This window comes from Protomyctophum parallelum, assembly GCF_964188405.1.
Source record: "Protomyctophum parallelum genome assembly, chromosome: 5".
NCBI lineage: Eukaryota > Metazoa > Chordata > Actinopteri > Myctophiformes > Myctophidae > Protomyctophum > Protomyctophum parallelum.
This window is the reverse complement of record NC_139702.1, coordinates 7589100-7661188: the sequence shown is the minus strand read 5'-3', so window position 1 is coordinate 7661188 and position 72089 is coordinate 7589100. Positions and strand designations below refer to the sequence as shown.

General features: G+C 40.3%; 4 protein-coding genes across 6 annotated transcripts; 1 reads left to right on the top strand and 3 right to left on the bottom strand.

Annotated features, from left to right (window-relative positions):
- Positions 1-29485: 29485 nt before the first annotated feature.
- Positions 29486-38725, bottom strand: mcrip2 (MAPK regulated corepressor interacting protein 2). Its single transcript, XM_083764992.1, has 5 exons — positions 38160-38725; positions 37930-37999; positions 35980-36113; positions 32362-32475; positions 29486-31036 (listed from the first exon to the last, which is right to left on the bottom strand). Exons 1-5 carry the CDS (start codon positions 38212-38214, stop codon positions 30966-30968), a joined length of 444 nt encoding a protein of 147 aa, XP_083621118.1. The 5' UTR covers positions 38215-38725; the 3' UTR covers positions 29486-30965.
- Positions 38726-39295: 570 nt separating this feature from the next.
- On the bottom strand, positions 39296-45905 carry gde1 (glycerophosphodiester phosphodiesterase 1). Its single transcript, XM_083764235.1, has 6 exons — positions 45356-45905; positions 44697-44872; positions 43134-43239; positions 41180-41272; positions 40270-40481; positions 39296-39982 (listed from the first exon to the last, which is right to left on the bottom strand). The coding sequence occupies exons 1-6, from the start codon at positions 45605-45607 to the stop codon at positions 39835-39837; spliced, it is 987 nt and encodes a 328-aa protein (XP_083620361.1). The 5' UTR covers positions 45608-45905; the 3' UTR covers positions 39296-39834.
- Positions 45906-46143: 238 nt separating this feature from the next.
- Positions 46144-47150, top strand: tmem186 (transmembrane protein 186). Its single transcript, XM_083766167.1, has 2 exons — positions 46144-46230; positions 46497-47150. The coding sequence occupies exons 1-2, from the start codon at positions 46228-46230 to the stop codon at positions 47145-47147; spliced, it is 654 nt and encodes a 217-aa protein (XP_083622293.1). The 5' UTR covers positions 46144-46227; the 3' UTR covers positions 47148-47150.
- A 141-nt stretch (positions 47151-47291) lies between these two features.
- Positions 47292-51807, bottom strand: hmox2a (heme oxygenase 2a). Of its 3 annotated transcripts, none has more exons than XM_083766164.1 (8): positions 51758-51807; positions 51447-51520; positions 50812-50917; positions 50412-50529; positions 49958-50125; positions 49236-49559; positions 48812-48950; positions 47292-48665 (listed from the first exon to the last, which is right to left on the bottom strand). In XM_083766164.1, the coding sequence occupies exons 3-8, from the start codon at positions 50901-50903 to the stop codon at positions 48538-48540; spliced, it is 969 nt and encodes a 322-aa protein (XP_083622290.1). In that variant the 5' UTR covers positions 50904-50917; positions 51447-51520; positions 51758-51807; the 3' UTR covers positions 47292-48537. The 3 variants fall into 3 exon arrangements, with proteins under 3 accessions (XP_083622290.1, XP_083622292.1, XP_083622291.1); XM_083766166.1 differs by having other exon boundaries at positions 50812-50909; positions 51758-51801; XM_083766165.1 differs by lacking the exon at positions 51758-51807 and having other exon boundaries at positions 51447-51540.
- Positions 51808-72089: the final 20282 nt, after the last annotated feature.

The window sequence follows — 72089 nt, the reverse complement described above, 5'->3', positions numbered from 1 at the left end:
AAAAAAAAATCAAAATTTCAAAAAACATGGGTTATAGCCCATCGTTTTTTGAAATTTAGATATTTTTTTTTTACCTCGTTTTTCATCATTTTTGAACATGGGCTATAGCCCCTACCGTACGGCATACTATAGCACGCCGTTTTTCATCATTTTTGAGGATTTGAAAAAAAATTGATTTTTTTTTAACCTCGTTTTTCATCATTTTTGAACATGGGCTATAGCCCCTACCGTACGGCATACTATAGCACGACGTTTTTCATCATTTTTGAGGATTTGAAAAAAAATTGAATTTTCAAAAAACATGGGTTATAGCCCATCGTTTTTTTGAAATTTTGAAAAAAACAATAACCTCGTTTTTCATCATTTTTGAACATGGGCTATAGCCCCTACCGTACGGCATACTATAGCACGCCGTTTTTCATCATTTTTGAGGATTTGAAAAAAAAATCAAAATTTCAATAAACATGGGTTATAGCCCATCGTTTTTTTGAAATTTAGATATATTTTTTTTACCTCGTTTTTCATCATTTTTGAACATGGGCTATAGCCCCTACCGTACGGCATACTATAGCACGCCGTTTTTCATCATTTTTGAGGATTTGAAAAAAATTCGATTTTTTTTTTAACCTCGTTTTTCATCATTTTTGAACATGGGCTATAGCCCCTACCGTACGGCATACTATAGCACGCCGTTTTTCATCATTTTTGAGGATTTGAAAAAAAATCAAATTTTCAAAAAACATGGGTTATAGCCCATGGTTTTTTTTTATTTTGAAAAAAAAAATTAACCTCGTTTTTCATCATTTTTGAACATGGGCTATAGCCCCTACCGTACGGCATTCTATAGCACGCCGTTTTTCATCATTTTTGAGGATTTGAAAAAAAATCAAAATTTCAAAAAACATGGGTTATAGCCCATCGTTTTTTGAAATTTTGAAAAAAAAAATTAACCTCGTTTTTCATCATTTTTGAACATGGGCTATAGCCCCTACCGTACGGCATACTATAGCACGCCGTTTATCATCATTTTTGAGGATTTGAAAAAAATAAAAATTTCAAAAAACATGGGTTATAGCCCATCGTTTTTGAAATTTTGGAAAAAAAAATTAACCTCGTTTTTCATCATTTTTGAACATGGGCTATAGCCCCTACCGTACGGCATACTATAGCACGCCGTTTTTCATCATTTTTGAGGATTTGAAAAAAATTCAAATTTTCAAAAAACATGGGTTATAGCCCATCGTTTTTTTGAAATTTTGAAAAAAAAAATAACCTCGTTTTTCATCATTTTTGAACATGGGCTATAGCCCCTACTGTACGGCATAATCTAGCACGCCGTTTTTCATCATTTTTGAGGATTTGAAAAAAAATTCAAAATTTCAAAAAACATGGGTTATAGCCCATCGTTTTTTGAAATTTTGAAAAAAAAAAATAACCTGGTTTTTCATCATTTTTGAACATGGGCTATAGCCCCTACCGTACGGCATACTATAACACGCCGTTTTTCATCATTTTTGAGGATTTGAAAAAAAATCAAATTTTCAAAAAACATGGGTTATAGCCCATCGTTTTTTTTTATTTTGAAAAAAAAAATTAACCTCGTTTTTCATCATTTTTGAACATGGGCTATAGCCCCTACCGTACGGCATTCTATAGCACGCCGTTTTTCATCATTTTTGAGGATTTGAAAAAAAATCAAAATTTCAAAAAACATGGGTTATAGCCCATCGTTTTTTGAAATTTTGGAAAAAAAAATTAACCTCGTTTTTCATCATTTTTGAACATGGGCTATAGCCCCTACCGTACGGCATACTATAGCACGCCGTTTTTCATCATTTTTGAGGATTTGAAAAAAAATCAAAATTTCAAAAAACATGGGTTATAGCCCATCGTTTTTTGAAATTTTGAAAAAAAAGATTAACCTCGTTTTTCATCATTTTTGAACATGGGCTATAGCCCCTACCGTACGGCATACTATAGCACGCCGTTTTTCATCATTTTTGAGGATTTGAAAAAAATTCAAATTTTCAAAAAACATGGGTTATAGCCCATCGTTTTTTTGAAATTTTGAAAAAAAAAATAACCTCGTTTTTCATCATTTTTGAACATGGGCTATAGCCCCTACTGTGCGGCATAATCTAGCACGCCGTTTTTCATCATTTTTGAGGATTTGAAAAAAAATTCAAAATTTCAAAAAACATGGGTTATAGCCCATCGTTTTTTGAAATTTTGAAAAAAAAAAATAACCTGGTTTTTCATCATTTTTGAACATGGGCTATAGCCCCTACCGTACGGCATACTATAACACGCCGTTTTTCATCATTTTTGAGGATTTGAAAAAAAAATTTTTTTTTTTTTTAACCTCGTTTTTCATCATTTTTTAACATGGGCTATAGCCCCTACCGTACGGCATACTATAGCACGCCGTTTTTCATCATTTTTGAGGATTTGAAAAAAATTAAAAATGTCAAAAAACATGGGTTATAGCCCATCGTTTTTTGAAATTTTGAAAAAAAGAATTAACCTCGTTTTTCATCATTTTTGAACATGGGCTATAACCCCTACCGTACGGCATACTATAGCACGCCGTTTTTCATCATTTTTGAGGATTTGAAAACATTTCAAAATTTCAAAAAACATGGGTTATAGCCCATCGTTTTTTGAAATTTTGAAAAAAAAATTTAACCTCGTTTTTCATCATTTTTGAACATGGGCTATAGCCCCTACCGTACGGCATTCTATAGCACGCCGTTTTTCATCATTTTTGAGGATTTGAAAAAAAATCTAAATTTCAAAAAACATGGGTTATAGCCCATCGTTTTTTGAAATTTAGATTTTTTTTTTTACCTCGTTTTTCACCATTTTTGAACATGGGCTATAGCCCCTACCGTACGGCATACTATAGCACGCCGTTTTTCATCATTTTTGAGGATTTGAAAAAAAATTGAATTTTCAAAAAACATGGGTTATAGCCCATCGTTTTTTTGAAATTTTGAAAAAAACAATAACCTCGTTTTTCATCATTTTTGAACATGGGCTATAGCCCCTACCGTACGGCATACTATAGCACGCCGTTTTTCATCATTTTTGAGGATTTGAAAAAAAAATCTAAATAAAAAAAAACATGGGTTATAGCCCATCGTTTTTTGAAATTTTGAAAAAAAAAAATAACCTGGTTTTTCATCATTTTTGAACATGGGCTATAGCCCCTACCGTACGGCATACTATAACACGCCGTTTTTCATCATTTTTGAGGATTTGAAAAAAAATTGATTTTTTTTTTTAACCTCGTTTTTCATCATTTTTTAACATGGGCTATAGCCCCTACCGTACGGCATACTATAGCACGCCGTTTTTCATCATTTTTGAGGATTTGAAAAAAATTAAAAATGTCAAAAAACATGGGTTATAGCCCATCGTTTTTTGAAATTTTGAAAAAAAGAATTAACCTCGTTTTTCATCATTTTTGAACATGGGCTATAACCCCTACCGTACGGCATACTATAGCACGCCGTTTTTCATCATTTTTGAGGATTTGAAAACATTTCAAAATTTCAAAAAACATGGGTTATAGCCCATCGTTTTTTGAAATTTTGAAAAAAAAAATTAACCTCGTTTTTCATCATTTTTGAACATGGGCTATAGCCCCTACCGTACGGCATTCTATAGCACGCCGTTTTTCATCATTTTTGAGGATTTGAAAAAAAATCTAAATTTCAAAAAACATGGGTTATAGCCCATCGTTTTTTGAAATTTAGATTTTTTTTTTTACCTCGTTTTTCACCATTTTTGAACATGGGCTATAGCCCCTACCGTACGGCATACTATAGCACGCCGTTTTTCATCATTTTTGAGGATTTGAAAAAAAATTGAATTTTCAAAAAACATGGGTTATAGCCCATCGTTTTTTTGAAATTTTGAAAAAAACAATAACCTAGTTTTTCATCATTTTTGAACATGGGCTATAGCCCCTACCGTACGGCATACTATAGCACGCCGTTTTTCATCATTTTTGAGGATTTGAAAAAAAAATCTAAATAAAAAAAAACATGGGTTATAGCCCATCGTTTTTTGAAATTTTGAAAAAAAAATGTAACCTAGTTTTTCATCATTTTTGAACATGGGCTATAGCCCCTACCGTACGGCATACTATAGCACGCCGTTTTTCATCATTTTTGAGGATTTGAAAAAAATTCAAAATAAAAAAAAACATGGGTTATAGCCCATCGTTTTTTTTAAATTTTGAAAAAAACAATAACCTCGTTTTTCATCATTTTTGAACATGGGCTATAGCCCCTACCGTACGGCATACTATAGCACGCCGTTTTTCATCATTTTTGAGGATTTGAAAAAAAATCAAAATAAAAAAAAACATGGGTTATAGCCCATCGTTTTTTTGAAATTTTGAAAAAAACAATAACCTCGTTTTTCATCATTTTTGAACATGGGCTATAGCCCCTATCGTACGGCATACTATAGCACGCCGTTTTTCATCCTTTTTGAGGATTTGAAAAAAATTCAAAATTTCAAAAAACATGGGTTATAGCCCATCGTTTTTTGAAATTTTGAAAAAAAAATTAACCTCGTTTTTCATCATTTTTGAACATGGGCTATAGCCCCTACCGTACGGCATACTATAGCACGACGTTTTTCATCATTTTTGAGGATTTGAAAAAAAATAGAATTTTCAAAAAACATGGGTTATAGCCCATCGTTTTTTTGAAATTTTGAAAAAAACAATAACCTCGTTTTTCATCATTTTTGAACATGGGCTATAGCCCCTACCGTACGGCATACTATAGCACGCCGTTTTTCATCATTTTTGAGGATTTGAAAAAAATTAAAAATGTCAAAAAACATGGGTTATAGCCCATCGTTTTTTGAAATTTTGAAAAAAAAAAATTACCTCGTTTTTCATCATTTTTGAACATGGGCTATAGCCCCTACCGTACGGCATACTATAGCACGCCGTTTTTCATCATTTTTGAGGATTTGAAAAAAATGCAAAATTTCAAAAAACATGGGTTATACCCCATCGTTTTTGGAAATTTTGGAAAAAAAATTTACCTGGTTTTTCATCATTTTTGAACATGGGCTATAGCCCCTACCGTACGGCATTCTATAGCACGCCGTTTTTCATCATTTTTGAGGATTTGAAAAAAAATCAAAATTTCAAAAAACATGGGTTATAGCCCATCGTTTTTTGAAATTTAGATTTTTTTTTTTACCTCGTTTTTCATCATTTTTTAACATGGGCTATAGCCCCTACCGTACGGCATACTATAGCACGCCGTTTTTCATCATTTTTGAGGATTTGAAAAAAAATTGAATTTTCAAAAAACATGGGTTATAGCCCATCGTTTTTTTGAAATTTTGAAAAAAACAATAACCTCGTTTTTCATCATTTTTGAACATGGGCTATAGCCCCTACCGTACGGCATACTATAGCACGCCGTTTTTCATCATTTTTGAGGATTTGAAAAAAAAATCTAAATAAAAAAAAACATGGGTTATAGCCCATCGTTTTTTGAAAATTTGAAAAAAAAATGTAACCTAGTTTTTCATCATTTTTGAACATGGGCTATAGCCCCTACCGTACGGCATACTATAGCACGCCGTTTTTCATCATTTTTGAGGATTTGAAAAAAATTCTAAATAAAAAAAAACATGGGTTATAGCCCATCGTTTTTTTGAAATTTTGAAAAAAACAATAACCTCGTTTTTCATCATTTTTGAACATGGGCTATAGCCCCTACCGTACGGCATACTATAGCACGCCGTTTTTCATCATTTTTGAGGATTTGAAAAAAATTCAAAATAAAAAAAAACATGGGTTATAGCCCATCGTTTTTTTGAAATTTTGAAAAAAACAATAACCTCGTTTTTCATCATTTTTGAACATGGGCTATAGCCCCTATCGTACGGCATACTATAGCACGCCGTTTTTCATCCTTTTTGAGGATTTGAAAAAATTTCAAAATTTCAAAAAACATGGGTTATAGCCCATCGTTTTTTGAAATTTTGAAAAAAAAATTAACCTCGTTTTTCATCATTTTTGAACATGGGCTATAGCCCCTACCGTACGGCATACTATAGCACGACGTTTTTCATCATTTTTGAGGATTTGAAAAAAAATAGAATTTTCAAAAAACATGGGTTATAGCCCATCGTTTTTTTGAAATTTTGAAAAAAACAATAACCTCGTTTTTCATCATTTTTGAACATGGGCTATAGCCCCTACCGTACGGCATACTATAGCACGCCGTTTTTCATCATTTTTGAGGATTTGAAAAAAATTAAAAATGTCAAAAAAACATGGGTTATAGCCCATCGTTTTTTGAAATTTTGAAAAAAAAAATTTACCTCGTTTTTCATCATTTTTGAACATGGGCTATAGCCCCTACCGTACGGCATACTATAGCACGCCGTTTTTCATCATTTTTGAGGATTTAAAAAAAATGCAAAATTTCAAAAAACATGGGTTATACCCCATCGTTTTTGGAAATTTTGGAAAAAAAATTTACCTGGTTTTTCATCATTTTTGAACATGGGCTATAGCCCCTACCGTACGTCATACTATAGCACGCCGTTTTTCATCATTTTTGAGGATTTGAAAAAAATTCAAAATTTCAAAAAACATGGGTTATAGCCCATCGTTTTTTGAAATTTTGAAAAAAAAATTAACCTTGTTTTTCATCATTTTTGAGGATTTGAAAAACAAAATCAAATTAAAAAAAAACATGGGTTATAGCCTTAGAGTATATATTTCTAGAGAAGGCACCCAGAGGAAACCCTGAGGCGAAATGGACATAGTGGCCGGATTTGGTAGTGCAGCTCGAGCCAGCGCTGCTCCGTTGACTATCATTGCGCACGTTCATGTGATTGGGGCCATGACACATGAACGAATGTTTCATACGTGAACGCGCACAAACGGCACAATGATAGTCAACGGCAGCGCGTTCATGTGTTTGTAACCAATCAATCCCAGAATGCACTCTGTTCCTACCAGGAAGGAGGAGTGAATCCGCCTCATGCGCTTTTGAGCAACTTAATGCAAGTGGATGGGAGGAGAACTCGGGTGTCTTCTCTATAGATATATAACTCTATGGTTATAGCCCATCGTTTTTTTAAATTTTGATTTTTTTTCTACCTCGTTTTTCATCATTTTTGAACATGGGCTATAGCCCCTACCGTACGGCATACTATAGCACGCCGTTTTTCATCATTTTTGAGGATTTGAAAAAAATTCAAAATAAAAAAAAACATGGGTTATAGCCCATCGTTTTTTTGAAATTTTGAAAAAAACAATAACCTCGTTTTTCATCATTTTTGAAGATGGGCTATAGCCCCTATCGTACGGCATACTATAGCACGCCGTTTTTCATCCTTTTTGAGGATTTGAAAAAAATTCAAAATTTCAAAAAACATGGGTTATAGCCCATCGTTTTTTGAAATTTTGAAAAAAAAATTAACCTCGTTTTTCATCATTTTTGAACATGGGCTATAGCCCCTACCGTACGGCATACTATAGCACGACGTTTTTCATCATTTTTGAGGATTTGAAAAAAAATAGAATTTTCAAAAAACATGGGTTATAGCCCATCGTTTTTTTGAAATTTTGAAAAAAACAATAACCTCGTTTTTCATCATTTTTGAACATGGGCTATAGCCCCTACCGTACGGCATACTATAGCACGCCGTTTTTCATCATTTTTGAGGATTTGAAAAAAATTAAAAATGTCAAAAAACATGGGTTATAGCCCATCGTTTTTTGAAATTTTGAAAAAAAAAATTTACCTCGTTTTTCATCATTTTTGAACATGGGCTATAGCCCCTACCGTACGGCATACTATAGCACGCCGTTTTTCATCATTTTTGAGGATTTGAAAAAAATGCAAAATTTCAAAAAACATGGGTTATACCCCATCGTTTTTGGAAATTTTGGAAAAAAAATTTACCTGGTTTTTCATCATTTTTGAACATGGGCTATAGCCCCTACCGTACGTCATACTATAGCACGCCGTTTTTCATCATTTTTGAGGATTTGAAAAAAATTCAAAATTTCAAAAAACATGGGTTATAGCCCATCGTTTTTTGAAATTTTGAAAAAAAAATTAACCTTGTTTTTCATCATTTTTGAGGATTTGAAAAAAAAAATCAAATTAAAAAAAAACATGGGTTATAGCCTTAGAGTATATATTTCTAGAGAAGGCACCCAGAGGAAACCCTGAGGCGAAATGGACATAGTGGCCGGATTTGGTAGTGCAGCTCGAGCCAGCGCTGCTCCGTTGACTATCATTGCGCACGTTCATGTGATTGGGGCCATGACACATGAACGAATGTTTCATACGTGAACGCGCACAAACGGCACAATGATAGTCAACGGCAGCGCGTTCATGTGTTTGTAACCAATCAATCCCAGAATGCACTCTGTTCCTACCAGGAAGGAGGAGTGAATCCGCCTCATGCGCTTTTGAGCAACTTAATGCAAGTGGATGGGAGGAGAACTCGGGTGTCTTCTCTATAGATATATAACTCTATGGTTATAGCCCATCGTTTTTTTAAATTTTGATTTTTTTTCTACCTCGTTTTTCATCATTTTTGAACATGGGCTATAGCCCCTACCGTACGGCATACTATAGCACGCCGTTTTTCATCATTTTTGAGGATTTGAAAAAAATTCAAAATAAAAAAAAACATGGGTTATAGCCCATCGTTTTTTTGAAATTTTGAAAAAAACAATAACCTCGTTTTTCATCATTTTTGAAGATGGGCTATAGCCCCTATCGTACGGCATACTATAGCACGCCGTTTTTCATCCTTTTTGAGGATTTGAAAAAAATTCAAAATTTCAAAAAACATGGGTTATAGCCCATCGTTTTTTGAAATTTTGAAAAAAAAATTTACCTCGTTTTTCATCATTTTTGAACATGGGCTATAGCCCCTACCGTACGGCATACTATAGCACGACGTTTTTCATCATTTTTGAGGATTTGAAAAGAAATAGAATTTTCAAAAAACATGGGTTATAGCCCATCGTTTTTTTGAAATTTTGAAAAAAACAATAACCTCGTTTTTCATCATTTTTGAACATGGGCTATAGCCCCTACCGTACGGCATACTATAGCACGCCGTTTTTCATCATTTTTGAGGATTTGAAAAAAATTAAAAATGTCAAAAAACATGGGTTATAGCCCATCGTTTTTTGAAATTTTGAAAAAAAAAATTTACCTCGTTTTTCATCATTTTTGAACATGGGCTATAGCCCCTACCGTACGGCATACTATAGCACGCCGTTTTTCATCATTTTTGAGGATTTGAAAAAAATGCAAAATTTCAAAAAACATGGGTTATACCCCATCGTTTTTGGAAATTTTGGAAAAAAAATTTACCTGGTTTTTCATCATTTTTGAACATGGGCTATAGCCCCTACCGTACGTCATACTATAGCACGCCGTTTTTCATCATTTTTGAGGATTTGAAAAAAATTCAAAATTTCAAAAAACATGGGTTATAGCCCATCGTTTTTTGAAATTTTGAAAAAAAAATTAACCTTGTTTTTCATCATTTTTGAGGATTTGAAAAAAAAAATCAAATTAAAAAAAAACATGGGTTATAGCCTTAGAGTATATATTTCTAGAGAAGGCACCCAGAGGAAACCCTGAGGCGAAATGGACATAGTGGCCGGATTTGGTAGTGCAGCTCGAGCCAGCGCTGCTCCGTTGACTATCATTGCGCACGTTCATGTGATTGGGGCCATGACACATGAACGAATGTTTCATACGTGAACGCGCACAAACGGCACAATGATAGTCAACGGCAGCGCGTTCATGTGTTTGTAACCAATCAATCCCAGAATGCACTCTGTTCCTACCAGGAAGGAGGAGTGAATCCGCCTCATGCGCTTTTGAGCAACTTAATGCAAGTGGATGGGAGGAGAACTCGGGTGTCTTCTCTATAGATATATAACTCTATGGTTATAGCCCATCGTTTTTTTAAATTTAGATTTTTTTTCTACCTCGTTTTTCATCATTTTTGAACATGGGCTATAGCCCCTACCGTACGGCATACTATAGCACGCCGTTTTTCATCATTTTTGAGGATTTGAAAAAAATTCAAAATTAAAAAAAACATGGGTTATAGCCCATCGTTTTTTGAAAATTTGAAAAAAAAAAATTACCTCGTTTTTCATCATTTTTGAACATGGGCTATAACCCCTACCGTACGGCATACTATAGCACGCCGTTTTTCATCATTTTTGAGGATTTGAAAACATTTCAAAATTTAAAAAAACATGGGTTATAGCCCATCGTTTTTTGAAATTTTGAAAAAAAAAAATTAACCTCGTTTTTCATCATTTTTGAACATGGGCTATAACCCTTACCGTACGGCATACTATAGCACGCCGTTTTTCATCATTTTTGAGGATTTGAAAACATTTCAAAATTTCAAAAAACATGGGTTATAGCCCATCGTTTTTTTAAATTTTGAATTTTTTTTTTAACCTCGTTTTTCATCATTTTTGAACATGGGCTATAGCCCCTACCGTACGGCATACTATAGCACGCCGTTTTTCTACATTTTTGAGGATTTGAAAAAAAATCAAATTTTCAAAAAACATGGGTTATAGCCCATCGTTTTTTGAAATTTTGAAAAAAAAATTAACCTCGTTTTTCATCATTTTTGAACATGGGCTATAGCCCCTACCGTACGGCATACTATAGCACGACGTTTTTCATCATTTTTGAGGATTTGAAAAAAAATACAATTTTCAAAAAACATGGGTTATAGCCCATCGTTTTTTTGAAAATTTGAAAAAAACAATAACCTCGTTTTTCATCATTTTTGAACATGGGCTATAGCCCCTACCGTACGGCATACTATAGCACGCCGTTTTTCATCATTTTTGAGGATTTGAAAAAAATTAAAAATGTCAAAAAACATGGGTTATAGCCCATCGTTTTTTGAAATTTTGAAAAAAAAAAATTACCTCGTTTTTCATCATTTTTGAACATGGGCTATAGCCCCTACCGTACGGCATACTATAGCACGCCGTTTTTCATCATTTTTGAGGATTTGAAAAAAATGCAAAATTTCAAAAAACATGGGTTATACCCCATCGTTTTTGGAAATTTTGGAAAAAAAATTTACCTGGTTTTTCATCATTTTTGAACATGGGCTATAGCCCCTACCGTACGTCATACTATAGCACGCCGTTTTTCATCATTTTTGAGGATTTGAAAAAAATTCAAAATTTCAAAAAACATGGGTTATAGCCCATCGTTTTTTGAAATTTTGAAAAAAAAATTAACCTTGTTTTTCATCATTTTTGAGGATTTGAAAAAAAAAATCAAATTTAAAAAAAACATGGGTTATAGCCTTAGAGTATATATTTCTAGAGAAGGCACCCAGAGGAAACCCTGAGGCGAAATGGACATAGTGGCCGGATTTGGTAGTGCAGCTCGAGCCAGCGCTGCTCCGTTGACTATCATTGCGCACGTTCATGTGATTGGGGCCATGACACATGAACGAATGTTTCATACGTGAACGCGCACAAACGGCACAATGATAGTCAACGGCAGCGCGTTCATGTGTTTGTAACCAATCAATCCCAGAATGCACTCTGTTCCTACCAGGAAGGAGGAGTGAATCCGCCTCATGCGCTTTTGAGCAACTTAATGCAAGTGGATGGGAGGAGAACTCGGGTGTCTTCTCTATAGATATATAACTCTATGGTTATAGCCCATCGTTTTTTTAAATTTTGATTTTTTTTCTACCTCGTTTTTCATCATTTTTGAACATGGGCTATAGCCCCTACCGTACGGCATACTATAGCACGCCGTTTTTCATCATTTTTGAGGATTTGAAAAAAATTCAAAATAAAAAAAAACATGGGTTATAGCCCATCGTTTTTTTGAAATTTTGAAAAAAACAATAACCTCGTTTTTCATCATTTTTGAACATGGGCTATAGCCCCTATCGTACGGCATACTATAGCACGCCGTTTTTCATCCTTTTTGAGGATTTGAAAAAATTTCAAAATTTCAAAAAACATGGGTTATAGCCCATCGTTTTTTGAAATTTTGAAAAAAAAATTAACCTCGTTTTTCATCATTTTTGAACATGGGCTATAGCCCCTACCGTACGGCATACTATAGCACGACGTTTTTCATCATTTTTGAGGATTTGAAAAAAAATAGAATTTTCAAAAAACATGGGTTATAGCCCATCGTTTTTTTGAAATTTTGAAAAAAACAATAACCTCGTTTTTCATCATTTTTGAACATGGGCTATAGCCCCTACCGTACGGCATACTATAGCACGCCGTTTTTCATCATTTTTGAGGATTTGAAAAAAATTAAAAATGTCAAAAAACATGGGTTATAGCCCATCGTTTTTTGAAATTTTGAAAAAAAAAATTTACCTCGTTTTTCATCATTTTTGAACATGGGCTATAGCCCCTACCGTACGGCATACTATAGCACGCCGTTTTTCATCATTTTTGAGGATTTGAAAAAAATGCAAAATTTCAAAAAACATGGGTTATACCCCATCGTTTTTGGAAATTTTGGAAAAAAAATTAACCTTGTTTTTCATCATTTTTGAGGATTTGAAAAAAAAAATCAAATTAAAAAAAAACATGGGTTATAGCCTTAGAGTATATATTTCTAGAGAAGGCACCCAGAGGAAACCCTGAGGCGAAATGGACATAGTGGCCGGATTTGGTAGTGCAGCTCGAGCCAGCGCTGCTCCGTTGACTATCATTGCGCACGTTCATGTGATTGGGGCCATGACACATGAACGAATGTTTCATACGTGAACGCGCACAAACGGCACAATGATAGTCAACGGCAGCGCGTTCATGTGTTTGTAACCAATCAATCCCAGAATGCACTCTGTTCCTACCAGGAAGGAGGAGTGAATCCGCCTCATGCGCTTTTGAGCAACTTAATGCAAGTGGATGGGAGGAGAACTCGGGTGTCTTCTCTATAGATATATAACTCTATGGTTATAGCCCATCGTTTTTTTAAATTTTGATTTTTTTTCTACCTCGTTTTTCATCATTTTTGAACATGGGCTATAGCCCCTACCGTACGGCATACTATAGCACGCCGTTTTTCATCATTTTTGAGGATTTGAAAAAAATTCAAAATTAAAAAAAACATGGGTTATAGCCCATCGTTTTTTGAAAATTTGAAAAAAAAAATTAACCTCGTTTTTCATCATTTTTGAACATGGGCTATAACCCCTACCGTACGGCATACTATAGCACGCCGTTTTTCATCATTTTTGAGGATTTGAAAACATTTCAAAATTTAAAAAAACATGGGTTATAGCCCATCGTTTTTTGAAATTTTGAAAAAAAAAATTAACCTCGTTTTTCATCATTTTTGAACATGGGCTATAACCCTTACCGTACGGCATACTATAGCACGCCGTTTTTCATCATTTTTGAGGATTTGAAAACATTTCAAAATTTCAAAAAACATGGGTTATAGCCCATCGTTTTTTTAAATTTTGAATTTTTTTTTTAACCTCGTTTTTCATCATTTTTGAACATGGGCTATAGCCCCTACCGTACGGCATACTATAGCACGCCGTTTTTCTACATTTTTGAGGATTTGAAAAAAAATCAAATTTTCAAAAAACATGGGTTATAGCCCATCGTTTTTTTTTAATTGTGAAAAAAAAAATAACCTCGTTTTTCATCATTTTTGAACATGGGCTATAGCCCCTACCGTACGGCATACTATAGCACGCCGTTTTTCATCATTTTTGAGGATTTGAAAAAAATTCAAAATTTCAAAAAACATGGGTTATAGCCCATCGTTTTTTTGAAATTTTGAAAAAAACAATAACCTCGTTTTTCATCATTTTTGAACATGGGCTATAGCCCCTACCGTACGGCATACTATAGCACGCCGTTTTTCTACATTTTTGAGGATTTGAAAAAAAATCAAAATTTCAAAAACATGGGTTATAGCCCATCGTTTTTTGAAATTTTGAAAAAAACAATAACCTCGTTTTTCATCATTTTTGAACATGGGCTATAGCCCCTACCGTACGGCATACTATAGCACGCCATTTTTCATCATTTTTGAGGATTTAAAAAAAAATCAAAATTTCAAAAAACATGGGTTATAGCCCATCGTTTTTTGAAATTTTGAAATTGTTTTTAACCTCGTTTTTCATCATTTTTGAACATGGGCTATAGCCCCTACCGTACGGCATACTATAGCACGCCGTTTTTCATCATTTTTGAGGATTTAAAAAAAAATCTAAATTTAAAAAAACATGGGTTATAGCCCATCGTTTTTTGAAATTTTGAAAAAAAAATTAACCTCGTTTTTCATCATTTTTGAACATGGGCTATAGCCCCTACCGTACGGCATACTATAGCACGCAGTTTTTCATCATTTTTGAGGATTTGAAAAAAAATCTAAATTTAAAAAAACATGGGTTATAGCCCATCGTTTTTTGAAATTTTGATTTTTTTTTTAACCTCGTTTTTCATCATTTTTGAACATGGGCTATAGCCCCTACCGTACGGCATACTATAGCACGCCGTTTTTCATCATTTTTGAGGATTTGAAAAAAAATCTAATTTTCAAAAAAACATGTGTTATAGCCCATCGTTTTTTTTAATTAAAAAAAAAAATTAACCTCGTTTTTCATCATTTTTGAACATGGGCTATAGCCCCTACCGTACGGCATACTATAGCACGCCGTTTTTCATCATTTTTGAGCATTTGAAAAAAAATCTAAATTTCAAAAACATGGGTTGTAGCCCATCGTTTTTTGAATTTTTGAAAAAAAAAATTAACCTCGTTTTTCATCATTTTTGAACATGGGCTATAGCCCCTACCGTACGGCAAACTATAGCACGCCGTTTTTCATCATTTTTGAGGATTTGAAAAAAAGGGGAAATCGGGTCAAAGCGAAAGGCTATATATATAGTCCATGGTCTCGGAGTGAACATAAATCATGAGTAATAAATAGACTTGGTAACCAAACTGTAGGGAGTTCAAACACAGTAGAGAACCTGGGGGTTATCATCTATGAAAAGGCAACACAATGAGCAGAATATTTAAATAAACGATACAACAAATTGAGCAGAGCACTGCAGGGACTTGAACCCCGTTCTGGTAAACCAGGAGTACCACACCAGTGCCTTAGTTTGTTTTGTTGTAATTTTACAGGTCAATTATTTTCAACTTTTTCCTCAAATCCTGCAAAATCATGAAAAACGGCATGCGGTCTGAAACCATGGGCTATCTATAGTATGTCGTTTTTTCACGATTTTCATCTATTTTCAAAACCTCAAAAATCATTAGCTTGTGAGCTTGTAGATCTGATTTGTTTTGCTAACCCTCAGAATAGTGATTCTAGGGTTGATGTCGTTAATGTAATAAATAAATGAAAATGGATGAATGGATGGATTTATTTATTACATTAACGATATGAACGAATGAATGAATACTAAATGAAAAAAAGATTTGGAACTCCTCTGTAGTAATGCTGAGGAAACCCCACACTGGGGGTCAGAGAACCATGTGATCAGAACCATCACTGGCTCCTGGTTAAATACAGAACCATGTGATCAGAGCCATCACTGGCTCCTGGTTAAATACAGAACCATGTGATCAGAACCATCACTGGCTCCTGGTTAAATACAGAACCATGTGATCAGAGCCATCACTGGCTCCTGGTTAAATACAGAACCATGTGATCAGAGCCATCACTGGCTCCTGGTTAAATACAGAACCATGTGATCTGAACCATCACTGGCTCCTGGTTAAATACAGAACCATGTGATCAGAGCCATCACTGGATCCTGGTTAAATACAGAACCATGTGATCAGAACCATCACTGGCTCCTGGTTAAATACAGAACCATGTGATCAGAGCCATCACTGGCTCCTGGTTAAATACAGAACCATGTGATCTGAACCATCACTGGCTCCTGGTTAAATACAGAACCATGTGATCAGAACCATCACTGGCTCCTGGTTAAATACAGAACCATCACTGGCTCCTGGTTAAATACAGAACCATGTGATCAGAACCATCACTGGCTCCTGGTTAAATACAGTTCTAAATCCTCCTCACCTACAAAGCTCTCAACGGCCAGGCATCACAATATCTCAAAGAACGCATCGATCCCTACAATCCTGAACAGAACACGAGTGCGTTCACAGAATGCAACAATGCTTACTGTCCCAGAAATATCAAAAGTTACAATAGGAGGCAGGGCGTTTAGGTCCCAGGCACCTCCGCTGTGGAACCTTCTCCCGGCTTCGGTCTGTGGGGCTGACACGCTCTGCACATTTAGGACCATTAAAAACCTCTACGACAAAGCCTATAGCTAGTCATCAGTACTCGCTCACCCGACAAAGAAAAAAGTGAGTAAGGGGACCCCTCCACCCAACCCCTCACCTTTGTTGTGTTTGTCTCCCAGTAGTGCTTGTATTTAACACTGTAGAGGCCCCAGTAAGGCTGTAATTAACCCATATACTGCCACCTGCTGGACACACAGCCAACCTCAGACTGCCGAGGCCATTTCAATGCTGCACATGCTGGACCCCACATCCTGTTTTGGCCGTTCATCTTTAATGCTACATAAATAGTGTTTGCTAGCAAGCTAAAATGAAGCCATCCTTGCTCTAGAAAGCGCCAATGTTTCCATCTAAACCACCGGATAAATCAGCAAAGACCTCCGAACATTGCGCATTTTATCCAAACCACCTCCGTATATAGATCGAGTTATTCAGCTTTTTAGTCAGCCTGTATAATGGGAGGTGGACGGCAGCGCGTCCGAGACCATGGACTATAGCCTTCCGCTTTTCCGTGAATACAAAACCTTTTTGAAAGACGCAGTCCCATCAGTGTGCGAGTTGCCAGTGACTGTAGGTCGTGACCCCACACTACCACAGCGAGGTGACTGTAGGTCGTGACCCCACACTACCACAGCGAGGTGACTGTAGGTCGTGACCCCACACTACCACAGCGAGGTGACTGTAGGTCGTGACCCCACACTACCACAGCGAGGTGGTGACTGTAGGTCGTGACCCCACACTACCACAGCGAGGTGACTGTAGGTCGTGACCCCACACTACCACAGCGAGGTGGTGACTGTAGGTCGTGACCCCACACTACCACAGCGAGGTGACTGTAGGTCGTGACCCCACACTACCACAGCGAGGTGGTGACTGTAGGTCGTGACCCCACACTACCACAGCGAGGTGGTGACTGTAGGTCGTGACCCCACACTACCACAGCGAGGTGGTGACTGTAGGTCGTGACCCCACACTACCACAGCGAGGTGACTGTAGGTCGTGACCCCACACTACCACAGCGAGGTGGTGACTGTAGGTCGTGACCCCACACTACCACAGCGAGGTGGTGACTGTAGGTCGTGACCCCACACTACCACAGCGAGGTGGTGACTGTAGGTCGTGACCCCACACTACCACAGCGAGGTGACTGTAGGTCGTGACCCCACACTACCACAGCGAGGTGGTGACTGTAGGTCGTGACCCCACACTACCACAGCGAGGTGACTGTAGGTCGTGACCCCACACTACCACAGCGAGGTGACTGTAGGTCGTGACCCCACACTACCACAGCGAGGTGACTGTAGGTCGTGACCCCACACTACCACAGCGAGGTGACTGTAGGTCGTGACCCCACACTACCACAGCGAGGTGACTGTAGGTCGTGACCCCACTCTACCACAGCGAGGTGACTGTAGGTCGTGACCCCACACTACCACAGCGAGGTGACTGTAGGTCGTGACCCCACACTACCACAGCGAGGTGGTGACTGTAGGTCGTGACCCCACACTACCACAGCGAGGTGACTGTAGGTCGTGACCCCACACTACCACAGCGAGGTGACTGTAGGTCGTGACCCCACACTACCACAGCGAGGTGACTGTAGGTCGTGACCCCACACTACCACAGCGAGGTGACTGTAGGTCGTGACCCCACTCTACCACAGCGAGGTGACTGTAGGTCGTGACCCCACACTACCACAGCGAGGTGACTGTAGGTCGTGACCCCACACTACCACAGCGAGGTGACTGTAGGTCGTGACCCCACACTACCACAGCGAGGTGGTGACTGTAGGTCGTGACCCCACACTACCACAGCGAGGTGACTGTAGGTCGTGACCCCACACTACCACAGCGAGGTGGTGACTGTAGGTCGTGACCCCACACTACCACAGCGAGGTGACTGTAGGTCGTGACCCCACACTACCACAGCGAGGTGACTGTAGGTCGTGACCCCACACTACCACAGCGAGGTGACTGTAGGTCGTGACCCCACACTACCACAGCGAGGTGGCTGTAGGTCGTGACCCCACACTACCACAGCGAGGTGGCACGACACTAAAATACAATCATAGCCCCTTAGAGAGTACTTTATGTCGACTTAGAGCATGTTACGTAGACCGCACTAGAATAGCATTTTATGTAGTCCTATAGCACTTTATAGTATAGCATAGTTTATATGTATAGTTTCATTATATAAATATTCCACTGTTACGTTCTTAGCTTACGCATGTTTCATGACAACTACTTTGTGATGCATTGCCATGCTATTGCTTAATGTAAGCATGCTCTGGATTAAGAGATTCTGCTAAACGCCTAAATTGTATCATTCACCAGCATACTACTAGTAAATAAAATAGATTTACAAAAGGTAATGTTTGGGGCATCCAATGATTGATATAATCCTCATAATGACCACATGCATGTTCTAAAAGTGTGAACAACAGATTCTTCATAGCTCAAGTTATGACCCCCACGTCACCCCTGCCCACTTTGGCAGGCTGGAATGGCTTAGGGTCGACGACAGTGTACAGCATCTTGCAATGGGTCTGGTCCACAAGATTCGACACACCACCAAGATACCCATGTACCTGTCTAAATACTTCACTAAGATACCCATGTACCTGTCTAAATACTTCCTTAATGTAAACGAAGTCCAACAAACCATGTACAAACCAGATTCGGCACAAACAAGGGACTAAATTATTTTCGCTCCTATGCCACCAAAATGTGGAATGCCCTACCAACAGTCATTAAGTCGTACTGTTTCACAACCTGGTCACAGACAAAATCAGACAACTTTAAAACCCATAGAATCACCGTACAAGCAGACATTAACTTGACCAAAAGCCCATCCGTTACCACCATTGCCACATAGTTCAAAAGTACATTTTGTACAAAGTTATTTAATTTTAACAGCGTCAAACACTTTGCAGATGCTTCATAGATCGAAGGGACAGTGGTGACAAAAACAAGGGCAACTACCAGAGGGGACTGTGAAGTGCCAATCAGACGTAGTGCGTTTGGTAAAACAGTCTTCTGTTAGAGCCTCCCATCACTGGAACAGTCTCTGTTAGAGCCTCCCATCACTGGAACAGTCTGTCAGAGCCTCCCATCACTGGAACAGTCTCCCCACAGAAGAGAGACTTCCAACTATCTGACCTTCAAATTCAACCTGAAAAGGTGGCTAAAAACAATTCAAATCTGTAATCATGAGTAACCATCAGCACTAATTAGTATTCGGTGTAATTTCTCACTTTGCAGTTGTTCTGTCCCCTGTACCATGTTGATCTGTATTGTATTGTGTATCGTCATGGACTCATGATGTTGGGTGCCTGCACATTATGGCATCAACGCATGGTGTTGTGTGCGGGCACCCCACACTTTGACTTTTATCTGTATTGTACTGTTTTTGTATGGACGTAGTGTTGGGTGCTTGCACATATGCACACATGGCATCAACACATGGTGTTGTGTGCAGGCGACCTACACTGTCTTTCTTTTATCATTCACTTTAAGAGCCTGCCCTGCAGGGACTACAGATGAAGTTTAGCTTTGGCTAACTCTGGCCCATTTACATTGATGTGAAAACTGACATGTTGATTAATGTGCATTGTCCCTGTCAAATAAATAAAATAAGACATGTGAATCCCTTGACTCCTTCAAAACCGCTCTTAAGGGCACCTACAATTCGAAAAAGTTTGTAAATGCCAAAACACAATGATTAGAGCGCAGCAGGGAATCGAACCCCATTCCAGTAAACCAGAAGCGCCATGCCTGTGCCTCGTTTTGTGTTTTTTAATTCATTACCATGAGACTGTTGTTGAAAACTGGAAGACTCACTCCACAAATACCTTAAGGAAAACTCCTAGACGTCAACTAAGAAAATATATTAATGTTATTTGTTCATGCTCATAAAGTGCTGCAAAGTGCTAAAAGTGAAAAGTGCAGCAGAAAACGTTTGAGTCATCGGTCCATCGTCAGTGCCTCGCCTACTGACCGGCGTGAATGATGAAGTTTTAACAGCAAATAGAAGCATAAATCACATCAATACACATCACATACCGGGCCTGTGTTCATATGGTATGTGTAAAGACGCAATGAAGCTTCACTCGCACATTATAAAAAGACAGACATCACATCAATCCACATCACATACCTAACCCTAACCTAACCCTGCGTGCATTATGTGATGTGGGGATGACGTGAAGCAGCTTTACACAAATTAGATCTGATGATGGCACCGACAATGGTCTTATGACCTAGAGACGTTTGCTGCTGCACTGTTGACTTTGAGCACTTCGAGCGCTTTATGAACATAAACAATAAAATTAATAGATTTTCTTGGTCTCTGCCCAAGTAGTCGTCATTAGGTTTTCGTGGCACGAGTATTTTCCAGCCAGTTGTCCCATGTTTCCTACATATCAATTTTAAAACAACATTCACAGAAATAAGTGAATGCGAAAGAGAGAAAGAATTCATGCCATTTGTGGACGATTGACATGAATTATACAAGGTGCAACTTATGCAATGGCAGCAGCATTCTTATTTGCTTAATGTTCTTTGTGCCCCTGTATTTGTATACAGGGGCACAGGTATACAATACAGCAACACTATGAACATTAGTACACAACATGCAACACTATGAACATTAGTAAACAACACACAACACTATGGATGACATCAGAACACAACAGCAATAAACAAATTTCATATGGCGTGAATGATGCGCCGACATCATTTCCCGTTCTGTACCTCACCTAAATAAAATGAGGCAGACGGACGTGAATGGCGAGCTATCCGCAATTGCTGTGAAATAATCACCAAAATAAATCACATAAATGCACATCACATACCGGCCTGTGTTCATATGTGATGTGAACCGATGGGATGACGAAATGTAAAACTATACAGTTCCAATCAATTAAGAAACTGTATGCGAGACGCAACCCATACACTAGTGAAGAACTAGTGATAGAAAGGCAAGAAGAAAGAAATTACTTATAAAATGCGAATAAAATAAAAACTCAGACCACAAAAACAAACAACTTTATTAAAGCAAAGAATAGAGAAGAGAAAAGATGAAGGTCGGGTAGAAACCTTGTACGACCAAAATAGTTACTTTTCTGGACAAAAAAAAAAAAAAAAGGACCTGTGATCTAATGATATTTATTATTAATTAATATTAAACAAAATATTCAATAATGGATTATCTTTACATCGTGAGCTTGTAGATCGGCCATTTTTGCTACTTTAGTGTTTGACACTGTAGCATGACCAAGTAAGGAAGTTAATTTACAAAAGGTTGAACTATGGAGATACAAGGTTTCTGCCCAACAGCCAAAGATAATAAACTACGACCACTTACCTTCAATATCAGCACTAAACAAAACACACACTAACCAAGGAACAAAATGACACATCGGCCATCATTTTGTTCCTGTTAGTTTGCACAGATCTACAGCATAGAAGGCTGTAAACAGTAGGGCTGTAACGATACATTTTAACAGCGATACTGTATCGCTACAGTAACTATTTAAAATATATAGATTTTTTTTTTAATCAAGTAATACCACACAAAAATGTAGTATTGATACAATAGATTAATTGCATAGCAAAACGATTCGATACCGATTATTTCCATTGCAAAACAATATATAGTCAATGTTTTGCCGTTTTCATTTAGATATGCTTAGATTCTTGAAATTAAAGTTTTCGATGCAGTTACTATATCGTTACACCCCTAGTAAACAGTGTTGAGCAGGCTACATGCTACCATAATGATACAGACATAAATCACACAGTCCACTAGTGAAGAACTAGGGCAATAGATATAGGCAAGAAGAAAGAAATTACTTATAAAAAAATATAAAGCAAAATGCGATTAAAAACTCAGACAACTAAAATAGATAACTTTATTATAAGCAAAGAAAAGATGAAAGTGAAGTGTATGTATAATGTGTGTATAATGCCTAGGGTCCTAGGCATTATACACACACATGGTGTGAAACGATACACGGAGCGAATGACAACATATGGTATGGTAGCATGTAGCCCACTTACACAAGAAGTAGGAATAAAAAGGTTAAATACTAACCTTCACTGCTAACAGCAAGCAGCAGCAGCAGAGGAAGACATCGGTATTAAAGGTACAAACTGTCAGCTTGACGTTCTGAAATGACAGGGGAAAAAAGAAACAAATTTAGTTGTCGGCCTACAGGATGACATTTTGGAAGTCATAACAGTCACTGACAGGGCTGTGTCACCATTATTTTACTGTATTAAAAACAGGCACTGACAGGGCTGTGTCACCATTATTTTACTGTATTAAAAGTGTCAAACTGTGATTAACGAAGGGCCACTACACCCCTTTGGCAACGAGCTTATTTTAATGTTTAGGATACAAGACACTTTCCTGGGGTTTGTATATGTGCATTACGTTTCTTTGTCATGCCATGTTCATGACCAAAAACATGCCATGAAAATGTGGTCTCACTTCCTTCCTGGACTACAAATTCACACCCCATGCAGCCTCCACAAGGACGGAAAGTGCACTAAAGCATTATGGGAATTCAGCAATCAAGTCAAACACACTGGCCATAGCGCTATGGTTATCTACTAAAAATACTATTCACTGCTGGAAGAAATTGCAGTCAATGTCCCTTTAAAAAAAAGGGACAATTCTCATTTAATTGTGACACCAAATGGACCTGTAACTTTGTTCCAATTGTACACAGAGTTACAGATCTGTGGTTCAATTTGTATACTCTGAATCATAAGCCTTTAAAGGCAAGGTATTCTCAAACATTAAAAACAGAGATGGAAATAGCAGATCTACCTGCTCAAGTTTTTAGCTTGTACATCGGCTAATTTGACTATATTCAGACCTCGGCAATCTTTCCAGCAAGGTGCCAAGTAGGTGCAACTTCCCATTGACAGCCCAGTCATCCAAACAGAAAAAGTCCTATCCAATTGCATTAAACAATGTCAAACTCAACATTGCAGCTGTACAAAAAGCTTGAATTATCCTCTATCTGCAAAGTGTTCGTTTCATACAAATCCACCGTAGACATTATGAGCTACTTCCATATGATTATTTTCTAAGTATCAGAAGTTTGGAAGCACTCGTTATCAGTAAAGCAACCTCCAGCTGCCTCCTGCATGATGTGCACAGTCAGAACAGGTGGTACGCATGGGCTGTTGAGTGATATTCAACGAGCGCTTCCAAACTCTAACACATAAAAACATTCAATCACATTTCTTGACAGGAAGTAGCTCAAAACATGTATACAGTGGATTTTTATGAAACAAACACTTTGCAGAGAGAAAGGATAATTCAAGCTTTCCCTACAGCTGCAATGCTGGTGAGTTTGATGTTGTTTAATACGATCAGAGAGGACTTTTCTGTTTGGATGAATGGGCTGTCTGTCAATGGGAAGTTGCACCTATAGGTAGCACCTTGCTGGGAAGATGGCCGTGGTCTGAACAAGGTCAATTGGGACACTTCACCCCTTTTGCAACCAGCTCTTATTTTGATGCTGTTGGGGAGACAAGAAGCACTTTCCTGGGGTTTATGTGGGTAATATGTCTTTATATATTTTAGTATAGCTAAGTGTCCATTACCCACATAAAACCCCCAGGAAACATCATTCAAATCTGGTTGCAAAAGGGGTGAAGTGTCCCTTTAATTTATTTTTGGAAAATCATATAATAATTCAGTTAATTTCTGAATGCGTTTGTCTGTCAGAAACACCGCCGTATCTCCTCACCAATCGCTCCCACTTGTCACGCAGGCATTGACCATAATAATATGGAGGTCTTAACGAAGCCCTTTTCCCAATTTAACAAATTATAAATTAATAATGGATTTATTAGTGAATTAAAAATGCGGAAACGCACCCAGAGCGCAGTACCCCCTGCGGCAATATCTCACAACGGGTAAGGGCTAGTGTATATAATTAGTCATATCTGCCTCATGCAAAAAGAAATATGAAGCCTAAAAGCCATGCATGTATTCATATGTTCAACGTCAAACACAATCATGTGTATGACAATGAAATAGTAAACTTAACATGTTGTAATGGTGACACAGCCCTAGTTTCTACTACAGCCACATGTAATCCAGGTACGTACCGTGGGGGGCCTTCCGTCGCTCGGTTGAAGATGGCCGGTATTAATAGAGCCGCGTAGGTTGTATGGCACAATACGTCCCGAGCACCGTACGCCTCGTAATCTCAGGGAGCGTTCGTTGACACCGTTATTCGTTTCAGCTCAGCCGAGTAGACACTCCATTACCAATACCAGCCATCTCCTGATGACTGCATCCAAGGTCACATGATTAACCTGCAAGACAGACATAAATCCAACATTACTCTTTATCCAGATTTTATACAGTGTCAAATTCATACAATATTGAAAGGGATATTTCACTTTCAAAAACACTTTGTCATTTTATTGTCTACTCAGGCTTATGTGAACACAGCAGACTGTTTAAGTAGGCCTGTAGAGTTCGCTCCAAGAAGCGACAGTCCAAGAATGTAGATCTCTTTTTTTGGTATTTATTTACCTCCAAAACTAACACATAGCCCATTATAGGATAGCCCATACAGCTGAAATTACATGTTTGTGCTGCTGGGGTTGTGCAATAACAAGAAGTCATGTGTGTTTGTTTTAGCTTGTACAGTATGTCGTTTTGTTATATGATGCACTGATTGGTTGGCACTTTTAATTTCGTTGTACACGTTGCAATGACAAATAAAAATCTATCTATCACAGTCAAGGTTTGAGGCAAAACATAATACAATCAGAGAAAAAAAGGTTGGGTATTTGTTTGATGAATCTATCATGGTAAAAAATGGATTTTGAAGTTACAATGAGTTTGTATAGGAAGGGGCGGGGCAGCTAAACTTTATATCAAATAGCCAATTACTGAATCAAGCAACTTCAAAACTGTCTGGGGTGTTCACATAAGCCCGAGTAGATAATGAGTGTTTTTTAAAGTGAAATACAGATGTTAAAGAAAAGGGAGAAGATCTTCAAAATTATTATATTAATTATACAACTTGAGTAAAAGTAAAGAGGTATTGGCATCAAAATGATTATGCAGAATGTCCCATTTGAAATGTTTCACAAAATAATTTGAAAATAGATCTACAAGGTCACAATGTGTAGCATTGTATTGTGCACGATTATGTGCTTGTAGATCAGCCATGTTCAAATGTAGGCTATGGCTGTAGTGGTAAAATACAAAAATGTAGGATAGTAGGTTTTGAAATAATAATCCAAATCTACAAAAGTATACAGCTAGTAGTTCAAAGTTTCCAAATAATGGAGTCTATTTCCCACACTATACGTCAGTATTAAAATGTAATCATTTACTTTGCACCACTGTCTGTTTGGAACACTTTGTTTGTTTGTTTCCTTCTCAATAACAAACATTCAACACATTGTTGTCCATTTTCTGCCACAATAAACAATAAACAGTACTATAAAAACACTAATGTTTAAACGATAGCAGTGTTTAAAGGTGGATAAAACCGTGTGTTTTATCAAACAAACAAACATACCTTGCAGCAGCTCAGCCCAAACATGCTCTGTGCGCATTTCCGTGTCCCTATTTAAACCTTCTACGTCACATGAAAGTCCGTCCGTCATTGGTCAGAGTTATTGGATCATCACGGACACACGTGGCTGCACCTGGGTGGAGTTACACGCATGCACAATGCACATGCATGCACGCACGCACGCACGCACGCACGCACACACTTACTTGCTTATGGTTGTCCATCGAATCCGATGATGACGTCCACTTATGTCCTTAACGGTGAGTTCTTTGATGGCTAAAGAGTCCAATCCTGGAGTTGCATGTTTTATTGCAGGTGGGGCATGGGTAGGTTGTACCCACACACACACACACACACACGCACACACACACGAATGGGTCCATTAGGTTCCATTTGTACACTCTCAGAGTTAAATTAACATAGATTTTTTTTTTTGCAATATAAAAATTCGGGTCTCAGAGATAGAAATTAGTCCCTAGACTCATGCATGTCAAACTGGAAATTAAACGGGTTAAACGGGTTTAAACCATAGAGTATTAAACGGAGGTTTAAACGGGTTGAGAATCACTGCTAGAGCCATCAAAATCTTCTCTTATGGGGGTCTCTGTCATATCAAATGGGGGTCCGCGGGGGGATCATCTGGGGGTCCTTGACATGAAAGATGACTGTCGTATTGAACTTTTCTGCCTCTATCCTCACACAACAGGACTGCACTGCCCTCTGCTGGCCACTGGTAGCATTAACTACTTGAAGTGATTTCACGTTAGGCTACATAAATAGCTCTAGGTATTGCTTATTGTCATAGAGCAGTGGATTTCAACCAGCTAGGGGTCCTTGAGGGGGTTCCCGGTGGTCCCCACGTGGTCCGGGGACCCCCAGGGGTCCTTGAGGGGGTTCCCGGTGGTCCCCACGTGGTCCGGGGACCCCCAGGGGTCCTTGAGGGGGTTCCCGGTGGTCCCCACGTGGTCCGGGGACCCCCAGGGGTCCTTGAGGGGGTTCCAGGTGGTCCCCATGTGGTCCAGGGACCCCCAGGGGTCCTTGAGGGGGTTCCAGGTGGTCCCCATGCAGCTACATGATGGAGAGTTGGTAACCAAATGGAGCCTTGTAGATTTTTAACTCTTGAGAGCGTACAATGAAACCATGTTACGCTCTCAACAGTCACATTACTGTTAAACATCTAATCTGATCAATGAAACCATGTTACGCTCTCAAGAGTTACATTACTGTTAAACATCTAATCTGCATTACTTCATTTAGAGCGTACAATGAAACCATGTTAGCTCTCAACAGTCACATTACTGTTAAACATCTAATCTGCATTACTTCATTTTTTCAGTCTACACAATTAGAGAATGTAGAAGGATTGTTATTTTGATAAACATTTGCCAAAAGCATGGAATCTTATCCAACGACAACAAAATATTATTTCGTTTTGGGTCTGAGAGGCTAAATGTTATCAAATGGTGGTCCGTGGCTAAAAAGCCAAATAAATGATTGATTGATTGATTGATTGATTGACATATGTATTAACAGTTTGCAGAATACATTTAAAGCACAACTCAATACAAAGACTGTTAACTGTGAGTGGACGACACCAGCTATGGCAATAGCACAAACTTTGGCATGCTACTAGTCCTACATACTTAAACCTACCAACCCCATTGTAGCCTACTTAGGTTCATCTTACGGTGGACATGTTTGCCTGAAAAGGAATCTTTGAAAGGTGTCATAGTTTTAGAAATATAGTGCTTTCAAATTTAAGACTTTTAACATGGTGCTCAATGGCAGATTTTGGCACGTCAAAAAATCACTTAAATTTTATTTTTTGCCAAGCAAAGCCCAAGAGCCACGTGTAGTCCACAGAATAAGATCAGCGCGCACTGTGGTGCTGCGCGTGTACGCAGATTAAACAGGAGACGGGCGGCGTTGAGAAATGAGCTGGTGTTACGCGTCGTGCAGCGGCTGTGTGTTTTTTTTTGTTGACGCTTGGCTCGTCGACTAGAGATTATGTCACGTTCTTAAAAAAAAAAACAGTCCACTTCCTTCTTTAGGTACACATGCATTCACATTGGAACGATCCGTATCTGGATACACTTCAACGGTCCAGAGACCCTCCCCCCATGCGGTCCCGGGGACGGTTGGGCGATCCGCTCCCGGGAACGGTACGCATCATTCACACTACCACAACATCTACCAAGTGGTCCCGAGTGCGCACCCGGGACCATAGTGTGAATCACCTATGAAGCGATATAGCAATGGGTAGAGGGCTTCCTGGTTAACGGGAGGTCACAGGTTCAAGACCCTGCCCTGGCAGTGTGTCAGGAAAAGGGCCATATGGGGCGAGTCAGTGCCGCCCGCTGTAGCCTACTTTTGTCCCTGTTGGCTTTTGTGAATATTTTAAAGGATTTATGCCCGATTCAAACTTACTTAGTTTATACTTAGCCTGACACTCAGGCTACTATGTGTAACATTTTCTACAACGTCAATACTGTACTGTAGCTCTAGGCCAGTGGTTTTCAACCCTTTTCATGTCAAGGCTCATTATATATTCGCCATTTGAGCCACAGACCACCATTTGATGACTTGTAGCCTCGCAGACCCAAAACTAAACTATATTTTGCTGTCATTGGATAATATTTTGTTCAGAGTTCCATGCTGTTGACAAACGTTGATCAAAATAACAATCCTTCTTCTTCAGTAATTAAGTAAGCAGATTAACAATAATTTAAATCTCGAGAGCGTAACATGAAACCAAATGGACCTATAAGGGTCCATTTGGTTTCATTTCACGCTTTCAAGAGTTAAAGATCTAATAAGGGTCCATTTGGTTGCAAACTCTCCATCATTTAGGTGGGGACCAACTGGAACCTCCCCAAGGACCACTGGTGGTCCCTGGACGGACCACTGCTCTAGGCCACCTGCTGGTGTAGCTTGGCTTTGCTGGTCATTCTAGCCAGCCAGCTGGACGACCAGCTTGACCAGCAGGATCTAACTTAGCCTGAGTGTGTGACCAGCTGACCAACTATACTGCCAAACCAGCAAGACCGGCCTGACCGATTTCACCAGCCTGGAAATCCAGTTAAGACCAGCTAAATCCAGCGACCATCATAAGCTGTTTTTTTTGTCTGTTTTTTCAGCAGGGTATATGAGAATAGCCTACAAGCTTGTAGATCAGCCATTTTCAAATAGCCAAATATATATTGGGAAGGGCTGAAGTGGTTAATGTAGTAATGTAATGTAGTACTGGTTTCCTAGGCTAATGTAGTACTAGTAACTAGAAAGTCAATTTCAGAGAAGTTAAGTGTGCCTGCTGCTCATCAAGTCGGATATATGGTAGCTAACTTTTACCCCTTTAATCACTTTTAGTTTTAACATAACTTTTAGCATACTTAATAGAACTATTTAGGCCATTATTATTGTGCAGGTGTTTCCCTGCGAAAAACATCCCTCTGGCTGTATTTTGGTTTTGTTCTGCGGTTTATGTTGACATTCATCCCAGTGCAGGGATGTACTTAAGTTACTTTCCACCATTGCAATTGATTGACGCTGTGAACCAAAACAGGCTCAAAATAAATTTCAGCACACAGTGAGCTCTTGAAAAACATTTTACTTTTTGTTTTTGCATTTTCAAATGTTTTATATCCAAAGATCAGCCACGAAATGCATACTTCAACTGACCACATATGAGGCAGGAGGAAGGTTCTTAAAAAAAATCCACGATTATCTTCATCTTCCATCCATCAGGCTATTCAGGTACAGAGAGGAGTAATAAGGGAAAATTAGCGATATGTGTGGCAAATCTGCAAAAAAAAAGGTTACCAATAGCTTTGTTCACAAATGTGTTCATAAAGATGTCCACTATAGGTGGCTGCCTTACTACTTGCCTATCGGGCCATGGCTCTTTAGCCGATTGATAACGTACAAGGCTTGTTGATACGAGGTCACCTCCCGGCCGAGACGCACATTGTCCGCTGGCAGAGACGGGTTCTCTTGCGCCACCTCAGCTTTCTCAAAACGAGCTCGTTTGGCTAGCTTGTTTCTTTCCCCGTCGAGCTTCGGGATGGCTTTCTTCTGAGGAGAAACTAAATAACTCGTGCCTGCTTTGGTCTCTACATATTGGATTGGCAACCAGTAAACACAGGGACGGGATGCTGTGTGAATCATGAACGGTTCTGAGAAAACGTTCTGAGGAACTTCCTCTGAGGTAGAGCAGTGTGAGATCTAGGGCTGGGACTGCACCTTTCTCAGTCAGCCACTGGCGGTGCCTCCCAGCCAGAACAACCAAGACCTCTCGTTTGAGTTCCACGGCAGAGTCATATCCCTGAGGGAGGGCCAGAAACAAGGAGTGGGTCGTCGCTGAACCATTCATGATTCACACATCAGCCCGTTTCCTGTGTTTACTGGTTGCCAATCCAATATGTAGAGACCAAAGCAGGCACAAGTTATTTAGTTCCTCCTCAGAAGAAAGCCATTCCGAAGCCCAACAGGGGAAGAAACAAGCTTGCCAAAAAATGGCCAATGGTTATGGCCGAATTTAGTTTTAGCTTTCTGTGCAAAACTATTGCTTGCAATGGATTCAGAATCATGAAAACCCCCCCTGACACGTCACTTGCTACTTAATGCATAATGAAATGTTGCCCAAGGGAGTTGGTAGATGTGATAGTAGACACCTTTATGAACACATTTGTGAAGAAAGCTAACGGTAAAGCTTTTTTGTTTGTTGCAGATTTGCCACACATTTCACCAACTTTCTCTAACTAGAGTCCTTCTTAGCAGTGCAACATCAAGTCATCACTGTCAGAGTTCATAAACAGGTGCTTGTTGCGAACGGGGTGGTTTTGCGTGTTGCACACCCAGCGCGCTGCAGTAGGATGAAGCACGATTGAGCAGAGCGTCCAATCACAGCAGGTGCTCAGGCTCTACGCAAATCCGAGTGCGTCATACTGCAGCTCCTGGAGACAGATTCATGTCCATACAGCCACAGTCTTCACGTGGTCAGCGGCAGGGCATCCACCTGGCCATGCCTCCCCTAGGCCTTCCTCCTGGTCCCCAGCAGAAGAATCATGCAGTCAGGACAAGTTTGCAATGTTGGCGAGGAAACGCTGGGCCCACCATTCCTCCAGATCGATGGGCACAAAGTCTGTGTGGAAGGGAGTCAGACAGAATTTGATTTAAATAGAGTACAGTAAACAAACAGGTGAATAAGAATAATCTTTGTCACGTCACAGATTTACAGGTGTAAAGAAGAGGGTTACTTTCCAGAGTGCGCTCCATTTGTAGTTTTTTGTCCTTTCTAACTGTAAATAGCTCTGGATTAAGCATGTCTGCTAAATGCCCTAAATTGTAAATGTAGTTTTGATTGAGATCCCCCAGGGCTCTATACTGGAAGCATCAACCTCTCAAATTTGTAGATCAGCTGGCCTATTTCTGCCAAATGACTTGACCAGAGCAGGGATGCTATAGGGTTCATACAGTATATGTGGTTAAGAGAGCTTCGAAGGAGACAGGTTTGGGTGAGGGACGTGACATGAGGCTGTTGAATCAACAACTAGAGAAGGTCAAACTAAGGCTAGAGGAGTTAGACATTAAAAGATTACTAAATACTTACTAAAAACAGTAACAGGAAATCTGGGTATAAGGTTCCCCTTCATGGGGTCTTGAAAGTGCCCCCAAAATTAAAGATCTTAACCACTTCAACCCTGGTGTCACTAGACTATATTGGGCATGTCATTAGCAAAGGTTTACAAAACTATTACTCACATTTTCAACATAATTTCCACCGTGTTGGGAAATAGGGTAAGTAGTATATAAGTAGTTAAAGGGTAGTTTTTTCACATGGTTTTTACATTATGGACAAAACTGAATAGTTTCTCAATGTAGATCAAGTATACAGGTATATTTGTGTATTAGGCTACACATTATTACAATAGGACAGTGGTTTTCAACCAATTTCATTTCAAGACCCATTATTCAGCATTTGAGCCACAGACCACCATTTGATGAGATTTAGCCTCTCAGACCCAAAACTTTTTATATTTTTTTCTTTGAATAAGATTTTGTCCACAATTCCATGCTGTATTGATGTTGGTACCAGTAGGAGAGCTATACAGGCAAACGATCAAAATAACAATTCTTCTACATTCTGTATTCAGATTTCTTTACCAATAATTTAACTTTTGAGAGCGTAAAATGAAACCAACTTTCCATCATTTAGCTGGGGACCACCTGGAATCACCTCAAGGAACACTGGTGGTCCCCGGACCACTGGTTGAAAACCACTGCAATAGGCAAATGTAAGAATAACTTTGGAGTTTAGACCTACAGCAATGAAAGATAATTGTAATTATTTTGCCAAAGCACCAGGGCAGCTACTGTAAAGGTTCTTAAAGAGCTGCATGATGCCTACCGCTGTTAGGGCAACAGTGAGAGAGACACATTAGTGTTGACTTTGTGTACACAACTTACTCTTCATTACAGGGTTGGGGGTCTTCTCTGCATACTGAACAGCCCCTTGGCCAGGCGCAGGCTCCCCACGGACCCCAGCACCATCTCCCAGGCTCTGCTCCACTTCCTGCCAGGCTGCATACACACACAAACATACAAAATGGTGTTGTGATGTACAGGTACAGAAGAAAATGCATACAAAAAACAGCCAAGGTATCATAAGATGGCTCACCCAAGGCCCCATGGCTCACCAAGGACCCATGGCTCACCCAAGATGGGGCCATATATGGCCCCATCTTGGGTGAGCCTTACCCTTTATCCCTAGACTTCTTTATCATATTTTACTATCTTGAAAAACATTAGTTCAACTAGCCGATTTACATAGACAGGTTGTGAGCTTGTAGATCGGCTATTTGAACCATGTTAAAATGTTTTTTCAAAATAGTAAAAAAATGGCAAATAAATAGGTTTAGGGATATAGCATGCAAGATATAGCACTTAACCTAAATCCAGGCAGTCAATTAAGGATACATTGCCAGGATTTTCATCCAGGATAACTGCTGTGGAATCTAGTAAAAGTAACTTTATTCACAAGTGTAATGTGTACAGCCTATACTGCAGTTGTTTGGTTGGCCATAGCTGGATGGGTAGAGATGCCACCTGGCAAACAAAGGTCCCAGGTTAAATTTGAAGTGGATATGGCCGAATTTAGCCCAAGGAGTGTTTTTCATGCAAAACAAATGCTTTGAATGGATTTAGAATCATGGAAAACCCCTAGTTCGACACGTCACATGCTACTTAAAGCATAATGAAACTTAGAAATGTTTGCCTTATATAGGTGGTTAGGTGGTACCCCAACTTTCAGCAGCTGTCACAAAGTTTCCTACGGTCGCCGACTCGGGCGCCCTAGCTAAATCATTAGAGCATGCCCTGGGCTACTTGGACGAATTTACACAAAATCCCCCTATGGCAATGTTACAATGTATTTTTGCAAGTAGTTCCAGTCCCTGGCCACAGGTAGCAGACATGGGGGGGGGTTACTCAAACTTTGTCTCTCTTGAATTAGCAACCCTGCTACCAAACTTTGTTAAGAACAGGCCTGTAGCTCAGGCGTTTTAAAGGGAAACCTGACATGTTACTTCTCAGACCAGTCTGCAAATGACTGACCTAATACAGCAGAAACATTATCACACTGCTTATCAAGTATGCACCTCCAAGAGTACATACTGTAATTACAGAAACAATGAGATGCAGAGTGCACACAGGAGAAGGCAGCCAGGGGTGGCAAAGTGAGCAGTGACAACGGTGATGAAGCAAGTTTTAAAAGCATACATGTACAGTTACATGCAGAGGACAGAGTTTAAGCAGAGGACAAGCAGAAAGGACTCTTTAGCTCAATGTGTGTACAGTAGGTTTTTGAAGCAAATGTGGTCATGATGAAAGATTGGAAAGCTCTCGGCTAGATTGTAACATTGGTTCTCAAAGTTGGTCAGGGGTCCTTCTGGGGAGGGTAGGGGTTACCAGGGGTCACCATGCAGCTAAAATAGTTAATATAGCCTATAGCGTCACAATCATTTTAACTATATTTTTTACTTTGGTTATTCAAAAAAATAGCAGATATACATTTTCCTTGAAAGAAAACTTTTTGCGCAATCAATATAACTCAAGTCTTTGTCATAAAATATTGTTTCAACCCGATTCGACTCACTTCCTTAAAGTAGTACTCAACTTTGGACAATCCAAGCCTCATTGTGTAATATATTATGAAAATATATATTTTTTAAAGTAAAAAAGTGGAGGACATATTGCTGCTGTTGAAACCTCTTATTTCCATATTTTTTACTTTGTGTGTTTTTTGGCAAATGAATGCCCTACTACTTGATCCTACTACAGAGTCACACAAAAGCATCAAATGAATGCCCTACTACTTGATCCTACTACAGAGTCACACAAAAAGCATCAAAAGTAGCAGATCCACAAGTCCGAAGTGTGGGACAAAGCCACGCATTTAGAGCTTGTACAGTAGATCTGCTACAGTACCTTTGCCATTTGTTATTTGAATTTGAAACAGTTTTGGACTTCCAACCCAACAAAGATGATAATGTGAACAATCATTATTGATTAGTGGGATCCTCTTTGCTTGCCACTTCAAGAAGGCGGTCGCATTACACATGTCTCTACACACAGCCGCCTTCCACCCTTTGATGTTGCAAGAAAGATGCATTGGCTCTGCTCTGCGGCGACATGGGCATAACCATAAGGGCTACGCTTGCATGCGGGCCCTTTGTCTAAGACAAATGTCTTCCTAGGAAGACAAATAATAAAGAACCTTGAACCTTGAACCTTGATTCTATGTTTGTATGTTAGCCTACTAGTAGTGACAGTGTGTGCACGAGAGGTTTGGCGCTGATCGGTCCAGCAGTTCTTTATCTTTATGAGATTAGCTTCGTACAAACACAGACCCTCTTAGATGGCTTAATCTCTTTCAGGGTCATGTCATAAAAACTCACAGAAATGTACTGAAAATTACATAAAACATTCATACTACATTACACTGTCAAAAAAGGTCGAACTACTGTTGCCTTGATGATGAAAAAAGGGGGAAAAGGCTATACCAGCGGTACTCAACTGGCGGACCGCGGTCCGCGACCGGACCGCGGACCACCTCTTTGCGGACCACCCAAAAAAAAAAAAAAAAAAAGTGAAATTGCTGCAAAGGCCCCCAAAATGTCCCCCAAGGGCCTCCAAAATTCTGGTGCGCGATATGCGCGTGCGCAGTGTGGCCTGCCAGGGCGTATAACTCCCGGCCTGATTTGGAGTTCCACTCCGGGCCTGCACTCTGCACCCCATTATTGGTTGGGTGGAAGGGGATCTGATTTGTATAAGCTTGGCTTGACCATACTAAACGGGCATAGAGCCCCGCTCTCCGAAGGACGCCGCGCATGGGACCGGACCTCGGTGTTATTAAAAAAAAAAATTGTGGACCTTCATCATTTCTAGTTGAGGACCCCTGGGCTATACTATACTACAGTACGTCTCCAAAATGTTTATACTACTTGTACTGTATGTTTACAAAATGGTCTTGTTTTTAAGTACAGTACAATGGAGAAATTTCCCTTATTTACTGGGGGGGGGGGGGGTCTTTCTGTTCATCAATAGACCAATAACACCCTTAACCAGGCATTCGTACTAGTTGCTCGTACAAGGTTATCCAGCCAAGGCTTGTTGTGGTTTGATACAGACTAACAGCCTTAACCGAGGTGGGGTAACAAATGAATACCTGTCATCCTTGGTTGCCCTCGTTATCCAAACTCGGATGACAAATGCCCAGATAATGATCTATACTCATCACCAGTATATATTATTTTTAGTGGCAATATTACCAGTGGTGGAAAAAAGTACTAATTATTTTTACTTAAGTAGTAGAGTAAAATAAACGCACCTCAAAATGTTACTGAAGTACAGTACTTGAGTAAATGTACTTAGTTCATTTCCGTCACTGAAGATTACTCTTCTGTCCGTTTTGAAGACAACCTCGCTGTTGATGAATGAATGCCCTAGTAGTACACAGATGAATTAACTCCCACTTGGAGCTCAGTAAATAAAGTAAATAAAACATTAACATCCTGTGGCCCTCACCTTCATAGACAAATTTGACATTCTCTTCATGGGCAGGTGTGAAGCCTTCAGCGGAGCCGTCTGACTTTTGTGCTGCTGCTGTGCTGTAGCGTTTCCCGTTGAGACGATTGAACACTATCTTAGGGGGCGGAGAGCTGGAAAATTCAGACAAAACAATGTAAGAATGCATTAGATCAAAGAAGTTTGGGTGGTCCCAAAATGAGGCACACGTGTCTCTTATTAAAGTTAATTAGACTTTCATATCTGTAATGTTAGCATTTTCTGACACAAATTACTTTAGTGTGACGTTGGGAATTCTCCACTGACATGTAATTATACAGCAGAGGAGACATGAGAGAGAGAGAGAGAGAGAGAGAGAGAGAGAGAGAGAGAGAGAGAGAGAGTCATACATGTGTATGTACATGCCATGGCTGTCTGTGAGAGTGTGTGCATGCCTGCATGGGAGTATGTACAGTGCACAGTAAAATGATCAGTGTTACCTCCGAGAATGGCACAACGGGCCCAACTTTGTACACTCAAAATAAAAAACACTGTCTATCTCTCGACAGTATAGCCTATTGTTAGTTTTATATACTGAATCCATGCACCTACAATCCAATATCAACCGTCCTTGCTGGCTTCATTATTTGTGCCATTCTGTCAATATTCCAGTATCAGTTATCTATCCAGTAACAGATTCCAGCTGTTCATTGATCTGCACTCATGTCAACTGGAAGATGATAAATGCTGTACAGTATTTTGTGTGTGTGGTAACTTGGGAGGGAGGGGGACTTGGGACTATACTTAGCCGCAATTTGCAACACTAGATTGTTTTATATTGACAGCCCATTGATCCAAATCAAATTTCCAATCTGCTTGTATCAAACAACGTTAAACTCACCAACATTTCAGCTGTAGGGCAAGCTTGAATGATCACATTATGATCACATTATGATTTTAGTTCAGTGATGCTAGTGTTTAAAAGGTGCAACATGTTAACCAATATGGTAGATTAGGCTACGTTAACAACATCTGCAGGAGGTGGTCTCCCTGCTCTTTAGAGTAGACCAATGTCCTGGTGTCAGGTGGGAGTAGGACGACACCTACTGGTTGACAAGTATTACTGCCTCAAGCTCATAAATGCAATATCTCCCCCAGACAAGTGGGGATTCCGTCTGGTTCCCATTCGGGAGACCCGGTTTTTAATCATCTTATTGTAGCACATTCAACTAGTGGATTCTTGCAGCTTTAATGTGGGCTAAAGCACGGGTTTTTAGGCTAATGTTTGTTTTACCAAAGTATAGCCAAGCCCAAAGAACAATTTTAAAAGCAACACAAATATAAACGGCAACATTCATTCAACATGGGAAATATTTATCATACGAATTAGCCTAGGCAGGCTACATACATAGCACATAGGAAACCAAACGAGAGACGAAATGTATTGTTGGCCCACTTTGGCCGACACCGACAGACAGTCACAGACAAGCGCTTCTTTTCCCGTGCCAAACAAGCACAGCTGCACACAGCCACAGGCTAGTCGAGACGCCTCGCAAATCTGCGTCCTGCGGGTGACAAACAGCAGTGCCCGTAAACAACGAAGCCACCCGCAGGGACAGTCACTGTCTCTGTCAGTAGGCCTATAGTCACATCGATGAAAACAACTGACAGTCTGACACGACACGTAAACAAACACACAGGTATAGCGCTCATCAGACGACAGACAAGCTATAACCTTGCAAGGTCATAGTTATGGACGATACTGTCTGGTTTACAAGTCATTTGTTGATTTCAACGATTCCTACGCGACAGTCACCCAGTCACTACATGATCTGTCGACTCTCAACTTGTCACTGATATAAATTATGTACGTATCATTATAGCCAAGTCGTATCATACACTGGAATGTTGCTTTGCGCTGCATATAGCTAACGGAATGGCCTACTTTGCAAAAATAAATGTTTTACTTACTTTGACGTTAACCAAGAGGTCTGGTTAAGCTTCAAGTCCTTGTTTTTACTCTCAATTTGTTGTGTGGGCCCTATATAGTGAGACAATTCCAAAGATTATACAGTGATCAGCCCATATAGTCCAGTTATTCTAGCAATATATTGTGATAAGCCACTTTAATGTCAAAGTGTATTAGTTCTCCCAATATCTTGCAAATAATTATTGATTTATTTTTGGAATGCTTTGCTCACCTGTCCTCCGTTGTGTAGCAAGTTTACTGGGACCTCTAGTAATTGTGTACATCATGTGATCGCCTTCCCCAATAACTTCAGCGTTGCATAAAATTAATATCCTGGGGAACTGGAGCGTCCCCTGGGCCGACAGTGGCTCTTTGTTGCCTGTCAACTGTTCAACAACCCCCCTGTTCTGTGGAATCCTCTCGATGACGCAGCCACCGTGGAAAAAATATTGCAGCTTTTCCCCCAAGTCAGCTTGTCAGGTGTATGTCGGCCAGACGCCTGCTAGCTACTGCCAAACTGAACCGAACCCGGGGCTGGCTGCAGCGCAAACGTGGTGTCACTTGGTCTTTAAAGCGCCGCCTGTCTGCTATAATGCTCCTGCAAAGGTGTCCTGTAATAGGTCATTCAAGGTGAGGTGAAACGTTTCCACGTGATTGTGATCTTTGAAACGATGTGTGTGTCCTTCCTTCTGTTCCGATAGTACTCTCTAAGAATGGAAATGATTCAGGTTCAGTTCAGGTTGTTTCACCTTGTTCCAAGACTGTATCAGTCTGCAGGAGAGAGAGAGGAGCAGCGCGCGCCGGTCCTCCGGTTGTGCAAGTGGATTATTATACAAGGAGGGGGGGTTACGCAGCAGACGCACGGCGCGTCGATTTCATCAGAACCCACATGGGATGAGTAGTGACGCGGGGGTACTCCCCCTCCAGTGGCGTCACTGGGGGCGTTCTTCAAAATACTACAGTTCACCTTTCACCTATTAATTCCTACAGGCTGAATCATGAATTCAGGAATACAATAAATAAGTAGTAGAAATGCATTTATATTAATTTATATATTACCCATATATTACCCACAGGCCACACAGGCTTAGTTAACCATTTTAGCCTACATTTTAGTGACAGCTCCTGAGTTATTTGTTGGCTAAATTAAACTTAAAGTAAATGTTTGGGTCTCATTTGGTAAGGAATTAACCTAGTTCACACAAGTTCAAAACGTTGTCTTGTCATAATCTGCAGCAAGTGTGCTGACAGAAAAGCAGCTTGGACTGGCTAATCCAGGGTGATGCTTGTGATCTGTAACCATGTTATGAACATAAATCCATGCAGCCAACAACACCTGACATATCCAAACCAAGACCCATTGTTACTGTGACTGTCCTTTTCAATGTTCAACTGAATGATAATAAAAAGCAGAGTCCATTATGGTTATTAGGCTGGATCATTTAAAAATAGCATACACAGATTAGCTCCTCTATTAATGGATAAAATACATTAGATATGTTTAGTATTTGATTCCTGGTTTGCAGACCACAACCACCACAATCACAGGTCAAAATATGTAGTTCAGTCTGTTAGAATACAAGCAAAGTAGCATTCTCAGGTTGAGAGAATGAAATGTTCTGAAAATATAAGCTTAAAACTATTACACTTTGGTCAATTACACTTTGGTAGAGAGGTTTTTGTTGTACATTAGAGGTTGAGGTTTTTGTTGTACATTAGAGGTTTTTGTTGTACATTACCATGATGTACCTCCAAATATTGCCAAGATAGCTTCACTTCTACAGTTGCTCCATTGATTAATGGTTAATGCTCCCAATTGGCTTGCGTGTATCAAAGTCACACTTTTAGCCCACAAATGAATGTGAACAACATTCTGCCAATGTATAAAATGATGCCCTATGCTAATGTCAATAATGAGGATCACAATCTTCCAGTAGGCTGTCGGTAATATAGTTGATTTGCAACAGGTCCTGGTAGTACTGCTTCTCCACTGCTGTGTTGACTGTCCACGCTACCAAATCTACGTCCCTCTGGGCCCAGTATTGGACATAGTCCCTGTTAACAGGAGAAGAAATAGGGTGTAAAAACGCTCCTGAACAACCTAACATCCCTCAGACACCTCAGGTCGATACACTCACAACATTTTGTGTTTGACTAATCTAACCAACGTATGTTTCATTAATCATTTACTCAACATAAAAAAACAATATGTACACATTAGATAATAACATAACAGCATAATTATGGAACACAACCACTTCCAAAATTGCTTGTAGGATTGAATATGACATTGTGCTGTTTGGAGAGACTTTTGGTTTTAGTTGGTTTAGCTGCCGACTCACGGTGAGACAAAGTTCTTCTGCACCAGGAAGGCACTGATTCCACAGAACTTCCACAGCAGGTGATGGTGTGCCCAGTCAAGCAGCACATCCATAAGGGTTGTCCAGTGGTGTTCCCATAGTGACGAGAAGCGTGGCTTGCCGTCTCCCAATCGACTCAGACTCCACGGCCTGTGGGTCAGTGCTGTGACCACGTCCGGGTCGGCCTGCCTCATCTGAGCCAGGAGTCAACCAGAGACAAAATGTTGCTGTGAGACCCATTCAGAGATTATGTTTTTAAACATTCAATGACTCCAACAACCTAGTAATCATTACGATTGATATGTATTGTAGCCACAATGTACATTCCTATAGAGGGTCGCAGTCCCGCCCCCTGTCATGACGACGCCAGGCCCAGGAACTGATTCCCAATGCATTTTTCCCATAGACATTTCAAAAAGTATTTATTTAAAGACGGTTCGGACAAAGCCAACTCGAGTAGTGACAAATCATGACAATAAACAATATTTTGGACCAAACAAATAATTACAAAGAAGAAAAACAACAACAAAAGTGTTGTAACCTGTCGTTTTTTTCTTCTTTCTAATTCTTTGTTCAGCCCAAAAAGAATTGTGTTTGTCGTCATGATTTGTCACGACAAGAGTTGGCTTTGTACGAGGCTTAAAAGGTCTTTAAATAAATACTTTTTGAAAAGTCTATGAGGAAAATTAATGGAGAATCATTTCCTGGGCCTTGGTAGGGGGCAGGACTGCGACGCTCTATAGCCTGTTTTCCAGCCTGATTCGCTGCGTTCCGTGGTTTGTTTTGTCACTTGTTTTGTCGAATCAGACTGGAAACCAGGCTAACATTCCTATACTATGTGTACATGTGTAAAATTAAATGTAAAGATCTTACAGCACTGCCTACTACTTACCCTGTAAATTACTTTGGGCTCAAAGGAACAGACAACGCTGGTGTTGTAAAGAACTGGGTGTTTCTTATACAACTCTTTAAGAGCTGCTGCTGCCTAGGAGAGGAGAACAAGCACATTTGCTGTTGGATATGATGTGATACTTGTTTGTAGTATGCGTGTTCCTCACAGACATGCAGGTGGGCTGACCACTGCATGTGTATCATGTCTGTAGGCTCTGCTCTGACCGGCTGAAACAACAACCCCCATCTACGATATTCCTTTGCATTCCTTTGCTTTACCGAAGATGTAGCGACAGACAGACTTCTGTCACTCATTAAGTTCTCAACCATTCCCACATACAAAATGATTAATTGAGCTAGGTTAGTTGAGATTAAATACTTGACAGACCATAGCCATCATAATGCAACTGGTGGAGTGGAGAACTTAAAGGCATACTTTGTTGAATTTGAACCTAAAATATCTCATACCTAAAATAAAATAAATAAAATAAAATATAAATCCATATTTTGTGGAGAAAGACACAAACTATATTCATACGGTACATCAAGCCCAAAGGACCGGAATAGAAGGGCTGGTTGACAAGTGGCCAAGCTTTACTACCAGAGGCGGATTTACTGTAGGCAAAGGCAGGCAGCCTTACATGGTTACGTTTCTTGCCTCCTGTCCAACAAAATTAATTATTATTAAATTATATCACCTATAGGCTGCCGCCTAGCCGCTACTCAAGGCCGACAGACATTGTATCAGACAGAAGATAAGAATACACATACTGTATCTATTCTCTCTGTGTACTGCTGCGTGTCTGAAGGGGTTTTAGTCTTTTCACACTGAAACATGTCTGCCAGGTGCATGCCTGCATGGCATCCCCCCATTCACAGAACCGGTTTTCACGTGACGACATATAAACACCACACACACGTCCCGTCTTCATTTGATTATTGAGAAAGCAGAGCAGAGACACAGCAATAGTTTGTCTAGGGCACCAACTTAAGGCACTGCTTACAGCGGCTGGCCATCCGTTGGACTGTCGGTCTCTACAGAGACAATCGGGATCTGTATCAGCTATCGAGGAGCTAACAAAATTCCTAGATACTGAAATCAATGGGAAATTACGTGCACAACAGCAGCTGGTATCTTGGCTTCAATATAGCAAAAAAAATGTGACACTGACATTTGAAAGAGAACTAATAGGCAGAGATTATGACGCTATTATAGGCCTATTATATGACGCTTCTTTCCCTTATTCTCTCATGTAGGCTCCATTATATCTGACTGGTGCTGCTGTGCTTGTGCTTCAAGAAAGTACAAAATGGCCCAGGCCGTAGCGTAACGGTCTGGGCACCGGACTGGTGATCCAGTCGCAGTGTGCCGCGGGTTCGACTCCCGGACCCGACACGGCCTTTACTGCATGTCATCCCCCCATCTCTCTCCCGTTTCCTGTCAGCCTACTGTCTGTCCCTTCAAAAATCAATAAAAGGCGTAAGCCGCAAAAAAATATATATATAAAAAAAAAAAAAAAAGAAAGTACAAAATAAAAGTGTAGGCTATGTCGTTGTCAATAGTGTCATGGTTTATCATTTACTATCTATATCTAACTATTGTAGCCTATAACAAAATACAGTAAGTTACAACATAAATACATTGTATTTTGGTAACTTCTGTCTATCAATCTGCGTCGACCCCTACCTCGTATTGGCTATGCCTTACTCAGAAAGAATTCCTGGCTCTGCGCCTGTTTACTACAATATTGAAACATATGTACGATTGTACGAGTTAACTTAACACACATAAAGGACACTAATGTTCTATGTCCTCAAATTCCAGAAGGAGGGATTTTCTTCAAGGAATTCAGCCTTACATCCAGACTATGTCCTCAAATTCCAGAAGGAGGGATTTTCTTCAAGGAATTCAGCCTCACATCCAGACTTCAGGCTATTGCCTTGATATCCTGTACCTGGTCTGGGTGGCCTTTAACATCAAAGTAGATGGTGAGCTGCAGTTTGATGCATTCCTCCACTGCCTCCTGCAGCGTTGGGATCTTCTCACCACCAAATGTGTCCCTGAAAGGCCACAACAACAAGCAAACTGATAAGACCTTGGTCCCTTGATGTTAAAAAGAAAGGAAAACATTCCATTCATCGCTTGTGTTTTAGTGATAAATTGCTGTTTTGGAAGCCCTTTCTCCCCATTGTTTGTCTAGTCTTGGATCATTACTACTGTACATACCGAGATGTTTTATCTGACTTGCTTTTACAGAGAAGCCTATGAATGCAACAGCAGAATCATTAACTGCACGCCAACATGATAAATTGTCAACGTGAAAGAGTGCACATAATATACACATAAATCAGCATTTGTACATTGTGGTGGCGAAAATGCATATACTGAAAACACTATGGTATTGATTAATTAATCTATTCATTTAATGTAGCCTACTGTAAGAGCCATTTGAGCCACCATATTGTTTAAGTTTTCATTGTCATTTGTCAATCAAGTTTAGGTTGCCATGAAGGTTGGAAGGGTATTTAATCAGATCTCAATCAAGCAGCAGGTGTTCAGACTGTGTTTAGGAGGCTGTTTGGATCATTTACGTTTATTGCATTTATTGCTGTAGTGACTAGGCCTGCAGAAACAGATAATAAATCCTCATTATACCAACTCTACGCACATGTTTGGACATCACTTCCTGGAGCACACGTCTTAACTACAACCCGACTGTCGGCAACCAGTAGTGCCACAAATTTAGGATTTGGGCGCTACACCTACTAGTAGATGATACTCTAATTACCACCTGTTCTTCACTGACAAACTCAGAGACTGCCGACTCATGTAAACCTATTTCAAACTGTGTGAGTTAACTATAGAATAGAGTCCATTTAAGGAATGACCATCTCTTGTTACTCCTGAAACTCTGTACACTGCTGAAAGTATAAAATATGTGAGGGACATGTGTGTAGGGGGTAAACTCTGTACACTGCTGAAAGTATAAAATATGTGTGTCGGGGGTGCTAGGGGAAGCTCTGGAGGGAGACACTAGTCTCTCTCCGGTGTGATGACATATACAATAAAAAAATGGAGTTTGAATCCTGATGGTTGAGCCCTGCTTGTTCCTGATGTTGTTTACTTAATAATAGTAATATCAAAATCTGCCAGAACAATATTCATGATCACAAATGCATGCGATGAATTTCATGACCCTCCCCACACTATTCTAACTCAAGTTGATGGCGGAGTCCCCACCACAATAGTGGTGAACGATATTCCAGACTCCAGAGAGATTAATGAACAATAGCTATTACGGACAACCAATCTCAAACAATGCAGGGCATCGTTCAAAACATCACTCACGTTCCACATGTTTACAGAACGCTATTGTCCATCAGTGTGGATTTGCTCACATCATTAGTTATCTTTATAATAAACATTATTGGTGTGTCTGTGGACAGGCCTAAAGACGCTTCTTATCTGCCTCTATGTTCAGGTGAGGCCAGACAGATGCCAGCTCTCTCCCTCTCACCTGAGCCGATGTTTGGCAGCTGCATCGAGTTTAGCCAGCTCAGAGAAGCTCATCTGGCAGAGTGCTCCTGACCCGTTGGTCGTGCGGTCCACCGTGTCATCATGCATCAAAATAGGGACGCCATCTGATGAGAACTCTAGGTCCAACTCCACACCTGATGCACCATTCTTACTGGCCTAACAGCAGAAGAATATCATGAGAGAATCATAGATTTTTGCCAAGAGAAAGAAAATAATATTCTAATTAATTTTAACTTCATATCAATGGAGACCATCAAATCAATCAGTCAATCAGACTATTATTTTGGGTAGGGAGACATTAGCTCTTTCGATTCGTTCTTTTGATTCGTTCGTTCATGACCGACTCATCTCTACACTATATGTGGCAACCCTGGTTTGTTTTGGTTTGCGCACGGATGTTATTTTTGTTGCTTTAGCACAGTAGCTAGCAAAGGCTGCAGTTGCTGAAAGTGAAGAAAACACTAGCCAAAAAGTGAAGACTTGTCGCCAAAAGGGGAAGTCATCTCGCCCCGGGCCGAATGGCCTTCTGCTTGGGCCGAGTGGACTTGACTTTTTGGCGAGTCGCCAAGACCACTCGCCCAGACCACTCGCCAAGGGCGAGTGGTCTTGCTACCTTCTTCTTTAGATTAGACCCCTTACCTCTCGTATAGCTGCCATGGTGTTCTCCGGCGCATCATGTCCACCACCACGGTGGGCGATCGCGGACACCGCTTTGGCAGGCCGCAGCACCTGTCGTGCGCGGCTTGGTGGCACCTGAGGGAACCGAAACGCCAGCAAGAAGACGTACAGGGTAGCCGTGAGGCCAGTGGACCACAGCGGACTCCTGGTCCCCAGCAGAACCACAACGAACACAAGGGAGTAAAGAGTCACATCATCTCCGAGCTGCAACATGATGTCTGCACAGGCTACATGTGTCTGTCCACACAGCAGTGTGCAGGGTCGGGTGTCTCTCTGTGACTCTGATTTAACTGCTTGTTCCTTCTTCTTTCAACACGCAAGTTCTGGAAAAGGTCATGTTCCGCCTTTGTGTCTCGGTTTGAGAACGACACATCATAAATGTCCACGACTCAGCAACATTGTACATTTAGTGAAACACGCAGGGCTGGGTTGAGCTGGCGATAACCTATAGCCTTATCTAATATGACATAATAAGAGTCATATGCTCATGCAACTTGCAAGTCAGCAAGTATTACAGCTGTCACAGCTCTGCAGGTCATTTACGCACGCTTACGCATCACGTTACTGTGCGTCAAATGACTGGGGATCAGGGGGTCCATTCACAGTGTAGTCTGAATATCCGATTTAGAGCGGATACGGTCTACGCTTATGTCTGTGTTTGTGAAAATGACCGGATACAGTAGGCGGGCTCTGGATCGGAATCGGATCCGAAAGAAACATTTATTTCTATTCACTAACTACATCCGGGTTGAAGCTTAGACATGGCGACTTTCATGCAGTTGTATTGTTTTTATTGACATCTGGTTGTACTTGTAACAAGCTTGCTGTCCGTCATGGTAAGACTTTTGTTATTTTTCCTCAGTTTGGTTTTGATTCGCATGACATGACATGCATGCGGTCTGGAAAAGTAAACACAAACTAACGTTAGATTCTGATTATTCATTTGTAACCTAAGGTAGTTATAGCTAGCTATACCGGTATACCGTTTTCTAATATAATGCAGATGACATATGTATAATGTAGTCAAGATGTATACTACACACATCTGTTTATATATATTTATTTTGTTCATTTAAATTCCTTTAATCTTTATATCTGACAGCTTAGGTCAACAGCAGCCGTCCTCCCCAGGCTAACTTCACAACTTCTCTCCTGTGCCAGAGGATCATCATGTGTACTGAGAAGTTCATGTGTACAGCCTCATGGAAGACTAATGGCACCCTTTCAGCATTGTTCGCCCCAAGTCATCACCCTGTCTAAATACTGTGACCTGTCCACACAGAAGTACAGCGTGATCTACAAACTACCACACATAAAGCTCCTCAGTGGACTCTCTAGGCTCAAACTGCTTCAGACAGCAATCACCGTGGTCATTCTGCCTCCCGTCTATTACCTCTATCTCCAAGGAGACGTGTCCTCCTTCCTGGTTAGTTATAGCACCGGTATAGCGCTGTTCGCCGGCGTCATGTTGTACACCGCAAGTCATTTCCTCAGGAGAGTGGTGGGGATGATGTACCTGGATTCCTCCCAGACCACCCTCAAAGTCTCTCACCTCACCTTCTGGGGCAAGCGCCATGATATGTACATGCCCCTGTCGGACGTCATGACCATCGGGGATGCAGGGGACGCCGTAGGTGAACCTATTTTGAAGCTGAAGAGGTTCAGTACTCCACAGACCCTGTATTTCTCTGTGCGGTTCGGACAAGTGGTCGACAAGCGTGCATTTGAAAAAGTGTTTGGGTCTTTAGCATGATGTTAAAGACAGACTTTAAATATTAGTGTACTGTACATTGTTGAATATTTCATTTTGTGCATATAATATGTTCTTTGCTGTTTGAACTCACCTTCAAAGTGAATAAAAACATTCCGTTTTTTCAGTTTCAGTATTTAATGCATGATATTAATAAATTATTGCAACCAAGCAATTAAACGGAGAAACGCCTGTTCACTGAAACAGAATTGAATTCACATGATTTCTCACACTATGTAACAATGTTTTGGCCATGAATATGAATTTCATATTGACCCATAATGCATTTTGAATACTATTTTAAAGTGCAATGAATCTCCTCTACAGTTATTGCACATGGTACATAATACAGTGTGTTGTACATTTCAGCAAAAGCAATACTTTGGTAGTGTCATTGTAAAGGGTTTGGAAATACATAAAACACAATAGAACACCATTGAGATGTCAACAATAAACTTCTGTATCCAGAAGAGATGGCTAACTGGACCTCTGTTACTGAGTTTTTTCCATCCTGCCAGGGTGTCCCACATAACATTAGACAGTTACAACAAAGGTTACATAGATCACTCCAGTTATGACTTGACTGGATATCACTCCACAGCAAAGAGACACAATCAAGTTAAAGGAGTAGTTAACCTAAATAAATACTGTCAATTACAAACCCATAGAAGCCTTGAATTCATGGAGATTTGTTTTTGTCACATTCCTGAGACAATAATTTGATGACCAGGTCAATAAGAGACTCTGGTAGGAGACTCTTTGAGTCTTATAGGGCTACCCCAGTAAAGATGTACAGCAGTTCCTCCGATCAGTTGTGGGCAGAGGGCATCCAGAACTAAGGGTTCCGGACGGTGGCTCTTTCACAGAACCAAAGGGGGAAATGAGAGTTCCCTGAGGAGGCAAGCATGTGTACTGCAGTGTTGTGAACCCTGGGAATGTATGTACGCTGCATGTACATTATGGTAGATGTCCCTGAGCCCACAGAAGCAGCCTCTCAACCACTGCTACACTGGAGATCATTCTCTCCCTTCTGGTGGTTGATGTAAGCCACCATTGTAGCATCACCATCACCTGTCTACCCACTAGGGAAAACTGCAGAAACAGGTGAACCACCCTGAGTTCAAAGGGGGCTTCCAATGACTCACCGACTGGCCACTGTGTCTGAGCAGACCAGCTCCCCTGTGGCACATCCCCGTCCACAGAGTAAATGCAGTTGTAATAATGGAAAAACCAGTTCTATGGATCCCTGGATCTACAGTATGATACCACATTGTTATTGTCTGTATTAATAATGAGATAATTGTTACATGAGCTACAATCTCAAAATGAGCTCAAAACTGTGTCTGACTCTGAGGCTTGTAGTAACCGGCTGAATCGGTCTGTCTAGGACATATCACATGATGTACCAGGCAGCCAGTCCAGCAAAGGTAGCCACCCAAGAGGCCAGCAAAAACTGGCAGGTAGGGTGTCTAAGAATTGTCAGGGCTAACTGACATGCATAGGTGGGATTTCCACTGGCAGCTGTGGCGATTAGAAGAGTCAAAATGAAGAAAGGAAAGAAGACAAGAGGTATGAATGAATGTGGCAGACAAAAAGACCAGGGTGATTAATTTGATCATGGACAGTCAAATATGGAAATAACATTAATTTAACAAGAAAAGACGTACCCATTTTAGCAGCATAATACGGACACTTGTTGATGTTGTTGTTTTCTCCCTGCATAGTCTCTGCATGACTGTGTCCAAAGCCTGCATCTTGGACCTCCTCTTCAATGGTCTTCCCAATCTCTTCAAGTTCTGTGAATACCTGTGGATTCAATAAATATAGACAAAATAAAGTTACGTTTAAATATGAACGTCAAGTGATGTCAATTATCTATAGTATTGTTTGTTGTTGCCTATGCGGCTTGTTTATTTTGTGGCTATATACTGTATATAGTCTACTAATTTAGACAGAATAACTGCCTCTGTTGCATAACGATGAAATGCATTTTCATTCAACAAGGAGAAAGACTACTTTGAGACTTAAGTATCAGTAACTATTGGCAGATACACATTTCCACTGATGCCACAAGCACTCCATTTCCCTCACCATCATGTTGAAGCCAAAGGCCCGATTGGACTCTGCCACAATCCTCTCCTTGGTCTCAATATCCATGTCTATCTCGTTAATCCTGCTCCGGTACAGCTGCTTAAAGCCGTTGTGACTGTGCATCCCCTCAAACTGGTAGAAGTTGAGACCCTCGCCTGTGGAAGGGAGTTTCAGTGCCCGCTGCGCCACCTTCTTCAGGATCTGTCCTCCAGAAAGGTCTCCCATGTAGCGGGTGTAGGAGTGAGCCACGAGCAGAACTGGATCCTTCTCTCCCACCTCGTGAATTCGGTCAACATAAGGCTTTGTACCCGGGGAGAGGCTGATCTGTTGGGACATGGTGAAACAACATGAAAGCTGCCGTCTGCCATAATGCTGCTACAATATTGAATCATTGTGTTTTAATAAACACAGAGGTCATCAGAAGTCACTGGAGCAGGTGTGTCAAATTGATACATCATCAGCTGTTGGTGATCTGAAGCCTATTTAATGCTAGTATGATCTTGTCAATTAATTACAGAAAGATCAGTTCTATTACGACACAGCAACAGTCATGCAATAGAGATTATACTTAACATGCACAGGCTCAAGCAACAGACAGTTCTGCTGCTGAAAGATAAAACATCCTTTGGTTGCAATGACCACATACACAGCGACAACCATCACAATCGACTCTGATCTGGTGCCCAGTGCACTATCAAGGCTCTAGTCTACATGACCCTGACCTGTTTCTCCCAGTCTTCTCCGTAGAAATACTCCAGGTCTCGGGCAAGAGCCTCACTCCGATTTAGCTCAGTGGGGAAATAGATGGGTGCAAACTGGTGGTGGTCATTATTCTTCTCGATCGCCTCTTCCAAGGCTGAGTACACAAAGTAGAGTGCTTCCGTGCCCCTCTGGTCAAGGATAAGGACAGAGAGAGGGAGACTTGTACAGTACATGTACATACAGTTAACAATACCTGTAGGCTAGGCTCATACCTCAATATGGCGTACATACTAAATAAAGCAAATAAAGTTTTTGCCACTCACTTTATGCATGCACATACACTCTATATAGATACTGTAAAGAGAATGATATCAATGACAAATGCATAGAAACAGCTTACCCAGTATTGGACAGATAACAGCAACATAATGCAGAATCCATGCCAATACACTCACTGGCGACCAGAAGACAAACCTTGAAAAGCTCTCGTTTGATGCGCCCTCTAAGGAAGTCTTTGACAAACTGACAGTTCTCCGCCTTGTCATGGGACTCCTTGGTCCCCTCCGCTAACAGCTCAGACAGGTCAGTTGGACTGATGGTGGGTGGAGATGATGGAAGACAGAAGTGCAAAGCTGTCATGCTGTATTATGGTTAACAATCACTACTGTACTATGCAAGATATGTTTCGATTACTAATAATTATGACAAATTAATTTGTTTGAAACTTCTACTGACAACCTATTTTAACTTCATATTGTCTATATAACAATACCATATTCCCAGAGCAGCTGCTAGTGGTAGTGATTTCATGATCTCTCATAGAGAAATGTATTAAAAGATCACTTTGGCAATGATTTAACAAAACAAAACATACCTTAAAACCTCATCATCATCCTGGACAACAATCCTTGCTCCTCCTTTTGATACACCATTGGATTTTGATTCTTTCATGACCTCAGCAGTCATGTTTTACTTGTATACTGCATCAAGTAAGGATGTTGGTAGGATAGCGAGAAAGAGAGAAGCATTGTTTATCAGCATTCATTCAGCTGTATAACCTACAAGTTACAAGTTAGTAAGTACACCAGATCACATTATAAATACAACCAAGGAAAATGTGGACTCATAATAACATTATTAGTACATTACTAGACTGAAAGTATTTGTTGTGGTTATGTCAGAAGAAAGCAGTGGGGATATCATATCTGTGCTCACGTTGCACTACTAATGCATCGCCACTGCCACCAACTGAGCACTGTTGCATAAAATAAAACAGACAGTAACAGATGTCATAATATCATGCCTAGCGTGCCTTTGTGTGTGATACTTCTGCAGTCACAACCACAGCGACCTTGTTGTTCTGTGTAGCAACACAGATATGCAGCGTAATTTAACAGCAGCAGCATACCCTGGTTGGCAAGTTTGGCAACCATTTAAAAAAATTGTGTACGTGTTATCAGGCATTTAAATGAATCGAATGATTACTGTAAAAACACTCAACATTCTTACCTCTATAGTTTGTGTATAATGCTCCTTGCTCAGAGCTCTTTCCCAGTATCAGTGTAGAATATTTTACAGCTAGCCTACAATGACAGTCGCAGATGGCTTTATGGAGAGGACATTAAAGTTTAATACAAAACTTTGACATTTAAACTAACGTAGCCTACAATAGTACAATTCGTGCGTTCAGTGACATGCAAGCACTTTACAACTTTATAGGCAGGCAGGCAAACAAGACCTACGTGACTAAAATTAGTAAAAGCAAGCATATAAATTGACCAAAGTAAATGTTATTTATTTTGGAACATTTGTTTGTTTACCTCATTCGGGAACTGATTGCAGCAACACATAACCTCACCAGGCTTTCCTCTCCAATATAAGGAGCCAATCAGAGTTAATTTCACACAATGTGGGCGGAGATATGGCGCTGCCCCCCAGAGCCTTCCTAATCCTACCCCGTGCGGGGGACTCCCTATATCTTTCTAATTCTATCAATTATCATATGACAGCTTCAGTTATTTTAGCTAGATTTTATTTGATTTTATACAAAACATACATTAGAACCGGAATTAGTCTATGGTTGCATTCTTCTGGACCCTGCACTGCACTGACTGACTGCACAACATTGCACTGCACAACAGTGCATGCTTAACGGTGTACTGCAGAAAGCTCATTTGACCGCTAGATGCCAGCACACTCCATCTATAATGATCGAGCCGCTCATTTTACAGTCTTGACCTTATGTCAGTACCATGCAGAGTGGCCTAGTCTGTAGTATTTCCACATAATTATTACGGTGGGCCTTTTAGCAGTCATTTTTGCACAGCATGTGAGTTCCTGTTGTTCTTGCACCATACAATATCAGTAAGTGACTATAGTCATATATCCTATGATGTCATTGTGTCCCTGTCACCAAACATGCCTCTTAGACTTAGTCTTAAATGTCTACATTCATACTGTATGTAATTCAGATTCTAATGTGATCTTGTTTTAATCCTCAACAATGACGGCATTGTCATTATGTTATGTCTATTGTCCACAGTCCACATATTATTTGTTTTTGCACTCTGCCACTGTTGCAAATGTGTCCTCCTGTGGCACAACAGACAATGCAAGGGAACTGCACAGTTTACATGTTACTGTCCTGTATTATTTATGGTATGTTGACATGGCTTTCTGCTAATCTATCTATACATCTTCTGGATCTAAACATGTGTGATAGCAGATAGAGACTAAACTTCAGTGTTATTGTACAGCCACAGTCACACCCTTAATAAAATTCCCTTAAATGCACCTATGGGCTCCCAGAGCAACACTTGAGAACACTAACAAAGGAACAAAGCTTCTGGATCGCTGCTTTTCCTCTGCAAAATCTCCAGGTATTGAAAGTGATTCTGGCAGCTCCAAGAACCTCTTTCATGTCTCGAAGGGCCACGGCGAGCCCCCTCAGGAAAACCCCACTTCTATTTGTTGGTGTCCACCCATAGACCCACCTCTGTTTGTTTTTGTCATTGTTAATAGCCAGGACGAGTTTCCTATGATCAACAATATTACATTGACCTCAACTCCATTGCTGCCAAAGATGTCTTTAAATATTCATTGTAATTTCCTGTGTTTATGAACCTTTTGGCTGCTTTACTGTGAATCATTAGTAATGAACAATGTGTAGGAAACCGTATACTATTTGAGAGCTGATGTGTAATGCACTTGAATATGTCCCACTACATAATTGTCCCAATGGAGGCATTTCTCAAAGAGCAGCCTGGATATCCACGTGTTTTCTATCCCTCCCTAACTGTTAAACAGAGTCATTGTTCCCTAGGGATATGACTGACTGACTAATGTTGTGATCAATAGTCCTGGTATGCCAGAGCCACATAATCAACAGATTTGTCATAAAGGTACAGCAGTTTGTCCCCATGTGCTGTTTACTCCATCTCAGATTGTTCTTGGCACACTATGTCTTTATTACACAAAAGGGAAACCTTCCTGTCTGTGAAGCATTTCCTTTTGTTTTCAGTAATGAAAGGTTCGAGCTAAAATAACCCAATGCTGGATTCATTCTGTTTTTGTTTTAGTTGGGTGAGATAATAAAATGTTTCTTAAGATGAATAAGAAATGTTTACCAATAGCTCTTTGAAGGTTTTATGCTTTGTTATAATTATTTGTTCTAAGTATTGGACCCTCGTCTGGTTCTGGTTCTGGTTCTGGTGTGTGACGACCCGGTTGATATTTCCATGGTTCGGCGGCGGACAGACAGGCAGGCCGGCCCGGGAGAAGAGATTAACATGACACGAAGACTTGGTCACATTAATTCATTCACACAGTTTATTACACATACAGAATCATATATAGCTTTGATACTTCATGTCCTAATGACGTCACTGACTAGACATCACAATCACTGCCTGCAGCACGCGGCCTTCAGCGTGCTCCTAACACAGCCCTAAAGTATGTTACAGTTCAGGCAGTGCACCATACATATAAGTACATTGCATATTCACGTACAAGTACCAAGTATCAGTACACAGCATGTTGTATATTACAACATGCTTTAGTCCGGTTCAATAAGCCCTACTACGGTATATATGTAGGCTACTTCGCCAATCTGCACATCACTGTTGTTTTATGTTGTTTTATATTTTTTGATTTATATGTTTTACTTTACTTTTTTATTGTTCTGTAAAGCACTTCGTTCATATCATGAAAGGTGCTATATAAATAAAGTTTATCATCATTATTATTATCACGATACGATGTATGAATAAATATAATTTTAAAGTGTTTATGTGTTGGACACATTAACGCCTCAGAAGACATAAAAAGCTCACCTTTTATGGTATTTACACATTTTAAACAAAGGATCGTGCCAGTGTCAGTGCATGCCTGGCAAGTGAAATACTTCTTCACAGTTCACACGTATTAGTGAAACTTGACTGTGAATGTGGATAGGACTTGAACGTGGACTGGACATTTGACCTTTAACACACAACCGTGATGAAGCAAAAAATCACACTTGTGTGATTTTGTGAGCGGTGCAATTTATGATGATGTATGATAATGATGACGTAGGTATAGACACAGTAACCACAGTAACCGTGCTGCTACCGACTAATAGAGTAGACACCCACCGACAAATAGATACCCATGCACAAAATCCATAGACTGTAAAAAATATGGACAAAGCGTTCCCCGGGTCTAACATGAACGTAAAATGAAGCCTGTAATGATATGCTAATTCCTGATGTAAGTCGCCATCTTTTGGTACCAGCTGGCCATTGGCTGGCTCCGTTTTGTACCAGCTGGTCATTGGCTGCCCAGACAACGAGGCGGGACTTCCCCCCTTCTTCTCCGTTGGTTTTTATTTTGACTCGAGTGGGAGGAGAAGACTCTTGAGTGGGAGGGGAATCCCGATCATAGACTGTAACGGTAGCCACGCCCCTCAGAACATACGCGACTTTATGGTCATTTTTTTAATTAATGGGACCATAATTTTCCAAAAAGAATATTATGACATTAGAAATGAGACTTTAAACTAGTGACTGGAAGAAGAAAGTATTCATGACCATGTTTATTAAGGTAATACAGTCTAGGTGAAGTTGGGCCAAAATACATGGGCCTCTATGGAGCTATGGGGCTTTTTGGGTCCAGTCCAGCGCCACAACAGGCCATTATATGAACTACCGATTTCAAATGAGGCTTCACGAAATATCTGGCTGACTGCCCCCCTGACAAAATCACACGTTTGAGCAGTTAGCACCGCTCAAAAATATAGTTATCAGGCCGAGTGAGTGACATTATGGGAGTGAATGTAACAAGTGCATCCATTCCCAACACCAACAGGTCTATTTATCCACCTCCATAACAATGCTATCAGGGTCACATGCACACACACGTACTGCTGGCCAAGCTTGTCTAATTTACAGCCATAGAAAGTGAAGTCTTCTGCGTCTCTGCTACATTTGGAGTGGAAGTGTGGAACTTTGTGCCATAAATCTTATAGGGCTATTCCACTAGTGGCTGCAGTGGCCTGCGGAGACCAGAGAGTGTGGCTCAGACCTACTCACATTTATAATTAGAAACACGTCTTGCTGTGTTTCTGGCAGGAAACTGTGTGCGTGTGCGTGTGTGTGTATGTGTGTGTGTGTGTGTGTGTGTGTGTGTGTGTGTGTGTGTGCGCGCGCGCGTGTATCCATGGTCGGCTAACAAAGGGAGGAAAGTGTGCACACAGGGCAGGCATGCACTGGAATTGCTGTCTGGTATGCTGGCTCTGTGATCAGCTTGTTAGAAATGTGCAGGTGTATGGGAGGGTTGGTTGGAGGCATTGAATGAGGGGCTACCGGTCTTGTTGCAGTCACTGCATTGAGCCATAGTTATGCCCAATTTATGTTCCATTGTATGATTGTGTCGCACAACGAAAATAGGTGCTCTGCAAGCTAACAATGCAAGGCAAACCGATGCGTTGTGAGTTTGTAGATCTGCTGTGTTTGGCGTGCGACTAAGTTTAACTACACACTTTTCTTTCATACAGCTGTGTAGGTTGAGTCATCAGCATATCACAAAGGGACACGCGTTTGATTGTTATGTATTGTTTAGAATTCCATCATCATGACTGTATAGGGTTATGTTATGTTATGTTATGTTATGTTATGTTATGTTATGTTAAGATGACTAATCTCACTTAAAATAGGGTTCTAATGGGTTTGGGACTAATAAGGTTATAATAAAAACTTTTATCTATAAATGCACCAAGTCTCTACGTACGTGTGTACGTCTGTACGTCTGTAATCCACGTAACCCGGGAACCGTTTGCCCCACACAGACACACACGTTCCACACCACCACAGGGAGTGCAGTGACCGGTGTCAAGTCTGTCGGATGTCCATATCGAACCAGCACAAAAGCCTGGCCTGTTTTTTTTAATGATTTGTTTTAGGCTTTTTGTGCCTTTATTGATATTTACAGTGAAGATGGACAGGAAAGAGGGAGAGAGAAGGGGAGAGACATGCAGCAAAGATCGTCATGAACGGGACTCGAACACGTGACGCACTGTCAGGCCAGAGCCTACTGTATATGTGGCATGCGCCTTGACCACTAGGCCGGCCAGCGGACACCCCGGAGCTGGCCTGTTCTGACATCATACTGACATAAAATGGCTTATTATTATTAATTTGTTTATTTGCAGATTATAGGTTACATAATATTATTTGAAAAATATTTCAAATATGTTTCTTCTTTGAACATGTTGGACATGAGTGCTTGTAATACTACAGTATGCATTTATTATGTATCAGTAAGTTAGTACAGTGCTATTAGTATAACAAGTAAGTACACTTATTTGCAAACTATGCTTAATCATTGTGAACTTATTCCATTAAGGTGTTTTCCTTTCCAGGCTATACACACACTGACTGACTGTCAATAGTGTCAGTGTGTGTCTTCTCTTTTCCCCCTAATGCACTGTCTCTCAAGGGAAATTGGAAACATATGGTGTGCAGATGTCTGATTAGAAACCTTATATATCATTGATTAAAATAGGGGAGGCGGGGGGAGAAGTGGGGGGCAAACAATTAACATTGGGGAACAGTACGAAAAGGGGCGTGAGGTCAGCAGATCATCTCTAATGCCATCTCCATAATTATTATAGTCATGTACCTGTGTCTGAAATTCTTTATTAGGAACAATCCCGTTTTCAAGAGGGTCCGCAATTCACAAAGTACACTTCATACGTAAAGACAATTTTTTTTACAAACAATTCAACCAGACAAAACAAGACAAAACAATACAATTCCTAGATAAACAAGAAACAAACAACAAAACAAAAACTGCAACAGGACAACAATTCACATAACATGGACATAACGTAGACATAACACATGGATCATTGCTAAGAGTCAAGTAACATAGTCCATCCAGAATTATTTCTTGTTCAAGACTTTAATTTTCACATACACATAATGTGTATGTGCAGTTAAATGTTGGTGCGGCAGACTCTAACAGACTGTGATCTGTTAGGTTGGTAACATAGACATATACAGTATATCTATGGTATTATACATATTATATACTGTATATATACACTAAGTAATACATCAGTATACACAGACATTGGTGTAAGTGATCATAACCCAGGATATTAGAATTGCTCGTTCACTGGGGCTCATTCACTGAGGTACATAGAAAATATACAGAATTTACAAACAAAAAGAAAGAATGTATGAAGAAAGTAACACTCAGGGTAGGGATAGTTGAAGAATTGCACCTTCCCTGGGTTATAATTGAGGAAGATATGTCTAAAACTCTAAATGCCAAAGAATTAAATATAGAATGTACAGAAAATAAATGGATGAATTAATTGAAGATATACAGAATATACATTCATGCAACATAAGGATGAATAATCTATTAACAAATAGCAGTCAGTGTGGTGAACTGTAACAGTGGTGAATTGTGATCTAGACCTAGAAAAAAAAACATGCTATTTATGTATTTGCTCGGGTTAAGGCGGTTGACCTGGCAGGTGGGTCCTTGTTCAATGCTCAAAAAGCTCTTTTTGTGTCTCTGTTGTGACTTGTGACAGACAGCGCAGGTGTTTGCCTAACTGTGGCACAAATAGTGTGAACCATTTGTGAACACAGTCAATTTGTGTAATGCAATCCAATTTGTGAGAGTGAAATTCAATAGAGGGTTAGTTAGATGCCAAATCTTCAACAAAACCACAGTCATTTGGTAACCTGGTAACATTGCATCTATTAAAATAGTAAAGCATTTTTGGGAGCAAAACAGAGCTATTGTGAGTAGTATCAAATCAAAGGTCAAGGTTTTTACTCTAGCAAAAACAAAATGGCCACCATGGATAACAGCAGATTCTTTAACTTTTACTAAGCCCAGTGCCAAAACCACCCATGGTTTCAACAAGTCGCCAGAATTAAAGAGAGGCCATAAGAAATGTTATGGAAATAAAAGAAAGGAGGGAAAAGAGGAGAGATGGATGGAGAGGTGTTGTTCTGTATGGTCCCAGTAGTTTGGGATGGCATGTTCTTGGACACGCTTCACGCCATCTTCTGTTTCATCAGTCCCACCACCCTTGCAACGCAGGCCAAACCCAAACAAAGTGTTCACTAGTGGTTCTGTTTGGAAACAAATGGAGTGAGAGATTCTCTGGTTTTCAGTAATAGTAGAAGGGATGTGTTTAGGGGTAATATAGTGTGGAGGCTATCTTTTATTCTTATTTTTACTGGAGAATCCAGATCGAGAAAGAATTCTAAGATTCTATTTTTGAATACTTACTGAAGGGGCAAGAAGTGCTTTTATTCCAAGAGCAAAACATGTAAGCAAAAAGAGGCCAGAGCAGAGGTTCAATCCATATAGGCACTGAGGGAACACTGACAAAACGGCCCAACATTGCTTGTTTCCTACTGACAGCATTCACATTTTCAAATAAATTCCAGCGAAGCTTAGGTTAATGTATACACTCAAAATGTGTGCTCTACACATTTTAAGCCACAGGTGGCATTTTCCATAATTTCATTAGAGCCTTGAGGACAGTTTTAAACCCTCAAAACATTAGTGCTTCAAGATCCGCCTGCATAACCCGTTCTCACAGCGAAAGCATTTTATTTAAAGCCTGCGTCCAGGCCGCCACGCTATACATTTGAATTCCTTTGGAGCGAGGCACCCCTCTCCCAGCAGGGGTTCCCACTGAAAGACCACACAGCCTGGCCGCAGCTATGTGAATAGAACACAGCAGACCAATACCAACACAGCATGGAGCGTGGAAGTCTGCTCCGCTCCCAACGCTAAACTGTCCCTAGAGTTCCAGTCCCATCCCCAATCCCATTGGTGAGAGCCAATCAGCCACTTCCTCATAGGTGGGCATGGGCACGAGTCCGATTGATTGGCTGATTAGCAGTATTTACCTTGGCCCTGTTCTTCAGACCATCAGTCTGCGTGGGATTTCCTCAAGGTCGATACCATTAATATTCAACAATGCCACATGGCTGCAGGAGGGCGTCAGGGCAGGGAGGGAGAATAGGGAACCCCCGCGTGTTAAGTGATATTGTCTGTTGAGTTATTGTAGTGGAGTCTCCCAAGAGAATGTTTTAAGTATACCTTGAATGCAAGCACAATGAACTGGGCAGGAAGGCATTGTTGTAACTTGTGGTGTATATCAACAGTTGGCAGGTTCATGGTTTAATGGTTACACTATTGAGTGGTTCATTGTGTGTTATTTACGGTAGGGTATGAAATGTTAAGTGCAGCCATGCCAATCTAGATGTAGGAGATAACTTAGCAACTAGTGAGAATGCAAACACCATATGTTGTTATGTGTTTGGTTTACTAACCACCTTGCAGCATCACAACTTTCATGTTAAAGCTGCTCTATGTAACTTTTGTCTTCTACCCTGGATTTGAAGTTAACCCAGTTTCCTGTGCTGACATTTTTACCATGGGGCTAAATAGATCCATCCGCTCAAGGGATAGGGATAAATTGAATCTTGACCATCAGGTAAAAATCTGTGTCAGATGTCTAGGTGAGACATGACCCTTTACACGATCTAAATGTTTCTACCATACAGATTGGACAGAATTAAAATGTATTCATAAAAGAAAAGTTACATAATGCCGCTTTAACGTTAAGCATGTGTGGCCTGCGGCAGCAGCGCCATATTAAACAAACTGAGCTGTTCAGGACCACTGCGACGGAGAAAGCAAATCATATATTATAACAGACACATGGTCAGTGAGCTAGTGCTGATTGCTGAGAGATGTAGAATACAATTTAAATTCTTATAAACAAATTAATATCTCATTCTCGTTAATGAGTGATTCCGCATGACTACATACAGTAGATGGCAGGTCTGTGTTTCTGTTGTGCTCTGTGTAGACCAGAGGAAGATGGAGAAGTGTACATTCATTTTTCAACTGTTAATAATGTCTCCAGAGAATGGACATATGAAAGGTAACAGGAAACAGGAAACTATATCAATGATTAATGAATGTCTATAGCATCCCCTCAAAAAGATTCAAGATGGATTAAGGCAACGTGTGTTCAATTTATGGCAAAATGTAGAAAATAGCTGTGTCATTTATCACTTTATAGACAACAGTCCAGTTTCATCTGAATGAATTTATCAATAATGAGAACAGTCACTCTTTAAAAGAGATTTCTCTTTCTTTTTGTACTAAAATTATAACAAACTGACAGGGTGGAAAGTAACCACCTTGAGTAGCTTATCTTTCTATGAGAAAGGGTTTCTATGAAGAAAAAATGTAATCAAAAGATGTACTGTAAGTAATCTGCCCTTGTGTGCAAGTGGAAAACCTGGCTTAGGGGTGACAATATACTGTAGTGCCACCAGCCATCAAAGTCAGTAGGCTTCAACCTCCAGAAGAATGAAGGTGCACAGCAAATTCCATGGCGATCCAGTTTTTTGCACAGTTTTGTTGTCAGATCAGCAAGTGCTACTGATACCTACAGTACTATCACCCTAAATACTGTTACTGAGTTATTAAAGAGGAGGCTTTATCGGAGGCATATGAGGTGAACAAGATCATCAACGTATCCTAAAATATCTCTGCCTCATTCTCAGCAACTATGTGGCGCTCTCAGCTTTTCCCTTAGGGATGGCTGTGGGATACCAGTCCAGTACACAATCAGTGTGTCACATTTTTGGTCATAGAGTCTCAAGGCTCTGCAGGTCCGTCTCGGTGGCAGAATGGAGGGTTCCTGTGTTTGTGCATGTTCCTGTCTCCTGCTGTCACTGGAGAGAGGTGCGTCGCCATTGTTTCCGCTGTGAGCGACCGGGGGTCGGGGCGTGCATGTCCGACCTTGCTGCTCAGTAGAAGGAAGGACAAGGGAGGATGGAGTACGCCAGGAGGAGAGTGGAAGGGAGGGCAGAAGTTAGGGAGGGAGGGGAGGTGCTCAACACCTAGAAAGGAGAAGGGCATGAATACACGTCCACACACATTATCTTCATGTCTACATTTTATTGTTCTGAAGAAAAATCTTCTTCTGTTTACATATCATTCCCCAAAACAACACAGTGATCAAGGGGGGGGGGGGCGTTGTTCCCAGAACTTGACTGGTAAACACACATCCAGTCCAGGTAAACAGCAGACTCTCAGTCTGGCACAAAGAGACGGGGAAGTACCAAGAGGTGGAAGTCTCACTGTTGTTTTGTCTGTTGAGTGCTCCTGAGTCTTGGCAACCCTGCAGGATTAAAGATGGACAACTTTATATGGCCTCTTGGCATCAAAACAAATTAGAATAAGGGCAATTTCGCATGTCAAAATACCATGACATTTGTACTGGCATTTGCATAATATTCCAGTATTTTTCATTTATTCTTCTACCGTTCCTCCTCCTTTTCCTGTGAGAATTGCTTCACATTATTCAGTGACAGAATGTGATGGATCACTCAATATATTGTTTTCCTAGCAATCGTCAATATTGCTGTGTTAATGGGCTGTTAAGAACCTATCATTACCACAGAGTTCATTCCAATCTCTGCTATGTATCATTGGGATGGCATTGTAAGATTGAGGGATGTGGGATGTGGAAAAAAAATCTTTCACTTCACCACAAATCTTTAGTTATCCAGGGATCATGTTTGTTAAACATACTTTCCCAGATATGTCCACTTTCATATAGGCTATGTAATGCTACTTTAAGACAGGATTGTTTTTTGTTTAATAGCAATTTTGACAGTCATTAGGGTAGTTTTCATTTATTAAGTGAAATATGAATTTTCCCATTGTGTTTTAGGCAATGCTCCATACAGTAGTTGCAACATTCTGCGCAACAAAATCCATGCCGTGACAAATAACCAATTAATGGACAAAAACCTCTGTATTGACTAATTAGCAGCCATAGAAGATAGCTATTGTGCAGTTTTATGCATTAATGTGCGCTTTGCAAATAAAGTCTGTAACAGGATGAGTAGTTGTGGCCTAAAGACTCAGTTATATTGACAGATTTACTGCAACAGCATAATTATGAAGAAATATATATATGACTAATGTCCAGTCAGTCCAATCACTTTCTATGCAAACGCTAAACATAAATGCTCTCTATTTACTTCCACATCACACCATTTTCTGTCTTGTGGTCCTCTACTTGCCTCCTGGGGTGTTATTTGCTCAGCTGGCAGCAGAGTTTGCTAGCCTCCACACGGGCCCCTCTGCTTTTCAATATGCTGTGCTGATGAACACCTCTGTGGTTCTCCACGGTACCCCACCTAAGCATGCTTAATATTTTCCTTTGCACCTCCAAAACACATTAGGCTCATTGCACCTCACCAAATGGCACCTTCTTTCACAGCTTAGTGCGCCCGTGTGTTTATACAGTGTCTGAATGGGGATTTTGAATTTTCAGGGTCAGATAACTTCATTCGAAATGGCCCCGGAGGTCATTAATAACACTAAAAAGAAATACCGTAGGGGATGAATACCTTTTCTAATTGCATGACACGATGATTAGACTGATTAGACATCGGCTTAAGAGCATCTGTATCCCATTGTCATCAATAGCAGGTAGTCAATTCCTGTGACTGTGACTGTGAAATCTGGCATTTTCCAGCTGAGATCAAGCTGTTTAATATTAGTATGATGCCATCTGGATCTGATGTGGAAAGTGAAACACTCTTGTGCTGTCTGCTGAAGCATGTTATTCTGCCGATAAAGGGGTGTGAGTTAACTGAGTTTTGCTAAATGTACACATTTTGTTTGTAATAGATTCCAATCTCGATTGGGTAGAAGAGTGTTACATTAACACATCAGATTCTGATCTTAGAGCAAATAATTCCTAAGCACTAATATGTCATCTTGTCATAAGGCCATTATACTCTATATCATCTTTAATGAGTAGAAGTTACTTGACTAATATGGCATTGAAATATTTCTCATGTCAAACATCCGTCCTTCTCTCACAGTTGCAATTTACGATCTATAGTTTACACAGGCAGTGGCACCAGCTATATACGTATGTCTTCTACCCCTGAGATGCCCCAACATTTTTCATAGGAAAAAACTTGATTTACTGCCATGCTCATATCAACATAAATCAATGACCCAGAACAATATCATGAAATAATTATACATTATTGCTTTTCTTGCTTTTTTTGTTTTTGCTTTATTCTTGCATCAAACTTTCATCCTAGCCTGACATTGCTCTGGCAGATTCGTCTGGTTTCCAGGCTGCTTGTTTCCTTGCAGGGACCCACTTGAGGGTGTAAAAACCACCTAGTGTGTAGAGTGGACTATTGCCAGATGGTGCCACAAACCAGAGGCTCTTCACTACTACAGTATTCTAATACTCACATGGTCATGCAACAGTTATGCTTGATGTATACTGTACACAGTACATGGATGTGTGCATGTCTGGTCCGATGCCAACAATAGCTGATCTGCTGTTGTGTGCGTGACACCAACAACAACAACTAAAGTACATAAATCAGGCATTTGTACTGGAAAGACACTTGATGCTGAACAGGACTTACACGTGGCATCACACCTTATTGTGACATGCCGCAGTATTGTGTGTGTGTGTGTGTGTGTGTGTGTGTGTGTGTGTGTGTGTGTGTGTTCAAGCAGCACCTCCAGGGCAGTCAGTCCAATCAAGACAGCGAATCACAAACACGGCTGACTAGGTGACGAATCACTTCCACATAGGCACTCATTATACATAAAGACAAATATACAATTCTGCTTCATGTGTGCAACATATGATGACAGTATAACCTTGCACCATTTACCCTGATTAATTCTACAAAAGTTAATTGGCAACAGCTTGGATACCTTTCCTATTAACCCACTAAGACCGGTTCTACAAATGTCTTCTAAATCAGCTTTCTGAAAAACGTACTGTATGTTGCTATATCAGTGGAACTCAAACTGTTTCACGTCAAGGACCGCAAAAAGTCGGCCTACATAGTACATGTATTTTTTGCCGCCGACCCCATCTCAAAATATTGTGTTCCAGGGACCCCCAGAAGCAAAGATTTGAGTTAAAAATAAATGTTAGATTTGCACAAATCTTACGATTTGTTTTAGCAGATCTACAATCTCATAGCTGTGAGCTTGTATATCTGCTATTTTTGAATAGCCAAAGTATAAAATAATGGTTAAAGTGGTTCAAGGAGTTTGCATGTTCTCCCCGTGTCCCCTAGGGTAGGTATACCCTCATTAAAAACATGCAGTAATCTTGGACTCTATACTGTCTCCGTTTCCCCCTAGTCAGCCGGGGCACCTGATGGAGGGGAAAGGAACTGGTTGGAATAACGTGTTCCTTCCACTCGCTACGTCCTACCGGGGAAACTCCCCTGTCAGGTGATACGAAGCAGCCTGCTCACTCCTCATGCATTGAAGCAGGCATGCAATTCGGGGCTCTCCCCAGGTTGACAGCGGGAGAGTAGCGACCAGGATTACAGCTTAGGGCAATTGGCACCGGTTTGAAAAAGTGGATCAAGTGGTTCAAATCTAAAATACACAGATGCTTTCCCGGTTTTAAAGGATTAAGAGTTATCGCTTGCAGACAGGCTGGCTGGCGGACTAGTGTCAGGTTGTACAGGATAGTTTGTGCTGTTGGTGGATTTGAGCTTTTGTTTGAATAACGTGGTTCTGCATTAACAGCGGGGTGCGGCACTCATGGGACGTGTAGGAACAAAGGCTGCTGTGTGGACCTGGCTGTTTTAAGGGCCACGATCACAGAGAGAAAATGAGGAGGAGGCCAGAGAGATAGATGAAGAGACTAGAGGCGAGTCTCTTGTGGAAATGTTCATGGGAAACTGTAGAGCTTTACATGCTTCATCAAGTTGTGGACAAATTAAAAGCAAAAATAAGATAAGTTTGGGATTTCATGGATCATTAACTAAACGATGCATTCATCCCATTTCATTGCTCCCTATAGGGAAAACCAGTTTGAAGAAAATGCTGTACATTGTTTCACAGTCACAGTTTGTTTAGCACTTTGGCCTACTCAAAATTCTCTTTTGGCAACTGTAATTAATGTAGCATATAGAAGGACTTGTAACAACAAAGGATAGCACATTTTCGGAATAAATATATCATTGCTTATTCGGTTGTATTTGGATAACATGAGGTCATTTATTTTACTCATCTTAGCCGTGTTAACTAATGTTTAGGTTGGCTTCCCACACCCAGCAGATCTAAAGGATTTTATATGACAAGCTCATGATAGGAAGATGTACTTATTTTGGCAAACAACATGGCATATAGTGCCTGTGAATCAGAACCGAATACATTTTAATGAACCATATCATCTTTGTTGTGCGTGATCCATGTTATGATTTTTGTCATAACCTCATGGCTGGCTGACTTTATTGTTCTCAGAAACCTCTAAAAAGTGAATTGTGGCACTTTCTCCTTTACGTGACTTGATTCAAATTATTGGCCTCCCAGATTAACATGTGGAAATAGTTGACTGCTCTTGGTATTTATTTTTAAATTATTATAGGCCTGGTGGAGATAATTATGTCAATTACCCATCTTTGTAAGGGACATTCATTATAAATAAAGGCTTATTTCATCATAACCTTCTTGTTCTCCATTTGTTGCTTTTTGTCTGTGTCCCACTGCTAAAGTCTTTGCCAGTATAGAATGATAAGAGACCGCCATCAGCCATCCGCTCATCTTCCAGGTAACTCGTCATCATATATCTGACCTCTTTCGTGTTTCTGCAGTACTGCTAGCTCGCAGCATCAGTCCATTTTCTCTGTCCATGTCTTACAGGATAATTACATGTTTTGCCAAATCATAACTTGCTTTCAGCCACTGTCTGCCTGTATGTTCTCAATGTGATATCATTCTAACTTGTCAGGCAGAAGCTATTATCCAGTATATATTTAAACCCTGGCCTATACAGTATGCTTGACCCAAGCCCCAATTAAGGCTCTAGCTGGGCTGCTTGGTGGTCCAAGCCAAGGAAAAAAGGTTTGGAACCACTGGTTTATATCACTATACTGTAGTTTCCATAGAACCTAGCCAAAAACAAGACTTTTTTGTTGCTATAGTTCTAGTTAGTAAAGTCTGGAAAACTGTTGCTACTTGTAGAGCAGAACGCTGCCTCCTGCAAAATCAGCAATTGTGAGTGCTCATTTTGAAGTGAATAATTTGCAGATAGCTAATCAAGACTAATGCCTTTTTAACACTGCTTCTCCCTTTAGGTAGGTGAACAGTCCCCTTCAGTCCAACTGATAAAGATACGGCTGCAAACGGTCATGTTGTGTTGACAGAGCTGTCGACGAAGACACTGCACTGGGCAGACGCCCAACAGATGCCAAACTGCCCTCTCATGCTGTAATGCTCGCGCACCGCGCGCGCGCACACACACACACACACACACTCTCTCTCTCTGTCTCACTCCCTCTCCCCTCTTTCTTTTTCACATGTTTGATTAATTTTGCGAGGACACCAGGGGTCATGAAGCAGTTGTAATTGGCCTGGGAACTGAGAGATGGCTCAGTGAGGGTGAGATCCTACTTCTTATGTTCTTTAACTAAAAAAAACAGGTTTACAAAACTAAATGAAGCAAAAACGAAGAAAAAAAAGAAAAGTAAGAGTAAGAGTTGACAGTCAAGAATTTCCGCCCGGATCATTGAGTAGTCCACATTTCCACAATAAAGGCAGCATCTAATCTCTATATACTGTACATGCATCTCAGTACATAATAGTAATAGAGATGGCAAAGTCACTCACTTGCCAATTCAGTTATTTCTATTTGACCTATGTGACAGGACACAATCTTCAGGAATTTGATGAGAGCGGTGTGTGTGATCCGTTTGCTGCTTGCTTATAGTTGTTTTTTTGCATACTCTTAACAGTGCGCGCTACTGAAAGGCATGTCGTTTAGCAAACAGTGACAGGATGCGGTCACACTGTCACAATTAGGGTCCACCATGTTCAATTCATCAACTATACGTATCTATATACTCAAGAACAAGTTTATTTTCTCTTTCTCCAACCTGGCAACCTAATGTGTGATGATGTGACAATGATATAAAGTTGATTGGCCTGATTCACACGAATACCAAACACGTCGCCCATTTACCAACTCGCCCCGGGTGTACAGCCGGCGGAACTGCTCAGCCTGGTATTCCTAAAGTGACCTAAGTAAATGATGCTTAAACGGTCAAATTTAACCTCAGTGAAACTATGCCTAACCCTATACTTCTTTCTAAGCTTATTCCCAGTTAAACAAAATAAAGAATACAAGAACCGCCGCACCGTGCGGTCGGCGTGAGGTCAGCGGAAAAAAGCGAGAGCGGGATGGATTATGGGGCGACGGTACCCGTCGTCACGGAAACGGTCGACAGCGTGACGTCAGGCCATGACGTCACGTCAACCTATTAGCCAAATTCCAATACCCAGAATCTCGGCTACTCGCTCACTCGCACTCAGTCACTCCAGCAAGGTGGTGTTATGGTGGAATTGGTGACCTGCTGAAATATGTGACAACCGTGTAGACAATCACATAATGTAAATGTGTCCTAATGTCAATTGTTGCAGTTTGTTCATTAGCAGAGTTCAACCTAACTGTATTTAGGCCATGTATTTAAAGACTTCCATGTAATAGTTATGTGAACAAGATGGTCACATATTTGGTCACCAATTTCACCGTCATTTGCCATGCTGGAGTGAGCGAGTGTGAGTGAGCGAGTGTGAGTGAGCGAGTGTGAGTGAGCGAGTGGCCGAGATATTGGGTATTGGAATTTGGCTATAAAGTATGGCGAGCAGAGCACTAGAGCAGACTCAGTCAGAAATAGAAGGAAGATCAATAATATAATATAATAACATACAAGCAATATAAAAAGGAGGTACTTCCAATACAGAAGGCAAGATACAGATCCTAGTCTAAACTATAAGACCTCCTCAAGGAGTCTCTTACTCAGCCCACTGACAGCTCCCTGCTAATACAGGAATTCGTCATTACAGTACCTGATACCACACCTGATGGTAAAAAGTAGACCTTTATAGCACCAACCATTACTTAAAAGAGTGTTCATAGTAGCTGTAACGTGTCAAGGTCACAGACGAGCAGAGTTCCATACAGTGTGCAGAAAAGGAGATAAGATACACGTCAGGGACGACGGAAATTGAGTCTCATCTTCATCCATTTGATGGATACTCGGATGGCATTTCAATACCGTTTCGTATACCGGTTGAACTGGGTGGCGAAATGGTGACCTTCTGATTACCAGACTCTCTAATCTATTCACTTACTCACAGTACAGTATATTAAAATTACATAAAAGTGAAGCATCTTAAAATGTACATAGCCTAAGGGGCTCGCACACACACACACACACACACACACACACACACACACACACACACACACACACACACACACACACACACACACACACACACACACACACACACACACTCACTTGTGGCTGTTATGACAACATATAAGGACAACACATAAAGATGGATTGCTCTTAGAGTTAGAGTATGTGCATCAACCTCATACATCTTGAACATTTCCGTGGAAGTGGAAGATTTGTGGGTCTAATCAGCTCATATGGCATAGTCAGTTATACATGGTCGGCTACTCCCATCCTGGACCAGAGAGAGGTTCCTTTCAGGTGTGTCTGTCTTTCCTCACAGTACATGCTTACGTGACTGTGATGTATTCCCGAGCTTCAAAAAGTCATATTTCTCCAACCGCCAACAATAATGTCTTATTATCCTGCTTCTTGACTGGGAGCAGGAGCGACATCACATTGTCATTACAAGTGCAGATTTATATTTCCCAAATGCTGTTTGGTTTCTAAAGTTAATCTAAGCGCCACAGTTTATATTTGGTTTGTTGGCTCCCTGTGGATTCATGAAATCCCCTTTAGATCAACTTCCCCCAACGGAATTCTCCAAGTATAGACATTCAGGAATCCAAAAACATACAATAATTTATCGTTTCCCAATTTCAACCCATTTCTCTTGTGTAAGGAGATAGTATAGAGACTGTAAAGTGGAAACTACTTTGGGGTTTGGGTACCTCAATAATGAGAAAGCACTGTGCATTCATCCATGTTCACATCTATTATAAGCCTCCATATGAGTCCCTGGGGGGAGATTTTGAAGGGAAAAACCCAAACATGCCACCCAAGGTAGCATTATAACTTTTGACCTACATGACATATCCCTCTCTATATGACAAACGTGTGTCATGAGACCCCCCGCTCTGTACGGTGGACATCACGGCTCAGTTCCTATTCACTGTAGCGTTTTACCAATACTGCATCTCTACACAATAATATAACATAATTCAACCAGATTAAAGCTGGCCAGTGTGTGTGTGTGTGTGTGTGTGTGTTTATGCGTGTGCATTTTCATTTGATTATTGGCCCTGGTGGAATGTAGAACGTTTATCATGAGAAGGCAGCTTCCACACTGTTGTGTGGGTCTGACAGACAAGGGCAATGGGTGACGTACTTCATTTTTGATGGCTCCAAAAATATAATTAGGTATCCATGAATCATCGGGTATTTTCCATCCATCTATTTCTGACTTGGTGCGAAGAGTCGGGCAGAGAAAGCCAGAAGTATTTTACTGTACATAAACTTGTATCTTTTTTCACACCAATTGTAAATTAATCACTTATATTCCTAGCATCTTTCATGCTCTCAATGTGCTACAAACATCTATTTCTACAACAATTTCATTCTAAAAGCAGTGAACCACAAGCTATTTAGTATTTTTTGCAGTTTCCCTGCTTGAAAGGGATGGCACAGACCATATGGAGATTTTAACTGGGTTTCACTCATACAATGACCACAGTTTCCTTCTTTTTACTCTTCTTTACTTTGTAGTTGAGTACAGTTGTACAGGCATTGTGTAAGCAAGCGTTAAGTCAGTAAGTCAGGTGAAAAACCTTAAAGGGAAAATTAAAAACTAATGTAAGTATAATGCACATTAAATCAATACACATACTTTGCATATGTTTTAAATACCTGTAAATATCACTTACTTAAGTGTCTCTTTATCAATTCATTTCTAAATCAATTAATTTTTTGCTCAATTCGATTTTAAACAGTTTTGAAACATAATAAACTCATGTAAATTAAATAAAGTGAATTAATTAGCATCATTGAACCGTTTTTATCAATCAATAATCAATTCAAATGTATTTTAAATATACATATCATGTATGTCCATGAACTGGCATGCAACTGGCATGATCTGTCACAAATAAGCAGTTCTCTTCTCTCTCACCGGCTGTCTCTCCAGCATTTATATGGCTGCACCGTTCTGCTCTGCTGTTTCAGTGTGTGTTGCTCCTGTTTGGATGCACGCTGCTGTTTCTCTGGAGGTTTGTGTGTTTCCTGTGTTTGGCCAACGCCCTACTCTCAGGTGCAGTGAGTGAATGCACTGATGCTGATTAGTCAGGCAATTGGGGAGTGAGTGAGTGACAATCAGCTGAGTGTCAGTGGCAATGATTGTCAGTCCAGATTTAACCCTTTGCTCTCCATTTCTCCAAGTTGACTTCACAGTGTACATCCTTTAATCATATAGGAATGTGTGAAACCTTTCAGTAGATTTCTGACCCCTTGTTTCTGGGGGGATTATTCATATACATAATACATTACGCACTATTACGTGCAGAAATTGCCTATAACATCCTGTGGCATGTGTCAAATGAAAGGATTCCATGCTGTGCTTTTACATTGACAGTGACATTTTGGCTCACATACTGTAGGAACTATAGTGGTCAAACACTGTATCAAATCTTGGCAAACATACAGTGTGACACCGCCTTCTGTCCAAGCTTGAGAATGTCTGTGCTGCCTCTCCCTACTCTGAAATGAAAATGTCCTGGCCTCAAGGAACGCTAATACTGCTGAAAAATGACATGCTGAATTTTGTTTTGACATCATGACTTAAAGGCTGTTCTTTGTTAGTTGCCAGCAACGCATGACCAAAGAGAGTTGTTTATGATTGGTCAATTCCTCATCTCCCCAATGTGTCCATTCAACATCACACCTCTAAAAATGAGTTCGGTATAGGCAGAAACAAATGAAACACATACGTTCCCTTTTCCTCCCCCAAGTAAAAAAAAAGAAATAAAAAAATGTTTTCTGCATGTTCTTTAGAGATTGTCCAAGTACTACTGAGAATTAATGAAATTTAAACTTTAACTTTAACAGGTCAGCCAGCGAAATCCAGTCTATAATGTGATGGATTCCAAATAAAAAAGAACGCCAGAAGATTGTGTGCTTTTTAGTTTAAGTGAAATTTGTATTGTATAAAAAGTGAGCTTGTCATTACATTCCTCAGATTTCCTGTCTTTCAGGTCAGGATCTACTATGTTTAGCAACATTAGGCCTACAGATGCTGTTTCCTGGCCCGAAACTAATGCTATTATATCTATTGTACTAATTTAGTGTTAATTAGTAATAATTACTCACAGTTCACTTGTGACTGCATGTGAGTACAGAATACCACAACATAGTGCACAGCACCAACAAGATACCAAAACAGGAGGTCAACAAGGCAACATGGCATCGACACGGCATCACAGAGACAGTTGTGCACCGCAGGGATGCACATGGGATTCTATGTACGCACTTAACCCATTCTGACCTGAGATCAGATTCATACGAGGTTTCCGCCGGACACACACTGGTCTGA

What these genes read in the sequence shown, in the direction of transcription:
- hmox2a (XM_083766164.1), bottom strand. Translation starts at nt 50,903, where the DNA reads ATGACTGCTGAGGTCATGAAAGAATCAAAATCCAATGGTGTATCAAAA. An exon ending in GATGATGATGAGGTTTTAAG is followed by an intron (nt 50,530 to 50,811) that starts GTATGTTTTGTT and finishes ACCCACCATCAG; the next exon opens with TCCAACTGACCTGTCTGAGC. An exon ending in GAGAAGACTGGGAGAAACAG is followed by an intron (nt 49,560 to 49,957) that starts GTCAGGGTCATG and finishes ATGTCCCAACAG; the next exon opens with ATCAGCCTCTCCCCGGGTAC.
- gde1 (XM_083764235.1), bottom strand. Translation starts at nt 45,607, where the DNA reads ATGTTGCAGCTCGGAGATGATGTGACTCTTTACTCCCTTGTGTTCGTT. An exon ending in GCTGCCAAACATCGGCTCAG is followed by an intron (nt 43,240 to 44,696) that starts GTGAGAGGGAGA and finishes GTGGCCTTTCAG; the next exon opens with GGACACATTTGGTGGTGAGA. An exon ending in AGCCCAAAGTAATTTACAGG is followed by an intron (nt 40,482 to 41,179) that starts GTAAGTAGTAGG and finishes CTCCTGGCTCAG; the next exon opens with ATGAGGCAGGCCGACCCGGA.
- mcrip2 (XM_083764992.1), bottom strand. Translation starts at nt 38,214, where the DNA reads ATGATGTACACAATTACTAGAGGTCCCAGTAAACTTGCTACACAACGG. An exon ending in ACCTCTTGGTTAACGTCAAA is followed by an intron (nt 36,114 to 37,929) that starts GTAAGTAAAACA and finishes TGAATTTTCCAG; the next exon opens with CTCTCCGCCCCCTAAGATAG. An exon ending in TGTCAAATTTGTCTATGAAG is followed by an intron (nt 32,476 to 35,979) that starts GTGAGGGCCACA and finishes GTGTGTATGCAG; the next exon opens with CCTGGCAGGAAGTGGAGCAG.